This window comes from Parus major, chromosome 2 (genome assembly GCF_001522545.3).
Source record: "Parus major isolate Abel chromosome 2, Parus_major1.1, whole genome shotgun sequence".
NCBI lineage: Eukaryota > Metazoa > Chordata > Aves > Passeriformes > Paridae > Parus > Parus major.
The window spans coordinates 93,945,511-94,017,599 of NC_031769.1; the positions used below are offsets into that span (position 1 = coordinate 93,945,511).

The 72,089-nt window shown below is 36.8% G+C and overlaps 1 long non-coding RNA gene across 1 annotated transcript; it reads left to right on the forward strand.

Annotated features, from left to right (window-relative positions):
- Positions 1–12,963: 12,963 nt before the first annotated feature.
- LOC107198387 lies at positions 12,964–14,821 on the forward strand. The gene is made up of 3 exons (XR_001518935.2): positions 12,964–13,151; positions 13,740–13,856; positions 13,977–14,821. It is a non-coding gene; the product is annotated as an uncharacterized LOC107198387 (long non-coding RNA).
- Positions 14,822–72,089: the final 57,268 nt, after the last annotated feature.

The window sequence follows — 72,089 nt, forward strand, 5'->3', positions numbered from 1 at the left end:
GTCTATATTTATATAGATAGAGTGATCGACAGCTCCCTCATTGGGGATGCAGAGGTGCAGAGACTGATCTCTTCTCTGTGGTAACCAGAGATAGAACCAGAGGGAATGGTCTGATGTTGTGTCAGGGGAGGTTTAGGTTAGATATTAGGAAATTATTTTTTTTTTACCCAGAGGACACTGGAAAAGGATCCTTTGGTCACAGCACCAAACCTGACACAGTTCAAGGGTTTGGACAGTGCTCTCAAGCACATGGTGTGATTTTTGGGGCTGCCCTGTGCAGGGCCAGGAGCTGGACTTTGATGGTCCTTGTGGATCACCCTTCCAACACAGAATATTCAATTGAATAAATTGAATAAAATGAAAAAAACTCTATATTCAATTAAATGTGTTCCTTGTTCCAGATTATTTGCTTAGTTTTGCGATTTTGATGACTTTGCTTGATTACCAAGGTCAATTTGAAAGAAGAGATGGCTTATTTTCACTGAGGAAGGTATGCAGGGTATTGCTCTTGTTGGATCACTTAAGTGGTGATTTGAATGCAGTGAGTGAAATGCACAGGAGGCAAGATAGCTACAGAAGATATTCTGGAGGAGTGATGTGGTAAACTGACCCCAGCCCACAGCAAAACTCCTGCCCTAATCATCTCTCCCTCTCCTATCAAGTATGTGTAATGATTTCTTGGGAAGACAAATGTCGTAATGAGTGTCCCCACATCCTATCCATTTCCCTGAGATTTTATTGCTAAGCATGGCACTGTATGGAATGGAATGTCTCTTTAGTCAGTGGAGGCAGCTGTCCCTACTGTGTCCCCTTCTAGCCTTTTTTGCCACCCCAGCCTGCTGGCCTCTGAGCGTACATAAGGTTGGAGAGAAAACCTTGGTTCTTGCCTTGGCAAGAGCTGTTCAGCAATAGCCAAAATGTTGGTATAGTACAAACACTGTTTCACCTTCAAATGCAGAGGACAGATTACACAGGCTGCTATGAAGAAAGTTAACTTTGTCCCAAGAAAAGTCAGTGAAAATCTTTTGGAAACTTTAATTCCATGGATCTGTATTTGCATCTTAGCAGCATAAAAGATAACCAGAGATAAATGAAGAGGAAGCAAAATATCTACTGTGTGATCTCCAAATTCTGTAATTCCATGAATGAAATTATACACTAATGACTGAAATATATCTTAGAATGCATAGATTTTTACATGTGTAAAAGAAAGTGTTTGAACTTTAATTACAAGATTAAAAGATAGCTTGACAGGTTTCTCAGGACAATATGTCCCTTGAGTTATTAATTTCTAATTATTAATAACTGTAGTTCTGACAAAAATATTACCCAAATTACAGTAGGATGCCATCTGGGATCTCAGTTCTGTGTAAGGAGTGCTCAGTGAGGCTTCTCACAAAGTGGCAAAGTAGAAGAAAGGCTTGAAGTACAGGCAGAAAAAAATCCATTGCTGGCTCTGGGAAAGCTTTTCGTCTCTGTTCTGGGAGCACCTGGTTCTGTTTTGAGAGACAGTTGTAGAGTTAAAATTGGATGAAGAATACTGTACTGAGTTGTATATTTATTTATTTGGTTTATTGTGGCTGGTCACAGTTTTACATATTACAACTATATTGTAATAGTATGTGTTCTGCCAGTGCTCAAGTGCCCAAATTCTTAATCTCCAAGAGAAGTAGAGAAAGGTGGAATGAACAAAAGAGGTTCTGCATGTTCTCCTTGTATTTGTCCTGTTTGCAGTTATTTGTTGCTAAAAAACAAAGCTTTGCTTGAAGAAGAAAAGTGTTAATCAGTACATGGGTGAGGAACTTGCCATTCTTCACTTGCTGAAATGAGCGATCCTTTGCAGACTGCCGCACTCACAGTTGCTGCAATACCTCTTTATTTAATCCTGGTCTTGCCCTTGTGAAAACAGTCCACAAATGTTGTTTTTGTTTAAATCCACACTGATCGTGAGCACACACTACTGTCTCTCTGACTGAGGTTGGATATTTGTTTAGATATTTTTAAACAGTTAGAAGCAAACCAAGTATAAGGTGCAGTCTCACACTTGGGCAAAAAGATTGCTTTCTATTTATTTTGGTATTTACTGTCTAGAAATGTTCCTTCTAACTGGTCCTTGTGCTTTAGCAATATAGAAAATCCTTTAGTGATTTTCCTAAAGTTCTGTGTGACTCTGATAAAGACCTCTCCTTATCTGTCTTTTTGCTAAGACTTTTTTACAAATGGAAGCGCTCTGTTTACTGACAGATATCTCTGTAGCACAGTGAGGATTTCTTATTCTGCAGTGGTGCCTAATTATCCAAGGGGCACAGGAAAGATGCAAATAGCTCTGGGTGTTTGGGAAATTAAGGCTATTTGCCTTTTGTTCCCGGTTAAGAGCTGATAAACGACCCTTTCTCCAGTTTGGGCTGTTGAAGCAGAGACTGCTAGTGTGTTCATGTTAAAAATTGGACCAAATATTTATATGCACATTTTGATAAGCTCCTGACATCTTTTTGCATTGTCAATTCTCTACAGCACAGGGACACATAATGTAATATTAATGAAGATGGTACAACTGGATACGTGCTCCCTGTTTATGTATCAATCAATGTCAATGAAGAGAGAAGTGACAGAGGGGTGAAGTAGTTGAATGGATTTTGGCTCAGCCATCTCTGCAGGAGATCTAGGCTAGTTCTTTTTAGGCTCTGGAGTTTCATGGATATGCTTAATAAATGTAAAGGAGAGGTAAACTATATTTCTGTAATGTCTATATAAGTAGGTTGTGCACTGAGTTGACATTCACTACATACATATGTTCTGTGTGTATATGCACAAAACATGGATTGCATGTATGTGATTTCTAAATATGTACATTTAATGTATGTTAAATAGCAGCTCCTTCAGATTCAAGTAATAGGCTATTGGGTACTTAAAGTGTCCAAGCATTTCTGTCTAGTTTCCTAGGCAGGAAACTAAAACATGGACAGTGAGTTTAATTTTGAATGTGTAGAGTACAAACTACTAACTGGAGACTAGGAAGTCTAATTTAATGTAAGAGCCCCTATATTGATATTTTGTGTAGAAGTTCAGGATTTTGGAAAATAAGGTTTTGCAAAATGTATTCAAACATATGAGAAGCAGTCACCCAGAAGTTAGAAGGAGCTGAAATACAGTCATAGATTTGGAGAAGTTTTACGAGTTAGCAAAAGCAATATCCATTTGTGTTGCATCTCATGAATTAATTCAATGCTTTATTTCAGGCAGAAAATCTTTCTATGATGGAGACAGTGACAGTGCCTTCATCAAGAACCTCAGAGTTCCATAGGCATAATGTATCAGTAAGAGGATTTATCAGTGTTACTCTAACAGTTGTTTTGTTTCTTTATTTTTATAGAATTTGCTATGGTAATTCTCTTGCTTTCAGTAGACTGGTGGTCACTCTGTGATCAGCCCATGTCAAAGATGTGATCCAGCATAGTTCCTCTATAAGTTCTAATTGTGTTTTTTGTTTTACTTCCCCCAGTTTAAAAGGGTCTCTGTGGCTGCATAGGTATTTCATGCCTTTCATATGGGGAAATCTTATGCTTGACATGGAATAAACAACATGCTGTTCAGTGCTGAAAATGCAGATGGATGCAACAATGCCTCGCAGTCCTTCCCTCTGCCAGAAATAGCAGAAGGCATTTAAATTTCCCCAAAATGGCTTTTTCTTGGCAGAGAATTAGATAGCAGAAGCACAGAGCAATACAGCATGGGGTTCCCAGGGCCAGCTGTAGCTCAGCTCCGTGGCCCAGTTGTGGCAGGGAAGATCAGCAGAGCCACAACACCTTTCTCATGCAGACCTTGGTAAACATTAAGCTGACTTACAGAAAGCTGTGGATCAAAATGTTTTGGATCTTAAAAGGATTGGATGAAATGCTGTAAGAACACAGAATAAAATGTGATAATAGTCCACTGATTTTATTTCACAGCTCCTTATTTTCTGTAAAGTGTCATGCCTGAAATGAGATACCAGTGTCTGGTGCCTGTTGAAGAAATCAGATCCTCCAAGTGAGGCTCTTCAGTAAAATTAATCTGTGTGTGGATGGTTTGGGTAAGACTTAAGTTTTACAAGTACACTGTGTATATTGAACCTCAGAAAAGGGATGTATTATACATTTACAGATGCATTTAAATATAAATTTTTTATTGTGGAACAACTTTTTTTTTTTTCCCTGTGTAGAAAAAGTATTTCATCATTGTAGAAATTTTATGTTCTTTTTCACTCAAGCAGATGAAAACTTTCAGCGTAAATGATTTCAATAAAAGTGAATGTTTGTTTTAAATTCAATTCTGTAAAACATATCCTGGGGTAAACCCAAACCCTCTGCATGCTATATCTGAATTACAAAACAGCAGGACCTAAGTTGAACTATAAAACAGCAGGATCAAAGTCAGAACCTTTTAAAGAAAAGCTAGCATAGGTGATGTACAGTGGGGCAATCAACACTAATCCCACTGAGACTGCACTAGACCCTGGAGTGGTGCAATTGATAAGTGATTGTAAGGCTGCATGGAGAGAAAAAGAATATAAAAATGCTTGTAGTAGCAAATTAATAAAGTATGTCTACTCTTGGAATTGTCACCATAGGATTTTCAACCACTCAGAAGTAAGTATTCAAAAAATCAGTTGGTGAAATCATCTGCAGCCTGGGCTCCTTGTTGGTGCCCAGGTGAGGATGCTGATGCTGCATGCCCATTTTTTGTGCCCATCATCATTAAGCTGGGGTAGACTTTTATCTAAGTACTTTTTCTGAAATGCCTTAGAGCAAAGAAGCTCAAAGAATGAGATGGGTGATAGATCTACAAGATAAAATACTGGATTGCTTCCAGATAGAGTGTTTTTTTATTGTTTAAAAGGAGAGTGTTAATCAGTGTTTTGAATAGAAGTGCTTTGTTTGGAAAGGAAAAAAGAGGGATGTTGTGTGAAAATCTCAGCTTTACATGCCATGGTGGAAGAAAGTTGGGATGCATTTACCTTCCTAAAAGCTGGAACCCACTACATAAAGTGTCAGGCATATTGGCAATACTCCATGTCCTAAACTTTTTCATAGGTTTCAATTTTTTTTTTCCATAATGCAGTTAGAAAACTTTTCAGAAGTTCTCTGGGTTGTCAGAAAGTTAAGCTTTTAAGGTGGTTTTCTTTTACATTAGTACAGAGCCAGTGCACAGTAATTCTCTTCCCATAAACTGGAATCTGTGCACCCATGAATAAGTCCCAGCTCTGACAAGGATGCATCTCCTAGCATAAACGGTGGGCTTCATCAGGTCATTGGGACTTTTTTAGAATTCCTAACAAGCCAAATTGTATTAAATTACAGTGAAGATAAATCTCAATCCCTTTGCCTTGTTGAGAATGACATTGAATCCTACACAAATTGCTACCCTCTCAGTTCATAGGATTGCATCAGGAGTGAAAACAGATTGTCCTCTTTATCCTGGCAAAATATGAAAGGAAATATGACTTCACCAACTCAGGTCATCTCTCTTTTTTTCTTTCCAGACAGTGGGGGTTTTTTGCATCAAAAATCAGGCTGAGACTGTGCCACCAACTGTGCAGTTTCATTACAGCATCTGTATCATGGTCCTGCTTTGCACTGATGACATGCAGCTTCTGAGTCTCCCCATGAATGTTGAAGAGGTCAGGCTGGTTTTCATCCATCTTCCCTCTTTCATGTCTGACTAAAACATTTGAGTTCAATGATCACAGGAGAAGGCCGCCTGTGGCATGCTAGCCCTGATCTCCCCTCATGCTCAGAGCAGGGCAGTGGTTATATTGATGAACAGGTCCTTAGGGTGGTGCTCAAAGGTGGCAGGTTACAGTGCAAGTTCAGACACACCTTGTTTGTAATCCTTCCTGTATGAGAGAGATCAGAAGCTGTCTTATGCAATTAATTTCTTACATCTAATCAAAATATTTCTTTCACTTATGAAGCTGAATAGAGGGAAATGCATGAAGATTTATATAGAGACTTAATATTTTAATAGAACTCTGTCATGTTTAGTTGAATCAGTTCATGGAAGAATCACAAGGAAATGGCAGCCCAATTTGTTATGACCTGTATTTTCATCTGAGTTTCTTTAAAGAGTGTTGCTATATAATTCCGCCTTTACCTAGGTCTGTGCATCACCATGATGTTCCTGTAAACAGGATGTGAAAGTGGTTGTGCTTCATCAGATGAAGACACTAATTCACTGAACACTCAGAACTGCATTGAGCTCTCTTTTGGGATGCAGGCTGGGTGCTGCTGATGTTCCAGTCAGGGGAAGCAGAAGGCATTTGGTACCCAAACAAGTATATGCTGCTGTGTGCCACATGTGTGTAGTGTCCTGCCAAAAAAGGAAAATCTAGCAGTAATGCATACTAATGTGTTTAAATGGATGTGGCTTCTTTCCACATACTGCATTCTGGGGTATTTGTGTTTTCATCATGGTCTTTGTAAGATATTTGTGCTCAGCAGATGTTCTGTCCTCCTGAAAAGGATAAACTTCTGTGGTTAATTAGCTGTTAAAGGTTTATTTCTGAGAATTTCTGTAATATACTGGGGTCTTACAAAATATATATACACTTAAAAAAAAATCACTTCCCATTCAAAACTATTTTAACTTCTCAAACTTTGCATCTGAAGTTTTCTAAATTTGCTTCAGTCTGGACATAGCTAATAGGGGATACAACTTTGGCCAGCAGGCATCTGAACACTCAGTTTTTATTGGAGTAACCTTCCTAATCTTAGGCACCTTTAAAGAAAGATACTCTGATTATTTCATCCTGTTTCCAGAAATCTTATTTCAACCTGCAATCTCTGCCCTTTGTGTCTCTCAGGGGAGGGAGAGGGGAGTGGCTTGTAGTTTTCTTTTCAGTGGGAGTACAAAATTGAGAGATACCATTCCTAAACCATGGCAGGTGAGTGTAAAAAACACACACAGTGTTCCCTGTACTCTCATAAGTTTAAAATTGTGTTTAATGCACAGAAAAGCTATGAAGTAATATTTCATAAAGGTAGAATGGAGTCTTATGTTTTGACATAGGATTTATTTTCAAAATAAGTAGTAGTACTTAATTTTAAAACTCTCCATGCTAGTGAAAGAGTTATTTTTGGAAATCAAAGACTCTTGGTGTACTTAGCACACATTCTAATTAGCATATTTCTATGCTTAAAAGAGCTATGATGCTATTGTAACAGGGTTTTTTCCCCTGAATAAAAACCCACCATGTATTTCTTCTGGCAGGACTGATTCTCCTTTTAGGAAGAACCTGAAATAATGACATGATGAAAAACACTGAGTGTTTTTTTCTTTTGTTGTTGTTATGACAATTGTGTGCTCTGTCTGTTGTCTAATTTTTCTTACCCTTTCATAATCCAAAACTTAATCTCATTGTACATCCACATTTCTACTTTTGTTGCAAAATGTTTAACGTCTTTGTTGTTTGTTTTAGGGTGAATCACACCATGAGTTTTTAATGTTACTCCTATGCTGTGTTCCTCCCTTAACTGAGCTCCTAGGTTGAGTTTACATGCCTGGCAATGCCACATGATCTATTCTAAGTCAAGAAGAAAAAAATAGTGTTCATTTTCACTTTCTTTATTTAAGTTATAGGCATTCCTGATTTTGCATGAGAAAAAAAAAAAAGTCCACAGTTTATTAACTTTATGATTGCATCAGTGTGAAAAACTTGGAAAAAACTTCAAGTGGAGGGAGAGGTTACTATCTTGCCTAGAGTATGTCCTGCTATTATTCTGTCCTTTATGTAACATACATCAGCAGTGATTGTTTGGTGAGACTGCACGCAAAGGTCACTGTATGGGTCAGTAGCCATAATTTCATTGGGTCCTACTCCCTGCTGTTAAATTGCAGTTCACTGCATGACATCTTCTGTTTCATGTGAATTTATGGATTTTTCTAAAAGAGAATGTGTAAATTTGCACACAACTTGTATTAAGTTTTACCCTGTATAACTTATCAACCCTAGATTAAAGGTCTTATTTTTATTTCTGTGAGACCTAGAGGATTAATGACAGCCATTCAAGAAATGTTTTTGATCAGAAATCTGCTGTTTTGCACTGAACACTTGAATACCTTGCATCTTGAAATTTCAAGAATATTGCTAACTTTATTTAAATATACCATTCATTTATTTAAATATACCCTTCATCATTAGTGTCTACAAGTTTTTAACCTCTACCTGAAAAAAGGCCTTTCTCTTGAAAAGTCTCCAGAGCACGTTCTGGACAGTACACAAATGTGACTAGACTCCCTTGAAGTTAAAAGCAATACTTTTAATTGACATAAATGGGACCAGATTGACAAATGTATGTACAAGGTCTGTTTCTCCCACCAGTCAGCTGAAACCCCTTCAGGGGGTGAGAGCCAGTCTCTGTTTCACCAATTTTCTGGCTGTATAACTTCATTGATTTCCACTGCACAACCATGACAAGTGAAATGGAGTGGACAATCAGGCCCTAGGGATGGTGGTTGCTCAGTCAGCTCTGCCTCATGCTTTGGGGCGAGAAGCGTAAAAGGAACTGTGTGCTTTCCTCACAAACACCTCTGCAGGCTGGGCACCACGCCTGTGTCTCCTCTCCTCCTCTGTGCTACATGCAGACAGCTGCTCTTCACTTTTTATAGGGTACAACAGAGGTTTGGGCACCTGGTACAGAAATCCAACAGAAGTGTGTGTGTGTGTGGGGAGCGGATCTAGGCCGTAGTATATAACATTCCTGTGCTCAAGAAACCCAGCTTGCTTCTGTAGTTGGAAAAATATTGGACTTTTTAATTGGAGTTTTTAATAAAACATCACTCAGCTGGGAGTGTATCATCTCACAGAGAGTGTTTTGTGCATCCTACCTTATGTTCGTAGATGCATCCAATAAGTAATGATGAAAAAATGTCTTTATTAACATAGCTCAGGAGGTATCAATCAAGTAAATTTGGAAATTTTTGTCTTTGTAACTGAGTTAAATCAGCATAGAATAATGCTTTTTGAAAACATTTCATTCTAGAAAAGTGCCATCTATATTTTTCACTGCCCATTTAATTTTCTAATCATGTATTTAATCAATATGCTCTATAATATAGACAGAAATTTTTTCCAATAAAAATTTGGTTTTACTGATGGCAGCAACAAGGAATGATGGGAACATCTCAATACATCTTGAAATACGTGTTGGCATGTGGCAGGAAATCCTACTTGAAAAATTCAAATTCACTTGAATAGCACAGTAGCATCATGTGGGTTGCAGTCTATGTCATGTCTTCTATAAAAAGATACTGAAATGCAGGAAAGATTTCTAGGTTGAAAGAAGTCCCTTCTGCAGATGTGTGCCAGAATTAATGCTAACTGCAGTCCTCCTGGCTCTTCTCTTTGGCAAGGGGTGAAAGCAGGTTTATTATTTATGGAATTAGAATACCCTTGTAGATCTAATCCAGACATAGCCTGCCCGGGAATGACAAGCAAACAGCAGATCTGTGCCATGCCTGTCTGTGGCTGGCTGTAGCCATGGGAAGTCACCACTGTACATAACTGTGTCACAGGCTGGAGTGCCTTTCCCTCTGGTATTAAAAACCCCTTAGGTCTGGTGAAGCAAGTGGAGATCATCTGAGATCCAGAAGTGTGACAATGCTCTCTCCTCCCTCCTCCTCCAGGAAGGAGGGCTGCCCCTGCTCCCCTTGGGTTGTGCTGATCCCACGCAAGGCTTCCTTATGTGCTGCAAACCACCAGCCAGAGCAGCTGTCAGCCTGGTGGCAGTGCCAAAATGCCACTGAAGGAACTGGGCTGAGCATTTGTTGTGCAGCCTGTGCTGACAGATTTGAGTCACTGCTGTTCAGCTGCAACTGTTGTCGAACATTTTGTAATGGTGTGAATGACCTGTAATGTTTTGCAGATGTAGGATCCACTTACCAAAGTCTTGGAGCACCCTAAAAGTGAGTTGGATGTTGGAAGGTGCAGTGTTGGTCTCCAGCTGTAAATACTCTCAAAGTTTGGAGATAAGTGAATTTTCTATAGGTATTCATTTAGATCAAAATAAGACATTTCTTTGTCCCACCTATAAAATATAGCCTTCCTATAACATATTAGTCTTCTGTTCAGAGATGGTGCATTTTTTTTCCACAAATGGACTATTTATACCCATATGAAAAATGAAGAATTGAGCTCATCTGCTCTCCATGTGCTGCAGTGATAGCAGCAGGTGTGGCTAATACACCTTCAGCTTTTCCACATGGTATTGTTTCTCATCTCATGGCATCCCTGTGCTCCCATGGGTCCCGGCTGAATAACAGGGGAAATGACTAAAAGGAAATATTGATTTATAGCAGCTGGACTCAGTATCTCAAGCCAGCTCCTAAACATCCAAGTCTTTATGAGTGGGAGAGAAAACTCTGTTTCCTGAGCTGAGGATGCTAAGGTGTTTCTTTTGTTTGCACTTTTAGTTCAGTGAAAGAAGACAAATGTAGGGGCCTGGAAGTGACAAGGAGTGTGAAGGCAGTCTGAGCTGATTCAGCATGTACTGGATTCAGCTGAGGGTGGAAAATCTGGCTGATTTTCTTCATGGCAGTCCACGCAGTGCTGTATTTTAGGCTGGTGACCAAGCCAATGTTGGTAGCACACCAATGTTTTTGCTCTTAATGAACAGTCCTTGCACAGCATCAAGGCTTTCTCTCTCACTTCTCAGTGAGAGCTCTGGGGATGGGCAAGATTCTAGGAGGGGATGGAGCTGGGGCAGCTGACCCTAATTGACCAAAAGGATGTCTCAGCATATGATGCTATGCTTAGCAATAAAAGGCATGTTTTTGTGTGGGGGGTGTGGGAAGAGGGGGAGAGTTTTTTTTTCCAGGATAGCTGTTGCTGGGGCATCACCCTTTCTGGGCATAAGTCCATTGGTGGCGAGAGGTTTCCTTCCTTTCTTTTTCATCACTTATTGAACTGTCTGTGTCTTGATCCTTTATGTACTTTTTGCCCTTACAATTTTCTCCCCTGTTCTGCTTGGGGGCTAAGTGATTTACCCCCCATCTGTGGTCAATCTGCCACAAGCACTGTGATTTTAGAATGAGACTAGTGAGGACTCTTACATTTACTGCTCAGTGGTCAGTATCACCTTATGAATCCGTCATTTTTTTTCTTGTAAAAGTATTGTCAACTGTAGTATCACAGACTCAGCTTATATTTTTGACTGGCAAGCTTAGTTAGCTCTTGGCCTTATGCAGACCTCAGTAAGATCAAGTATATGTTGACAGCAGACTATCATGTGCTCGTTCAATTGAATGAGATTCTGCAGAAAGCCTGGGTGAAGGGGTAAAGGTATTCTCCCAAGAGAACAACTTTATTCCCAGGGGAGAGGGTCACAGCTATGCAATGAATCAGTCCTCTTTCTGGTCCAGTAAATCACAAATAATTTTTTTCCTCTATGGTGTGGCTTTAGCGGGAAGGTGAATTATGTCACACCAGGCACCCTGTGTATGCCAGGGATGTACTTTCTGCAGGGAAGTATGTATATTTCAGCCTCCTCAGGCTGAAGAGACAACCTTGCTCAGTGCTTTCCTGAAAAAGTGTTTTAGCCGCTGGGCTATAGGATAAATGAAGTACTCCACTGCGAAACAGAAGCATTTGTGTCTGTAATGTTTGAAAATGCTTAATTCTTGAAGTGTGCATGGAACACCCATTGGACATGCCTCTCAGATTAAATCCTTCTAGAGAGCTGTGAAGAGCATTTAGTCCTGAATGAAATCGTGTTTCAAGCTCTAGGGCCCATATTCCTGTTTCTCAGCTGACAAGGATTAAGCCCAGGATGATATGTATTAATTTACATAGCATCATAATTTATAGGGTTCTTCTAACAGATTTCTATAAGGTGTGGGATTAACTCAACTAATGAGTTACTATTACTTTATTTACTTATTTGTTAGAAAGTTTTTATAGATGTAAAGATCCAGCTCCCCAGTTCCAGGCCACTGGCTTAGGAAATCGGACAGGACCTAACTAAGGATGTTGGTTTATATGTGGGGGTGAAAAATGAAAGAATAAGGTGGTGGACAGAGCTTTGTGGAAAAAGTTTGTCTAAATTGAACTAGATGGGAAACGTGTCAACCTTTCACTGATATGTACTTGTATTTTGATTGTAGTTCTCCAGCTGAGGAAGTGTGAAACAGTCCTTATTTTGTCTTGCATTTTTGTAACAAAATGAATGTTTATGTCCATATGTTAAAAAAAAATAAATAAAAGCATTAACATGTACATATTATGTAAATATACATGTATATTGAAACATGTACATCTCAAATTTTTAAATTTACATTTTTATCAGGTTTGACTAGTGGAACGATTTTCTATTTGAAAGAAATAATTTTGGGAACAGGTTTGCTTTCCGGACTTTTTGCAATACTAGGAGTTTAAAATTCTGTCATTGTCTAAGAAAAAGGAATGACTGTTGTTAGTGATGTTGTTCTTTAAGTCAACACTCTTCTCCACCACCATCAGTAAATAATTTATTTATTAGGAAATCTGTTTGCTTTTTTTACATAGCTGTAAAAAAGGGACAATTTTTGCTATATCATATTCATCTTACCAAATAGCTATCTTGTGTTACTCTTAAGTTCAGTGTACAAGGTACAGTTCTACTGTAGTCCTTGTTACCAGTTATGTCATGGCTGAGTATTGTGTAACATGTTTAAATTTATTGCAGAAAAAGAAAACTCTCAACAAACTTCCACATGCAAAGATAAATGTGTATATGCACAATTAGCCAGTGCCCCTGTTTGTGCTTCAATGGGGAAACCTAGCCATATTTTGCATTGTTAGTTTTTAAATGACTTTTTTATGTGATTCAGATAGGCAATTTTGCATATTAGGTAACTTAAGTTTGCTTACTAAACAATTTGTTCTTGCTTACCTACGTATGCTCAAATGTTTGTTTTGTTTTTTTTTTCATTGCTGTCACCAGGGATAAATGTGCATTTATGGAAAAGGAACATTTGTTCTCAAGATTGCATTTGCTAGAAGCGAGTTGGATGTATTCAGTTTTATCTTTTTGTGTTGATGGTGGCTAAAAACGTGAGATCTTCCTTCACTGACAAGTTTAAGAGAAACAACAGGAGGTTCAAATATCCATGGAGATTTTTCCTCTGAGACTCTGATGGTAAATATCAACTAATGTTTACCAAACTGGCTATTCCATATCATTGCAGGATCAACAACTGCAAAAGTTGGCTTGTTTTTTTTGGCAGTTTAGGTAGCAATGATCTTACTCTTTTTCCCCCCTCTCAAACCCTTCTTTTTTGGCTTAAGTTTTTGGTTTTGTCTATTTTTTCTCCAGTGTTTACTCTATCCCATTGCCTTGCTTCAGGAACTTAAGCCAAAATATTTACTTTTGCCTTGGAAGTGTGTAATTAATGGTAATTAATACACAATTTTCTCAATTAGAAATCTTGTTAGCCTGTTTATGTGATAATTGGAAAATACTGATGAATGAAAAATTTAAAAGTTTACAGAAATAGTTCTTTTTTTCCTAATACTGAACAGGAATTCTATTATGCAAAAGAACACATTATACCACTTCTAAATGTTTTTATAGGCTGTACAGTGCTGCTTCTTTACCTTTCAAAACTTTGTTGCCTTTTGCAATAGGACTTTAAAGAATTATATTTGTTCCCTCAATAAAACAGGAATTGTCATACTAGTAATAGAAACAGATGTCAGTGTTTTAACGAGTTATCAAATCAAACAGGTTACCTGAATCCTTGAAGACACTTTCTTATAACTATTTTATTTTGACAAATGTGAAAATGGGTGAAAGAAGACTTAATGGATTAAGGAAGATAATTCCGAGTGTATCATGGGACAGGTAAGGACTACTCCATTCATACCTTGTAAAAATAGTCATCTTGTTTTTGAAAAAATATTTAGGAATCTGGGTGGGAGTGCAAATGTGTATGGATCATTGAACCAGATGCTTTCTGTGCAGCACATTGGTCAGCCCAGGGCAACAAAAGGAAGGATAAATGTTTTAAGAGCAGTGGCTGAAAGTCTTGGAATCAAGCTGATAACTCAAAAAGCAAAATCCATCTTCAGCCCTCCCAAGGAGACTGGAAGAGGAGTGGTGATGGAAAATACCGCTGATGTACGTGGGGGAGAGGAAGAGATGCAGTGAAAGGATTAACAAACAGATCTGCAACGTTATTGCATTGCTCAAGATGTGGTGACATATTTAAGATGCATTTCTAGCAAAAAATAAAAAAAAGAAAAATTGTAGGCCACTCATCTAAACATGGAAAGGAAACGCTCTAGAAAAGAGAGAAGAAATTCAAGTGGGACTGTGGGAGGTTTGGAGAAGCTTTGGATGCAGTGCGTAACTGGCAGAATGACAATGGTGGCATGAGGATGGCTTACAAACTGATGGGCAAGTGGCTGAGGTGAGTTACACCAACAAATCAGTGCCACTGAAATCAGGCCTTGCTATCTTTAGAACACTTTTGTGTCAAGCTGCGAATGGTGGTTACTGGAGTGAAGGGAAAGCCACCAGCTGGATGAACATTTGCTTCTCCAGAGGGAAAGACTCTGAGATATTATGGGTTTAGTTATGCTCTAGGAACTCTTATTATTCACTTGCCTTGTTTTCTCTTTTCTTCACTAAAATTTGGAATATTTGACTGTTTTGAGTAAAGTAAACTTTGAAGATGGGCAGAAGTGGTTGCTGTGAGTGCAATTAGTGTAATTTCCCCAGCTCTCTGCATAGGTCCTCAAGCAAGTGTTTATCTAAGAAGTCCCTTAAATTTAAATGCATCTGTGTTCTCAGCTGAATCACTACAGGAAGGTTACACTGAAAAGTGATTTGGATGTTTGTTTGGCTGAAGGAGTGATGTATTGATTCCCAGGAATAGCAAATATAAATAATGCATATTAATTTATCAAATCCAATGCTGAATTAAGGCTTGGTTTCTGTTTGTGAAGGAAGGAGAGGAAACCTGGAATTCACAGGCATGCATATTTCCACGCACATTTCTAAACACAAGATTAACTGGGACTCTTACGTGTTAATATTCTGTTTTAGGGAAAGGTAACAGTAGTTAAACATGGAATAAAAGACATTTTCCCTTTTTTTCTTTTATTAGTCTTGGCAAAATATATTCATGAGCCTTTCTGCCTTGAGACAACAACTGACTGAGACACTCTTTCAAAAGCAGGTATCTAAAGAACCACGTGCTTTCAGTATCTACTGCACTTACCCTCATATGCAAACAAATACTGCCTGTGGTAACAAAGCTGTCATGCTAGATCAGAATTTAGGAGATGTTTTATGCATTGCTGCACTCAGAGAAGCTCCTTCCAGTAGAGTGGATTATAAAACCAGTTGCTGAGGAACATTGTTTGTGACACGTTTTAGGTGATGGCATTTTGACTGTTGTTTTAACATGCATAACTTTGCCTTTAGCAACGAGTGACTATTCCAGTTCTGCTGTCATCTCAGTTTTATTAAGCCTAAACCCAAAGAGCCATAGGGATGGAACTTTTTTTATTTATGTTTTTCTGTTTATGTTTATTATTGCCCTCCGGTTATTGGCTAAGTGGACTTAAATCTGTCATGTTTAAGGTTTTACTTTTTTTTTTACCTCTTTATTCCTAAAGTGCTACTTGTGTTGCTCTTACTATTGCTTGGTCTCGAGGAACTCTACTCATTTTCTTTAGGAAGGCTTTAGAAATTCTTGAAATTTGGCTGACAAAAGTAGTATTTCTCAGGAAGATTGCTGAAGTTGTCAGTTTGGTTCTCTTAGGGTTGTGAATCATTTAGAAGCAGTGTCTACAGATCTGTCAAATCTCATGCCTTATACATAGCACTCATTCATTTGGTCCCTGTCTCTGGCTCATGTATTTTCAACAGTTCTACACCTTCTCTTCTACTCTTTGAGCACTGACGTTAAGGCAATTGCTGACCATACAAAGAGTCAGAGGAAAATTTGGATTCTGCAGAGGTAATGACAAAAATATTGCCTTCCTTCAAGCTGACGTGCCATCTATAGTGGGGAAAAGTGATTGTCTGCCCCTTACTGTTCGACCGATCTTCCCTAGGGCTGCTGGAGTTATTACTTTTTCCACCACAGAGAGGATCATACACAATGTATAGACAAACTCATACATATGGACACAGACTACTCTTGAACATTACTGAACTGACCTTGTTACGTGCTTGCTTTCCACCCTCTCTGTTTCACTCGCCTTGTTACGCCTTGCTACTTGGAGCCTTAGCAATCACTGCAACCCATGCCTGTGCTCCTCTCTGAAGGCTTTCTGGGTAGAGATTTGCATGGTTGTCTTCACTCTCTCCAACTCTGCTCAGCTGGAGAATTGCTTGGCACAAATTGTTCAGTTCTCTGCTGGTGTTATTTTGAGATAAAGTGTAATGTGTTGCTCTGTAAATATGGTGCTCTGTAGCAAGAAAAATATCAGCCCATTCCTAATTCCCCACCATGGCATCTTGTTCTTTGGGATTTCTTGGCTGGAAATTGGTACACATTTATATTTTCACAGTGAACAGTGATACCATCGTGTCTCAGATACATGAGATGTGTTGAACACATGTAATATATGGAGTAGAAATATCCAAGTGGGAAGACAAAATACACACAGGAAATTCCAAATATGTGTCAAACCCTTCTGAAGTGTGACAGAAAGAACAAATGTGACAGAATCTGAATAAACCAGTAAAAAATAGGGAACAAAGGCAGCTCGGTCCATAACTTGCAGTTTTTATTGGGTAGGTAGAGGAGGAAGGAATAATGATATCAGTTTCTGATGAACATAACATGAACTGTTCATCCTACAGGAAATTTAAGGTAGGTGTTGGAGTGTTATTTTGTGTTAGGGTTTGGGCTTGGTTGTTTGTTTTTTGGGGAAGAGAGGGTTTGTTTCTAGTGGTTTTAATTTTATTTTCCCAGATCAATAGCTGAGAAACTTGAGGACTTCAAGATCTGATGTAGTGAGTAAAGGCTAAAATATGTGTTATCCTGTGACATCTTAAGAGCACTAATGCAATTTCTGTTGCTTTTTCATTGCTACTGACATCTGTAGTCTTCCTGCAACACATCCCTTGAGCTACCTCCTTGCTGTTCTGAATAGCTCATTATTAGGTGGCACGCAAAAGTAAAAAGCTGTTTAAAAAGGAGTCAGAATGACATTTTGAGTAATTTGGGTCATTGCTGGATGCAAAGATAATCTGATGTATTATATCTGAGTCATGGTTATAGTAGAGTTTGTCAGGTGTTTCTTTTAATCTTACAGTAATGTTTTTTTAACTGTTATTTGGATTAATAATGCATGCAACAAAATTTGTCATGGTAGCAGAATTCCATTATCACATTAACAAATCAACATAATCAGATTTGTTTTTTTGTTCTTGAAACTTCTAATTTGGTCACAGTTGTGATACAACTTCCCCAAACATGGAAATAGGATTCAGCTGCACTGTTAGAGCAGAAGTTATAAATCCAGCTGATGGCCAAACTATGCAGTGATTAACTGGGTCCTGCAATTGCACAGATCTCTACAGATAGCTGTAGCCTGCAAGGTGAAGTGATTGCTCATAACTACTGAGCATATATCCCCATATATCACTGCATGAAGACATCAATCGCTTTCAAGGTTAAAAGGATATTTCTCAAAAGCAGCCATTGCTACAATTCACAAAGGCAGTAGTACAAGCTAGCTTTCATTCTTGAACACTTTTGTTGCTGTTAGAACTTCAGGATTATAGGCAGTTTAAGCATGCAAACCAGCACAAAAAATACGGGACACAGTTGCAGAGTACATCACCTTCAAGGCTCATCTTCTCTGTTTCCCTAGTTTTCAACAGCAGAAATACATCTGTGATAGAACATGTAAATGTGGCTGCTACTTCCATCTTCTTTCATTCTTTTGGGCTAAGCCTCTAATCCTCTATTTCAAACAGCAGTGAATTTTATTTTTTTTTCTGTATATAATTCCTTAGTTGTGAAGTTTTTTTCTGGTCAGATAATACTAAAAAATGCATAAATACAGTCATCTTGTAAATGCTTTTCCATGTCAGAGGTGCAAGTTCTCATGGAGTTTGCTTCCAGTTCTGGTGGTGATTTAAGTGCCTTGCTGAATATAGATTTCACTTTTTTTAAGGCCATTCCTTTCTTATTACTGAGACTTAATGCCTGTAAAGTGTTGATTATTACATCACTGCTGTCACATCCATCCTTACTATGAAGAAAAACTGACTTCATAAATGAGCTGTGTACATATGAATGCAGGTTTGGCTTATGGTGTTGTCCAAAGTATTTTTGAATGATTTTGGGTGAAGAAAGTATTATTTTTATCCTCTGGTAAAGTGGCACTTTCTATTTCTGTCTTGGACCAATTTGGGGAGAACAAATCTGTTATTATATGTAAGACATTCAGAAATGGCACTGAAAGAACCTCAAAAATCTAAACAGGTAGCACACATTTTTCTGAATGAAAAAAAGCTGAAAAGTTACACAATTTTATTCTTTTTATCCTATCTTGTTCTTTTGTTTTTGTGATTCTCTATTGTCTACATAAATTCTGTAATTTCAAAATGGAATATGTCATTACTATAATATTGAGGAGAAAAGAATGTAAAACCAAAATAAAGTAAAACCAAAATAAATAATTTTGTTTATCGGGTTGTAATAATGATCTCCAACTCCCTTTAAGCACAAATTAAATTCTTGCACTTTCCAAGAATGTTCAGTTTCCTATCAAGATCACGTAATGTGCTTAGATTCACTAGTTTTCCTAGAATGTACAAGAAAAGTAATTTATTATTTTGACTTAAAATCAATTTAAACACAATCCCTTTTGGAACATTAGTATTTGTCAGACCATTTTTATGTTCCTAATGGTCTTAATGGAGCATCAGAAACTCTTTCAACATGCTAGGTCTTTGTTCAGCTTCATTTGCAGATGATTATTCTTTATTTAGAAAAAATCCTATCTTTTTAAAATTATAACTTGCAAAGTAGCTTTGATAGAGGAAAAAATTTCTTTCATGGAAATTTTCAGTGGCAGGTAACACAACATTGCAGAGGCACAGTAACAACACATTTTCATGACTAACGTATTTAAATCCAAACAACTTTTATTTAGAGAGATGTAATTGATATACTAAAAGCTATTTTTTTTTATAAATTAATAATTTGATTATTTTCCTTTTAACGTGTCTAGTTGATATCAACTCTAATTTTGAATTGGAGATGTATTGTAGATGCATAGTTGTGATAGTGTGTGTGAGTTTGTTCTGTCAGTTTTTAGTAAATCTGTACCAGGTGTGTGAAAAATGGAATTTCCACCATGTGGTAGTTATGTAAGGGCTTAATGTGAAGCCTTGCAAGCTCAAAGGAAGCATTCTTCAGAGGGTTTTAGGTCAAGTGCTAAATGACCCAGTTCAGTCAGAGGTATCCAGCTCTGTGTCTGCGCGGTTGGGTGGACACCGTACGCCCTGAGGAACATTGGTGTCATTGTTTGCACTCTACCAGCGAATGCAAAGGGAGGATGGGATGTTCAGCACAATCAGGCATGGTATCAGTGTTTCCAGGCTCCCCTAGGCCCTGCAGTACAACAGTCTACAACATTTCATGTGATTCCCCCATTACCTGCTCTTTGATGTCGCCTTTAGGCATTTTGATACATTCTGCGATGAGGACACTTTCATCCTTTATGAGCATTGAGCATTAGGTGCAAATGTCATTCTGGCTCTGTGCACACAAAATATTTTGTGACGTTCTAATGTTGTAACTTTGTGGAAACAAAAATTCACTTGAGAATGCAATCACTGTTTTTGACACAACTGATTTATTTTTAGTATTTTGTTCGCAATATATCTTTCCTATTAATCTGTCACCACACTTGATGGGTAGAATAAGGCACCCTTCTTGCTGTTTGCAGGTGTTATGTGAATTTGAGACATAAATCTATAAATAAATTTTTTTTTTCTCTTGGACTTTGGGGTTAAAGGCCCAAGAACCAATAACTACAGCCTTTCTTGACTTGCAATAATTTATTATAGGTTTTTATAGTCGTAAATGAAAAAATTTGAGTGTTTGTGTAGCATGTTTCTGGAAGCCAAGATCAGATCATCTCTTTAAAAACCCTTTTTCCCTTAAGAACCAACTTAAAATATTAATGTAAATAACTTTAGTCTAACATAACCTGTCTACAACTGTTAATGGTAAGACTGAAGAAATTTGCATGAATTTATTTGTTTTCTTCTAGCAAGAATAAAGTGAGAACTGTATGAATATTACAAATGGAAGAGCTGGCTGCAGCATGAAAGGTAATTGATTTTAAGAGCAGGAAAATAGAATCTCTGTTTTTAATTTGGAGGCAAGAAGAGATGCTCAATGCAAAAATGCATTCTGTGTTAATTTTAAACTATCAACTTCTATGTCAGTGTAGGAATGCAGCAGAAGGGAAGAAATATCCTGTAATGAAAGTTTCTCTTCAGGATTAGGTCCGTGCTCTATGCTCCCCTGAGAATTATACCTTGTACCTTCTGAGGTGTGCAGTGGCTAACCCCTGGGTAAATGCTTTGAAATATCTTCAGGCATCTCTTAGCCATATCAAAACAGAGCTCTGTATGAGCAGACTGATTCTGGGAGAGAGATGAGTATTGCACAATGGATATGAAAAGAACAGGTGGCACTTGGCATGTCTTTCATCCCTTTGCTGGAATTAGTATTAGTAGAATAATAAAGTAGAGCTGGTAGAATAATAGATTAGGATAGCAATATCCATGAAGTCTTCTTTAGGTCACAGGTGTTTCTTCATGATCTTGTTATTTTACAAGTTATTAAAATATTAAACTGTTGCTTTGACTTAACAAAAACTATTTTTGTTCTCATTGGTTTAGATGTTTATGCTACGGTGGCTTACATAACTTAGTGCAAATGGAAATGTTTATTTGGATTAAATTAATGAAAATGTTTGGAATGAAAAGCTCCTGGTCATTTAGATTATCATTGGATAAATAATTTGCTTTCATTTAAAGCAAGTCAGTGCATCTCTGATCTAGAATTTTTCCTAGCTTTCAGTAATGCAGTAGCATATCAGAGAGCCCGTGTAGTCACTGCTGTCACTCAATAAGCTGATTTAGAACTGCCTGGAGAGACACCACTTTGCTTGTGCTTTCACTGACTCTTGGGACACAAACTCTACAGCTCTGTTCCCAGTGCTAACTGTTGAGCAACTGTTCAGTAACATCTAAAAATATTAGACCTGAGGATGTTCTTACTGCTCTCCTTTGTCTTTTCAACTTAATAGTCTCATTTTCTCCTCTTTGCTTTCCTGCATTTTTCAAATTGTGTTAAAAATAGCCTTGAATTACCATCAACACAAAAAATACTTTGCTGAGTAATTTGTTGCACCTTCAGCTGACCTTTTCACACTTCTGTTCATATTCCTTTTGTCCTGCAGAGTCACTGTACAGCTCTGCTTTGGCCGTTTTAGGAAATGTAAGATTCTGACTGCTTTAGGCAGAAACATTGAGAATCTCATGTGGGATAGTAGATTAAGTAACACCCAGTGCATTATAAAGGTAGTTTATAATTTACATCACTAAGTGAACATAGCTGGTAGGTAAACTTTGCCATTCATACTGTACTAATTAGTTTTAGGACTAAATCAGTGAACAGGAGGTGATGGACTAATACAGTACATATTTGTAAATGCCAAATTTTACTTAAGAAATATTTGGCACAATCTTAAAATCTTTTCTTTGTAAGCAAAGTAATATGTATTTTTATGAAAATTTACGTTAGAAAAATTAATACTACTATATTGATGGAAACAAAATACAAAAATTACAAACAGTAAAATTATAATATGACGCTGGGTGTTCAGGAAATATTTTTCTTCTCTATGCAGAGTCCCTAATTTGAATACTACTGCAGAGACTAAATCAAGTTTACCCAAATGTCCTTGGCACATGGTCACAATGTGACTTAAGGAGAAACTGAGAATTCTGACCAAAGTAAAAATTTTCAATCACACTTTTTGTTATGCCATGGGAAGCCTGCTTTGAAGAGAGGGAGATGGATGGAAAATTAGGAGTGAAAAATTCCTGTGCAGTATTCTGTGCCAACTTCTACCTAATAAGATATGCAGGAACATCTATAGCCTTAATTTTGCTTTTCTTCTACTGATTATAGGCTGGCATGGGTTTTTATGCTGCAGACATATGGCAGAATGGCTAAGATGAAGACACCTTTCAATATTTTGACAGGAGAAATTATTTTGGGGCTTTATGATTATGTTAAGGAAATCAACTAAAAATGTAGAAAACGTAGCATTAACTTCAAAAAGGGCAAAAGTTTGTGTTAAAGTTCTGAATTTTGGATGAATGAAACATTCACATATGCTTAATTTTGCTATATAAATGACAATATGGTTTCAATTAAGGCACTTTGATAAAAAGCAATCTGAGATAAGGTTAAGATGGATCTGAAAATGAATTGCCTTTCTCTTTTAATGAAGTGATTTGAGGTGGATGGAGAAGTGTTTTTTTCTTGCTTGCTAGCTCTACTTGGCACATACTCTGGTGAGGAAGTGACCGAGATTGAGAATGTCTTCTGAGAAAAAACAGAAAACAATCAAACCTGGCCCATATCTGTCTTTCACACTTTGATTTTCTAAAAGATGTCATGTTATATTGTTGCCAATTGCTGGATGTGGAATCTGGGTTGGCCCTCTGATTCATCCTAATCCTCCAGAGCATCTTTTCATTTGGTGGTTTAGGCTGCTGTTTGGAATTTTGGAGGCTCCAGCTCTATACTCTCAGTGCTCATCACTATTATTTTCACCAAGATGATTAAGCAGTTTTTCCCAAGAAAATCACCAAGATGCAAATTTTGCTTATTTGTTTTATTAATTTACCTGGATAATAGCCTGTATAACTAACCATATGCAAAATTTTTCATCACTAATATAATAATTGTATCATTTATCATTACTATAATAGCTGAAGCACCTTACATCAGGGGACTAATCTACTGTAGGTGGGAAGCAAGCCAAATTAACTGCACATCACTTGAATAATTTCCACAATAATTACTGTTATTGTTGAGTCAACCAAATAACTCATCCAATGCTGCAGTGGTTTCTCTTCTAACACTTTGAATTTTGGAGGTTTCAAGCTTATAATTTGGCATTTTCCCCTTCAGTTGCCTTTGCCTCACCTTTGTTCCTATTGCTGGGCATTCTTGTTACAATACACTGTGAAAAACTGTTTTAACTTCTGATCTATACATGCACTTGTAGGCTCATTGGGTACTCTGTTGGCTGTTAGGTGTGTTGGGATGCTAATAGGTTAAACCATAATTCACTATTGACCTGATTTTGCATTCTGAGGCTAAGGCATGTTTGTGCATCAGGTGGCCTGCATAGAGATTATTTTAGAGATTGGGGCTTGCTTATTTTTTAATCTGTTCTGTGCATTGGTAGCTAAAATCCAAAAGGTTGAACCAGGTTATGAAGAGATGTACCAAAATATATAATTTATTTTCAGTGAAACTTACAACAGAGTGTTGATTAAAAAACCCCGAAACCTCATAGCATAGAAAGTTCATTATGAGGATTTTGTGGGAGGGGTATGGCAGGAGGCTTAAAACACTGGATTTTTGTCATTATCTCTGTCTCCTTGTAAGCTCTCTAATACTTCCCAATCCCTGCCACTGATGACCTTTGCTTAGAGAGTTGGATAGCAGCCTCTGACAGATCCTTACAGCCAGAACACAGTAATGACAGCTGAAAAATCACCCATATATCAGAAAAAATAAAAAGGGAAAGGGTGAAGGGGAAGAAACCTGATATTTCCTTATGTCTTTTTCCTCTTGTCTGCTTTCAGGTGTCAACTTGAAATACAGTTTTTAGCTCTGTTGAAATATAGAGGTAGAGAATCTGTATCTAGTTTTTAAAATCTAAATTTGATCTTCACATGATTTCAAATAGACTTTTCCCACTATTCTGTAAATCTATTCCAAGTACATATGGGCAGCACAGAGGTGGTGACATTTGGGTTCCTCATGAAGTTAGAAAGAATCCTCATTTAGAACTTCACTTAGTCAATTTTTTTAACTTCAGAAAGTAGTTCAAAAGTAGACAACAATTGTTTTCATTTCAGAAGGCTGTTCATTCTTCCTGAAAGCTGAGAGCCCGTGTAGAGGACCACGCGTTTGCCTTCTTTGAAGGAAACCGAAGAGGTTCCCCAGTTCAGTGAACTTCAGTGACAAGTTGACATGCCATTTACTTTAGCATTTTTAAAGATTATTCTTTAGGACTTCAAGCATTTTAACTCTTCATCTTAACTTTTTGAAGGCCTTAGAGATAAATTTTCATACAATTTTTGTGCTTATTCCAGTAAAATTATTCCCAACCAATTCAATAGTCCCATAGTAGTTATCTAATAAAGATTAGATTTTGCTGTATAGAACTAGAAAGATATGAGCAATAGCAAGTGCTTGCTGGATGTTGTTGATGGTATATCATATCTTGTGATAGCTATAAATTCTAGTTTTCACAGCTGCAAAACTGAAAAGCAAAGGAAAATAAATTTTGACACTGCTCTTACTTATCAGTGTCAGTTGTGACTACTCAGCCCAGTATCTCATGCATGTAAAATTCACAAAGCCTTAGATAAACTTTTAGGAGAATTGGATTAAAGAACACATGCAAAAATTATCTGTTGTATAGACAGATGTATTCATCTGAATACTAAGAAGCTAGATATATTTGTTAAATTAATATACAGCTCCTGGATTTACACCTCTATGTTATTAAGTCTGGTGGATATAGGCAGATGTTGAATTATGCTGTAGTTAAGGCTTTGATTTATAATATATATAATATTGTAATTTTTTCTAAAGAAAAAAGGACTATTTAGTGATTTTTAAACTCTTTCTTCTACTTAATAACAGTAACTTGAAGAGTTGTATGAGGCTATCATGACATTGAAAAATAGTATGAAATGATTTAGATGAAAATCAGATATCTGTAGTAAGATTTAACTCCTTCAGACATAGGGAAAAACTAATCTACATTAAAACCCTCATGGAACATTCTCAATAATGGGTTCCACTGAGATTGTGTTATGGTATAAGAGTGCTTGCTGTTGGTGATGGAGATGGTAACCAATTTCTGCCCCAGCAACTAATTCTAGCAAGGATTACCTTGCATGTTCTCCCTCCATGGAGGCCCAGAGAATGTGTGATCATTTAATGTTATCTATCTGAGATATTATCTAGTCATCTAGGTTTCCTCTTCAGCAGCTTCTGGCAGCTCTTGAATAAGTAGCTCTTTATTAAGAGGTGGAATCATGTCTGGGATGAAAATCTTCCACCCTTGACTAGGAAAAGAGACTAAGTGTCTGACTGATTTACACCCTTGATTCAGTTGTTTAAAAACAAGGGAAAAGTATTTACCATTAAAACTGGTTGTGTAAATTAAAAGAGCCCCTGAAGGTACTCTATCTTAAATTAGAGTTCAGGGTATTAAAAATTCAAAACACAACAGAGAAGTCAGGGTTGGTTTTTTCCTGATGCTGTCTGATAAAACCAAGGTTATTAGAGTTAGAAATCTATTGTCTTTGAGTAACTGTTGCCCTGCTGGGAAAATTTACAATTCTAGATTCTTGTAATGAGTACTTTTGCCATTTTATCCAGATAGACAACTAGTCAGCATTCACAGAGAATTTCAATATGACAATGTTTAGAAGCCAGATTTGAGACTATATCAGTAGGATAAAAATTCTGTCCCCCTCCTGGAACCTGTCACAGATGCACAGGGGCACTCGTATATATCTCCAGAATTAAAAATGGATGAAGTTGGAAAATGATGAAGCTTGGTTTTTCCCCTCTGGAACTCGAATGTAATTTTTAAGTTTTCAGTAAATGAGACTTTTTTCCCCTCTGTTTCATTAAAAGGAAAACACCTTGTAGGTGTGTGGAAAAAGGTAATAGAAACTAAAATGCAGATTTTGGAAAATATCTGGAAAATTGTGAAATGACATCAAAAGTAGGATGGTCGTGAGTCCAAATGTGTTTGACACAAATTAGGTAACTTGATTTTTTTTTTCCCCCCTCCTCTACAATATATTTATTGTTTTTACCCAAAGCTTTCTACCTGTATTCTTATGTCAGACTTTAGTCATATGAATAAGACTACAGGGAGCAATTTGATTTTAAAGACTTCCTTAGTATTCATAGGGTAATTTAAGTTGGAAAGCACAAAACAGGGTCAAATTTTATTAGGTCATTTGATGCTCTGTCCAGTTGAATGCTAAACATCTCCAAGGATAGAAATAATGCTGCTGCTATGGACTCTTGTTCGATTTTTGAGGAGTCTTATGGTTAAAAAGTTTTTACCTGAATCCAGATTGGAATTTTCCTTGTCACAATTTGTGTTTTGCCTCTCATTCTGTCTCTGTGCACCTCTGAGAAGAGGCTGACTCCATGCATCTTCAGAGATGCTTTCTACTAGGGTGTGCCCTGGGCCTGCTACAGAATGCCACTGATTTCCTTGACTGAAACTCCATGTGTGGGCACAGTGCTCCAAATGCAGTCTGAATGGGGAGGAATTCCATTGACTGGATGTGTTCTTCCTAAGGCAGTTGAGTGTGACTTTGCTGCAAAGCCATGTATAGACACATGTTCAACATCTTGTCCACCAAGTCTCCAAGGCCCTTTTCTGCAATGCTGCTCCTCAGCCTGTTCTGTTGCCTCTAGATGTAGGATTCTGCTTTTGTCAAACTTCATGTTGTTTCTGTAGGGTCATTTTTTATCATCTAGGTGTTTTGAGGGTCTCCAAAAAAATCTCTGCCTTCCTGTATACCAACTACTGCCCTTCATTTATTATAGTTTACAAAGTTGATCTTGAATGAGGTTATTTTATTAAGAACAGCAGATATATTTAGTACCACTCTGAGGAAGTGGAAGTCTCTAGATAGCTCGTGATGTACTTTATTTTTTCCTTCAAGGCTTTAGTCTGGAAAGAATGACATTGGTTCTCAGTAGACTTACATGATTGAAGCAGAAATTATGTTAGACTACATTTCAGGTGAAAGGACGATACAAATATGCAATATAAATTTTAGTGGTGGTATAAAGAAAGAACAAATGGAAATGCTTCAGCAGGAAGGCATCAGTGAAAATGGTGAAAGAAGAAATATGAGATATGTTGGTGGCATTTAGATCTAGAGATCTACATGCATAATGATGTATAAAAAAATTACAGTAACAACTGTATGTAGAAAGTTAAAAGTTGTAGTTGTAAGCCTTTTGTTTATTTTTGTTTATTTTATTATTAAAATAATAAAATAACTTTGACGTAAAGTCCAAAGAGAATTATAAAAGTATACCACACTGACCTACTGGTTTTGAAAATTTTCTGAAAATATCAAAAAGTCAGAATCTATTGTTACAGCTAAATGAGGGAGAACCCATCTACAACTGCTTATTTTGATGCTGTTGTCATTGCTGTTAAAATGACTTTATATATATATATATATATATATATATAAAAACAAAGTCTTCATTGCAAGTGAATTGGCTGCATGATTCGTTGCAAGTTATTTATTTGGCTTTGTTGTTTTGTCACGTTTTGTACCTTGAAACAGTCATTAATTCCCATCTTGGGAAAAGAGAAACAGGAGAGATTTTACATATTTGGATAGAGGCTCTGTGAAATAAGTGTGGATGATGATTTTTCTTCCTGGTTCCAGATCATCCTAAGCACATTTTAAAGTTTAGTTAGAATTTATTGATGCCCTTGGTCTAGACCATCTTTACCAAATCTAAAGAGATTGCTCTCCAGCAGCACCTACATCCAGTTTGCCATGTGGGTTGTAATAAATGAGTACTTTTGTGGTTACCTTCATGTGGCTCAGTGCTAGGAACAAGAAGAAGTGGTTCACCAGGTTTTTTCTTCTCATCTTTTTATTCTTTGTTGACTGTGGCTCCATTTACCTTCCTGCTGTTCTATTTAGCTCTCCATTAATGTCCCAGCTGCTCTGCTTCTGCTGTCCTTAAGATATGAGACAGGGAAAAAAGGAAAGAATGAAATCCACAGAATAAGGCTCTATCAATGGAAAGGGGCAGAAGGCTGTGGCAACCAGAAGTGAAGGCCTGGTGGAAACAATTAGCAGATCTGTAAAACCTATCTGATCTCTACAGAAACATGCATGATGCTTCTGCACTTTGGAGGGTATTTGTTTATTTTAATCACCAACAAACATGTTTTGCCACTCTTGCCATGTATTTTGTCTTATTCCATAAATACCCTGAGAAAGAAGCACTCTGAAGTACTAAACAAGTACTTCAGATAAGAAAATAGGACAGCAAAATTAGTATTGATGTCGTTTGGAGTACTCCTGGTAGCTCCCAAGCTAAGAAAAATCAATTGTTGAATAGTTCACAAGTGGGCTGTTTTAATTTTTTCTGTTGTTGTTTTTGTTGTTGGTTGCAATAACCTTATTAGAAGCTAGCAAAACCCAAAGTTTGCACTTGTTCATTCAAGGGATGCATATTTGAACTTGTTTGGCAGCTCTGTTAATTGCTGTCTAAAATAAGCAATATGACAGAAAAATATTCTGAAATCTGTGTCTTGGACAGTTATCACCCTAACAGAAACTCCTGCTGTGATTCCAAGACATGCAGATGTAACAATTTGCAATGAGGTTTTTGCACCTGGTTAGCTGTCACTGTGTTGACAAAAGAATGGGAGTGAAGGTTGCTCCTGTGCATTTCTGTAGCTGCTTATTTTTTCTGTTTTTATCACATAAGGGCTAACAGGAAGCAAGCCATGGTAAATATTAGTTTTGAGTAGTGTAGAATAACATTGACGATGGTGATTGTGGCAGAAAGCATATCTGTGGAAAATTTGGCCCATAATTTAATTAGGAAGATTCCTCTCTTTTTCTGAGTGCTGAATTCTGCTATGTTACAAGGAGCAATGTCTTTGTATTGAATTGTCCCTGCACCCCTTGTTTTCTGCTTTGAAGCTCCATTCAAAAATTTATGCATGTTTTGATAATACTTGATTTTTATTTATGTGTAAAAAGTTTGAGCTTGCAAAGCATTGTAATTCTATGCTTTTAATTCAAAAACCCCTTAAACAGTTTTCTTTCCTTTCAAACCTTTCCGAAAGCATGCTTTGATTGTTGAAAGAATAAATCTGACAGCTTGAGCCAAAGCTGTAAATGTGTTCCAGCAAAAGATTCTGTAAAAGAAAGCTTTTGCATAGTACAGCCATGCATCTGCTTCTACACTGTAAAGTTATACTGAAACAACAGTGGATCCTTGCCCACTCTTCTGCTCGGTTTGGTCAGAGTCACAGCCAAACAGAGAGCTCCCAGACAGAAACAGGAAGGCTTGCATTGAATTATGTATGACTGACACAATAGGTAATAGGTGATAAAAATTTCTGGTATGATGCTATTAGAGGGGGAAAACAAGCTTATCCCAAGAATAAGGAAACCTTGCCTAATAACTCTGTTTATTGCTTTTACAAGAAAAATGACTTTAAGCATCAAGTTCAGGACCTAATGATTCTGATATTTCTTTAATATGAGTTTTCCTCCAAGCTATCTGGTAAGTCAAGTTAGTGAGTTTGAGTTTAGCTCATCTGAATCAAGCATCAAGTTAAAGCATCTGACTCTTATGGTTATGTTGTTTAATTTTTATTCTGACTGAGAATTCACATTTATGCTTTGAAGTGAGCTAGGTTTATTTTTCCTTACAGTGAGGATTCCCTAGACCTACCTGTGGCTCTTCCAACCTGGATTGCATGACTCTATATATAAATTTTAGGAATGGTTTTACTGTGAGGAAAAATTTGGTAGTTAACTTTAAAATAAAAGGTTAGGAAAAAACAAAAAAAAAGTTTTATATATAATTTTCTGTCTGTCCTGTCTCCTGTGTCTGGACTTGCCTGCAAGGTTTAATGCCTTCTGTATTCCAGCAAAGCCTGTATGTTCCTCTGGCCTGTAGTCCACCAGGAAGGATTGGGTTGTGTTTCTTTACTGTTCCACTCAGAAATGCCTTCGTTTCTTTACAGTTCTGGAGACTTTTTCCATCCTTAGTCTCATACTCTGCCTTTTCCCATCTCAAACTCAATGTGTTTCATCCTGATCTAAAGCTTTTATCTCTTAACATCTTCAATAGGGCAGCTGTAATTTATTACTCCATCATGAGGGCTTTCTGTGATTCTGTCTGTCCCATTTTCAGCGGATAATTGTTTCAAGCTAAGAAACAAAACAGATGATGTCCATTGAATTGACTCCTCATTGCTATTTCTTTACTCTAAAGACAGAAGTCTTAATTAAATTTTACATTTTTTCCATATGTAGGAAGCCTTAATTGGCCTTTGTAACATATTTTAGAATGCATGAGATGTGGCTCATTATATATCATAAATATATTAAAATATCTTCAAATGTCACAAGAAATGCAGAGGAAAGTCTTGATATTAAGGGAAGTATTGCAACACAGATGGTCTCACTCCTAAAAGTATATCACATGTATTAGGCTGTTTCATTCCGTCTCTTTTCTTTTGCCTTATGTACATTAGGGTTTCTTTTTCAAGTCACTTCAGAATATTTTGTCTATTTCAGCTGGTGAGTGAACATGGTCTTCATTGCAAGGGGTAGCACATATTTGCAAAACATCCTTTCCTTTTAATCAATTGTGGTGTCTGCTCCTGACTGGAAAAAGGGATTCAGATGATCCCAGCAGACATTTTTGGACTCAAATCACATTTCTGCACCTGATATTTGCTGTGAAGCCAAAACTTAATTTCAACCATAGATGCACAGTTGAGTGTCTGTAATAGTGATGCATGTGTAATAATGATGAGGTTGTTTGAAATTACATTTAATGCAGTTGAGATATTTAACCTTGCATCACAGGCAAATTTTAAAGGATCTGGGGTAATGGTGCTTGCAAAATCTTCTGGACAATAATGGACACACTGGGCAAGAACATAACTAACTATAGGAAAGTAATGTAATTGCATCTCCTGCCTTGATCTTGTATTTGCCTAAATGGGTAATTTTAGCCATAGGCTTTAGCTGTTGGCAGCTGAAATCAAGTAGATTGTGGGGAATCCTGCACCACCTCATAAATGAATATTTTAAGTCAGTGACAAGTAAGCCTGAAAGGTTAAAAGAAGCAGAGATTGCCACAGAGCCAGCCTCAGATTAAATATTCTCTAGGTTTAATATTTTGATTGCTGCTGAATAATCAGCTCATGAGTAACCACATCATGGTGCTCTGTTAGGAGTCCTTTTAGTTGGCACTGGTTTTCATAGCACAATATAATTGATAGCTTCTTGTGTCAGAAATCACTAGGCAGCCAAATAAACAATATGTCCTTCTGTCTGTTCAGGAGTAGTGTAATGCTCAGAAATATTGATCCCTCATGCCAGATAAAGCCATAATGAGGATAATAGCAAATGAACCAAAAGCTGCTTCAACATGTCTCATCTATTACCCAAAGAATTATAAAGTAAGTACCATATTGACCTTCTTGTGACATGCTAAAAGTTACTGCTGCCAGTGATGTTTAGTATTTTCAAATGGCTGCTCTTCATGGGAGAAAAAAAACAAAAAGGAAAATATTCAGCTTTTCTGTGAGTGGTTTGCTTTTTATTGATCTTCTTCCCACTGCTGCTTTAAATGTGAATACTCAGCTATAAGATATCAAAGTCATCTTAGCAGAGGATGGCAAGAGAATCTTGTTGACCAAAATTTTCTGATTATGGAGATTTTGCCAGCTTTCAGTTTGTCACCTGCCCTCTTGTCCCCTTTCCCTCCTTTGTTTAATTCCTAATTAAGTGGATGCTTGACCTATAGCAGTGTTCCAGACTTAGTTTGGGAGACTGTCAGAAATAATGCAATGCCAGTCCTCTGAGTTCACTGCTCATTCTTAAAATCTCTCCCACTGAACTTCAATTTTCAGTGATATTCTATTCAGTTATGGAGAGCTTATTTCATGCTAATTATGAATTTTAAAAAATCCATCTGGAGCGAATAATATAGAATGACTGATTAAAAGTGAAGAGATTAAAAGACTCTCCATGAAATAAGTGCATTTAAAATTAAAAATACATCATCATCTGGGTTTTGACTGCACCAAAAGAACATCTAATAAAACTAGTAAAATGTAATTTGGTACATTTTTTTAAACATCAAGTAGCTTTGAGACAGTAAGTAGATGAATAAGCTGCTAATGGACATTATTCTCAACTCATTGCATGCATTGTATTAGTGTTATCTAGAGTCTTGCACTAATACTGAATGCTGCAAAGAATCTTCAATTCTGCCTTTGCTGCTAAAGAAAGGAATGGCCTTGGAGGATCAGTGCTTACACTGCTTGTCAGCATGTTTGGCTCCTGCCAACTAGCACTCTTCCAGCTGGGCACAGTTCTTGTGAGCTGTTTCCAGCATGGAGCTGGGCTGGGGCTATTCTGGGATATTTTGAGCAGAGGACAGTGAGCCATGTAGGTATGTTGTACTAAGCTGTGCTCTGCTGCTTGGTCCTTAAGGCGAGTCCCATGTCTTTTATATTTCGTAGTGTAGCAGTAACCTTTGTGTTACGAGGTTTTCTTCACAGGACTTTAAAAAAATTATTGCAATTAATTGGTAAAAATATTTGTGCGCGTCTCTATTTGTTTTTTTCTTTTGAACACTTAAGTCACATGAGGGAAGCTCATGTAACACCACTAAGTATTCAGAATTTAAAAAGTACTTTGAACAATATATCTTTATGTTTTTAGATTTGCTTAAACATCCCAGCTAAAATTCTGATGTCAATAATGGCCATATCCATGCTATTGTTTCAGATATACTTGAAACTAGATTCCAGCTGGTTTTATCAAAAATTCCAAATTAGATTCAATAAGACATGATTCTCTGCTGTCATTAATCTTTTTCTCCTCACATATCCTCATCTCTATCAAAATCTGCCTTCACTGCCAATATACCTTAGATTATGTGTGCAGGGCCCTCCAAACTGCATTCTGAGAAGACCGAAACAGGTGAGACGGACAACATAAATCAAAGTCTGCGCTCAGATTACAAAGCTGTTTATGAAATATGTTTTCCTTTTTAATTTCGTTGTTACTACTTTTAGAAGTGTCTGATTTTTTCCTGTAAACTGAGTCTTTTGTGCTGGCCATGGCCATGGGCTGTTAGTAAAAGTTAGTACCTAAAGTTAGAAAACGAAAACTTTTCTGAGAGTTCAGAAAACTGTTTCTGAAGTTTTGCAGCTAAGGACAGTTTTTCTTGTCAATACTATTAATAGAAGCCCATGGAGCCAAGCTTGCACAAAACATTACCTTCAAACTTGAAATAGCTAATTGGTAAAGTCTGAAAATAAACCTTGTCTTTTCTGCAGTTTACTTGACTTGCAAGTAAAGATGGTTTTGCTGCAAATACTGAACTAGTGTCTAGGAAATGGAATGTGTTGAAATATTTCTACCTCCTTGGGTCTGTGTTCAAGTTTTTTAAGTTTTTTTTTTTTTCTTAAATTCTGCTTATCACCTTACTTCTTGCAATTTCTGGCATATTTTCAATGGTAGCTTTTCAGCTGAATGTGTTTGCATGGGAATTTTAGTGAAACTAGTTCTGAAAGATAAATATTACTGTCTGCAATCTAGCTTCAAGCAGATCTGAAACAATAACATGGATAATAGCGATTATTGATGTCAGAATTTTAGTTAGGATGTTTAATCATACATACAAGTGAATAGGTACCTCTGAGATTTAGATTTTTTTTTCTTTTTTAAACAACAGTGAAACTCTTTGTGTTTAAGTTGCACATGTGATTTTGTTCTTGTAGTGATATCTCCAAAAATCCAGCTGTATGATACCAAAAGTAGTAATGATTTTGTGATTGTAGCCAATTTTGACCTCCAGTTTGAGAAAAGCCACTCTATAATGTGCTTTGTAGATAAATCTTGGAATAAAAGTTCTTACAATACATTTTTGATAAAATTCTCATTGGCATATGTGTTATTTGTTGTTTGGTTTTTTTTTTCCAGGAGGAGCAAATGCATCAAACTGAGCTTTGCATGTTAAGCTTTTGAACAGTCTCTTGTACAGTTTGTAGCTTAATGTAAAAATCTGAGTTAAATAGCATACTTGTGTAGACTGAAGAGGTGCCAAAACACCACTGTTACATTATTGCTTGAAATGAAACATAAACTTCTCAACTGCAGTGATGTAGGCTTTAATCCTGCACATAGATATTACATGCATGCTTTTTTTTATTAAGATCTACCAATAAGACTTTCTGTTGAACTTTTTTTTTTTTTTTGTGAATATCCTTTTGAGTAAAATGTTATCCAAAAATAAAGTAAATTTCTTTCAAACAGGAGTTTAATTTGTGGCTTTGGGTTGGAATTAATGGGTTGTTCTAATTAGAGACTTTTCTGAAGTAATGCCCCTCTAAAAATCAGTAATATTTACTTCAGTTGAACCAACAAGACACTTCTAGACAACTTTCTACTAAGTTGAGCTTCTTTATAATAACTTTCTTATGTTAATCTAAGCAATTCCATGTTGATCTGCAAGTTATAACTTAGCAAAGAAACATGTAATACCAGTACCAAGTGACAGTCCTCTGCAGCACTGATGGAGAAATATGTCTTGATGTACCCAAGGCAATCCCCATGGAAGTTTGAGATTGTAATAGAACAGAAGAGAACAAAAAATGGATTACTTTAAATGAAATTATTTAGAATACCCTTAAGGCCATTAACGGTGGCCTTAAAAAGCATTTGTGAGAGAGAAATCTCAAAGGTAACAGTCTCTGAAGGGTAACAGAATAATTTTTTCTATATTGAAATTTCATATGAATATCACATAATTCACATGTAATGCAAGTTTATAGAGAAAATGATATACTGAGAAATCTTCAGGAATGTAGAAAATGTTAAACGAAACTGGGTTTTTTTCTTGTGTTCATATTACCCAATGGGAGCTGCCTATTTATGGTAGTGTAGGAGTTGAAGTCATATTTTTAGGGAATAATGTCATCTCTTCTGAAACCAAAACACTCTTTCAAGTGATGCCATGAGAAAAGAACTGTGAAACTTTTGAAGGATGCTTTTTTCTTCCCTCTGATTTTATGAACTTTATTTTAAAGATGAAGGATGTGTTTGGTACACTCTGAAGTGAGAGGAAGGCAAGTTTGATAACATATTATAAAGGGACACCACCCCTCCTGCTCAGTAACCTTTTAAACTATTTTTTTTTAGTGACAGTTGTATACTTCTAATAATTCTGAGAACCAGATCGTAACATTTTGAGTTCTAAATTGGAAGATGATTTTGTCCCATTTGCCAGATTACTAGATAAAAACCCAAGCAAGACACTTTTCAGAGCATTTAGACCATTTGATCTTCACAGCTATCTAAATATAGGCACAAGCAATCTTTCAGCAATCACATCTGAGACATACAGAAGTGATGAGAGGGCAAGGGATGAGACAGTAAGAAGTTCAGGCTTCCTTTTCAGTTGAGAAAATCATATGTGTAATACTTCAAAACATTTCGGAGTCTGTTGAAATCTGGTGAAAATTAGGTGCCAGTCCTTGCATCCTACTCAATTTCCTCTGTGAGGACTTACATTGCTGTTTTGCAAGGTTATTCTTCACTGGATTGTACTTTGTGTAAAGCACAGAAATAAGGTTTACATGTATTGGTAAATACTTGATCATCTTTCTTTTCACAGAGCATCATCCATGGTATTATAGCCTTGGAATTATATTTCAATTTCTGTTGATGGTACTAAAGAGATGACATTTTTCAGAATGAAAAATCCCAAGTAGATGGTATTTATTTAACCACTGTCCCAGCAGGGTGTTTTCAGTTTATCTTAATTCTAATGATATTCAAATAGCTAAATTTAATTTCTATTTTATTCTCTATTGACATAAGGTGTGTCTACATTTCTTTTGTTAATTGTAGAGGTGTTCATTTTTATTGGTCTAGGTATATATCAATCTTTTTTTGTAGTTGGCGTCATTAGGTACGTTCTCCCATCACCACAAAAGCCTATTTCAAAAACTCTTATTTCAGTCTGTGAAAGAAGGCTGTGTGTGTATGAAGGGAAAGAATCTTGCTTCAAAACCAGGAGGCATTTGTCAGTCCTTGAATTTTGGGCTTTAACATTGTCAGTGTCACTAAAACTAGGAGAAATGTTATTAGATACTGACCTCACAGTGAAGCCTATACTCAAACTCATTTTTTGCTATCAGCATTTGAGGTACTAGTGCAAGAGAACCTGCTGCGAAACTTTCCCATCAGTCAGGCACAAGATAAAGGAGGAAGTGCCATAGAGGGAATGCAGATAAGAATATTCCATTGATGTCCCCTCACATCCTTAGAAGTCACCTGTGAAGCTGGGGTCTCAGAGCTTTGGAGCTGCAATGATAAAGAAGGGAAAAAGGCAGTGACACCTGAGAAGCAGTGGAAACAAGTAAGAACAGGGACAACACGTGAAGACCTGAGCAGCATGGGGACTCTAGGAGAGCAGATGTTGTTGAGAGCAGAAGAGCATCAGAAGTTGGCTGGGATCCCTGAAGTACAAACCCAACCTCACTGGTCAGCTGCTGGGGCAGTCATTGGCCATAGACACCACTTCAGGCATAGGAAAGAGTAGGGGAGAAATCGGCTACCTGGGAAAAGTAGTAAACATCTCCCTAGCTCTGAGATCAAAGGATTTTAAACCTCTGGAAGAGAGGAGGAAGGGAAAACTTGGTTTTACTGCTAGGAGGTTTGATAGATCAGGCTACTTCTTATCAGCAATCGCAGCTTTGTGACTTGTTTACTGAGAAAAGATATTTCCAAAGAAATTGGCTGCCACTTGAGCATTTCTCTGTGGGTCCCTAGCAGTTCTGAAAATTCATGGATTATGAAAACTGGTGAGGTCTCAACACACAATACAAAACATAAATATATTTTAAAAAGCGGTCATGTTTTGTTTTCTTCTGTGTTTTCTCACAGTAGAGTGACATCGCTTTAAATCTTATTTTAATGTTTGGAAATGCAAAAAAGTACTTGTCAGTGTTATTTGTTTCTTTTTACTGTGTGCACCATATGTTTTAGAAACACATTGTTTGGAAATGTGGGGGATTTGCAAATATTAAAAACTTCAGCTTTTATTTATTTATTTTATTTTAAGTAAAGGGTACCTGGTAGCAACCTGATGGCACCTGATAGCAACGTCTGAGCATAAGTGTAGCAGGGCAGGAAAGGGAAAGTACCTGCTGCAGTAAATTAGCAGAAGAGGAAAGTCTTTGCTTATCCATTTGCCAGTTCAAAGGTTGTAAATGAGGGACTAGAGCAACACTGTGGCTTGGCCAAGTTCATGTGGGTGTGACCTCTAATTGTGCAAATGTGTCTGAATATAAAATTCAGAGGTTTTAATAAACAGTGACATTACCATATACTTATTGATCTGTGTGCAAAGACACACAAAATTTATATAAAGTTGTGTGTGCAGTTGGCAAAAACCAGATGAATAAATATCTGTATTTTCATGTGCTATGACCACTGAATAGAATATTTCTATTCTACCTAGTGCTTTTCTTCTACTGTTTTTATACAGTTTTGTTCAACCATTTGTATATAAATGTATTTTTGTAGGATTCCTGCTCTTACGAAACTAATATCTACAACTTTAGAAATTTTTGTTCCACTTATATGGAAAAGTAAAAAAATAAAAAAGGTATTAATTATGTGGATGAAATTGTGTGTAAGAGTTAACCCTGACTGTGCAATGTATTCAGTCAGTCCCTTTTCTAATCACCAAAAGGCAGTTTCTTGCAATTTTTGTGGCAGGAGCAATTTTAAAACTGGCTGTGCTTTCTCAGCATGGAGTGGTGGTACCTGTTAAGGGGAAAGGGGTCTAACAAACAGGATTTTTTCCTGTGAAACTAAAAACAGAAACAAAATGCTTCTCTTTGTCTTTAGAGGAGATTAAGTATCAGAGTAATCAACAGGTAACATAGTAAAAACATTTAAGATGGCATGCAAGGATTCAGTTCTTAATATTGACAAAAGTATGAAGCATTTGGTACAAATATTAACTTATGTATACTTGCTCCCTTACAGGTGTTTCTTATGTAAATATGGGGTTACATTTGGTTTGTTTTTTTTTTAATTGGGATACTAAGGAACAGCAGGAGTGAGCAATAATTGGGACAATATATGGGACCATGAGCAGTACAGGATATCTAATAGAGCAGATGCAGTTAGAAGCAGGAGGGATTCAATTTCTATCATGGAATTATTTAAGGAAGTCTAAAAGCAAATAAGAATTGCAAGATGGGGTCTGTACCTTAGTTCTGTTTGTACAGTGTAATGTGGTAGAGCTGCTTGAAAGATGGACAAACAGATTTACAAGAAAGCATTAAGCCAAAAATATTTTGACATGTTTTTGAAAAATTTCTATCACTCTAATTTGGGAGCTGTGGAAATATGGCCATCATATTGCAGAATCTAATGATTTACAACTGTAAGAATCCAAGAGCAGACTTTTCATCTTTGGAACTGTTCTGAAAAAATATCATCTTATTCTGTTGTGTGCTTGGTAATGACAAGAACAGCCCCCCATTACTAAGTCAGCCTTTTGTCAGAACAACTTTTTACAGAAGTGAAATAAAAGGCCTAAAGTAGAAATTCAAGCTTTATGTATATAATCAAGGATTTGCTGATGATTCCAGTGAATTGTGCTTTATTGCTGCCTGCATGTCCTTTTCTGTTTTCAGAAGTGGGGAACCTGGTGTGCCACTAGTTCCTGTGGATACATTCAAAAGGTCTTACTTCTATACCTTGAAACTTGGCCAAATGCTCTGTGCTGCTTTGCTCAATAAGAGGAGAGAAACAGATTTGCAAAAGGCACTGTGCTTGGTTACAGAGTAAGCGTAAAGCGTAAATGAAAGTAGTTTTTTTCTAATGTCTTGGTTTGAAAAGACAAGTGTCCACTAAGGAAGGCAGAAACCTCCCTTGAAATGGAAAAATGTAAACCACCCCACCTTGGAACTATTATAATCTTGAAATCAAGGGGCTCTCAGGCAAAGATATGGGAATAGGAATAACAGTTTTTTACTAGGAAAATTAAAATAAAAAAATTATTGCGTTTTTCCAAAACCCCCCAATTCCCTTGCCGGGTTAGGATTTCACCGTGTGGCCTTTTTGTTCGGGTTTTTGTTGGCATTCGCTTTAATTGTTGGTTGCGTTCTTGCGTTGCTTGTTTTGTTTTTTTTGAGGCGTTGTTCTTTGGGAGGGTTTTATTTTTCTCTTGAGGTTCCGTTGTTGTTTTGGTTGGTTCTTTTTTTGTTTTGGGATTCCGTTGGGGGAGGGTTGCTGTGGTGTTCCAAGTCTCAGATTATATCCAGGTAGGAATGGTTGGCTGCTTCCTCTGGGTGGAGCATCTGGCAATGGGATGATGTAATTTTATCAGTCATGTAGTGAGACTTAGTGGTCCATTAACAGAAAATATGCCCTGGAGGGAGGATGGGTTGTGGAAGAGATAAAGAACACTGCCACACCTGGTTTTAACAGCTGGCCCATTAACAGAAGATATTCCTCTGAAGTTATGAGGGATGGGTCATGGAAGAGGTTAAGAACTTTGCCCCAGCTGGTTTTTACAGATGGTGATAGAATACATACTTTTGGTTACATTTTGCTTTGCAACCCAAGACACCTAAATTCAGACTATTTTAGGTATCCAGTTATAGATAACAGTGTGCATTTTCCGGAGGAAGAGGTTAGAGATAAAGATATGACTTGCATGCCTGATTTTGAAGGAGTGCTTCGTATCAAAGGAACAATTTGTTACCATGTAAAATTTGCTACCTTTCTGCTGCTGAGGCAGACATTAGCACACAGAAAATCTGTACAGATTTGCAAAGTTTCAAAGTTTTCATTGTCTGTTTTTATCTGTATTATACAGTTGAATTCTGACATGCAGGCATGGTGCATTTTTTCTGTGGAAAGCTTGCATAATACCTAGTAGGGAGAGAACAAGGTCTCTTTGTATGTATTTGTTCCAAGTGACCACGATAAGAACATCCTCTGAAGATTTGTGTAATTGTGCTCCTGCTCCTTCTTGGCAGAAGAAATGCAGAAAAGTGAGTGTAACAAATCCTTGAATGATTGCTGTTGTGCTGCGCTCTTGGAGCCCTTCAGCTTCTCACAGACATTCTCTTGCACTTGCTGCACCTAGGCTGTTTCTTCAGCTGTCATACTTGCCAGTAATAACATAGAGCAAAGATATATGTGAGGGAAAACATGGGCAAATGACACTGCTGTAGAGCTGCTGAACAAATTGTCTTGTCATTCACTTGGATGTGTATGAACATACACATGCACTGCCTTCCCATTTACTTTAAGATATGATGCCCTTATTGCAGAGCTTAGGTCGTTCTGCATACATCAGACCATTATGCTTGTAGTTCCCCTGCACACTGTTATCATTCTGACTTTGCTGATGGATGTAATCTGAATTTCTAGAATGTGTGTAGTCCTAGGGTATGTATGAAGTCTGTAGCTGAAAGGAGAGATTAAAAAAAGTAGCTGCATGCATTCTGCTTTTGTACTTTGGCCATTTATCATGAATAGCTGGATTTTCCCCAATAATTATAGTGTATGCATGATGCTACTGTCTGTCATCTAAGAATTTTTGTGATAGGAAAGAATCAGTCAATGAAAAAAATCAGTAACAAAAAATAATAGTGTACAGAAAACTTGCTCTGCCAGCTGCCTTACATGTAGTCAGACCCAACACCCATGCTGGAGCAGGGAATGGAATCCTCCCTCTGAGGAGGAAGCAGTGGCAGAAATAAAAGGCAATGAACTGACTGTAACCCCCATTCCCTATCTCCCTGAGCTGCTGAGGGGGAGGAGAGGTAGAGAATCAGGAATAAAGGTAAGCCTGGGAAGGGGGAAGGTGTTTTTTAAAGGTTTGTTTTACTTCTCATTATCCTACTCTGAGCTTGGTTGGTAATAAATTCAGTTAATTTCCCCAGGTTGAGTCTGTTTTACCTGTGGTGGTTCCTGGGGAGTGATCTCTCCCTGCCCTTTTCTCAACACTTGAGGTTCCATTATAATCTCTCTCTCCTGTCCAGTAATAGGGAAGGGAGTGATAGAGTGACTTTAGAGGACACCTCACAACCAGACAGTCTCAAAGCACCATGCAGGTTCTTTCAACACTTGTCCTACTTCTGAGTTTTGTGCCATGGGTATGCTGTGACCTGTCTACCTACCACTGCTTATTTTGTTACAGGGTTTCTGTTATTTTATGCCAGGACAACCTTAGCAGAAAATTGTCCCTGAAACAGACCAAAGATATCATCTGGCAAACTTCTTCATGCTTGCCTAGAGCATATATTTGCTGTCAAACATAACAGCTCAAATAGACTGCACTGGTCAGCCTTTTTTCCTCACTCCCTGGTTCAGCTGAAAGCTTTCACAGAGCAGGATGCCCTGTTCCCAACACTTAGGGATAAGGCATAATGTTATCTCTGCCTGTTTGTCCCCATCACATATCTTCTTTATACTGACAGTCTGCATTTCTGCTTTATGAAGAGAGCTTCAAGACTTCCTGGCAAAGATCACTAGCTCCTATTGCATGACATGATAGAAGAAAGTATGGACCCATTCTGAAGGTGGTGGATATATCTGAAAGTATGTGGGGCTAGGCTTCTTCTCAGGGCACAGCGTGGCACACGGGTCAGAGAGTACAGGTCAGTCAGCAGTGCTTACTTGTCTCTTCAACAGGTTGCCTCTGCCTGAACTGAGACATTTAGGCAGAAGGATGAGGTCAGCTTGGTTCAGAGCCTAGAGAAAGAAAACAGGAAGATCTTTCAGTCTAGAGGGGCTGTTAGATAAGGAGAGAGATGAAACAGCTGTCGTGGAGGAAAAAGACCATTGGGGCATAGAAGAAAAGACAGTGGGACATCAAAAGGGAAGCCTCAAAGAAACAGAACTGTATCCAGACTCTCCTTGTGGATTCATAATCCTGGTAATTGTTTTCATGTCTGGAGCTCTTAGATCTTCTCTGTGGATGAAGTTTTCTTGGAAAAACTTTCTTTCTTGGTGGTCCCAGGCAGGTGTGTCCATGCATTGGCTCTGATGTATGTCTGTGTTTGGTACAACAGTCAATTTGGTCATGTCCAAACCTGCCAGACTTCACTGCCTTCCAGCAAACTTTGTCCAGTATCAAATTCAGTGACTGCTGAGTGACAAGCAGGTGAGGTGCTGGTGAAATAGCAGCTGTTTATATGCAGGGTGGCAGCTGATGCTATTTTTGGGTGGGAGTCATATATAAAACAGATTTGGATCCACTGTTGATATTATTCTCTGTCACTTACAATGTCAGGTGAGAGCTGAAAAGAAGTATGTTTATATGAAAACCAGAGGACACATTTGTGTAGGAACAGACTGCATCAGTACTTTCCAAATTCTGTTTTCTTTGTTTAGTGTGGGGTGATATTTTTTTCAAGTATTCCAGGCAGGACTCAGTGAGGGTAATTCAGAGAGCTCCTAAAGATTAGACACTGGATGGAGAGATCGAGAATTTAGCTTGAAAAAAGCTGTTGGGAACACTGTATCAAGGTGTGATAGTTACAGGTCAGAAGGGTCTTGATCTGCTTCCAAGGTGGATTTTTAGAAATCTTCTTGCTTCTGCTATAGTGGTATACACCCATCCATCCGTGTGTTGTCTCTATTTTCTTTCCTCATGTCCTGCAAATCTGGTCACTTTCTTTGTGCCTTGAAGCTGTTTTGAATCTTTCCACCAAAACTTCTCCATTGTAAGGATGCTAAATTGAAGTGTCTGAAGAAAAGCTTGATTGTAAGACCCATTTGTTACTATTTTCATTCTGACTATTGTTATTATAACCTTGTAGTAAATTCTTCCCCTCCCATGTTAAGAATATGCAACATTAAATGGAAACAAAGTTAAATTAATTCCCTTAGTGGTTTGAGACTATATGTTTGTGGTTTTTTAAGTGCTGATATTCTCCACTGGTATTTTTTTTCAGAAGCTGGAATATCATGAAAAGTATACTGCAAATAAAATGTGCTTGGGGAGGTATGCCTTTTTGGGAAAAAATGAGAGAAAATTCCATCGGTGAATGCAACTCCTGACTGTCCTCTGACAGTGGAATTTGTTAATTTGGCTGGTTGAACACCCCTTGGACTCAGTTCTGCCTTTAAGCAGTGTGTCATTTGTCCCAATACCAATAGCTGTATTTTGGGAACTGTAGCCTCAATAAATATAAGTAATAATTTTGTGCATACATTTCATAGGAAGAATAGAAACAATGTCATGTTAATGCAACAAGCACTTGGGTGGGTTCATCAGGTTTTTGAAAACAAGTAGAAGATATAAAAATTTGATTATAAATTGAAAATCAAGAGCTATAATAACATTCATCTGTGAACAAGAGTTTGGTCAGAGATACAAGTAACGGTGTATTAGAATAATTCAGATAGCTTAGTGCCATATGATTTTGAAAGAGGAGGAGAAGACAAGCTCATGTCTTGAAACTATATATAAGGGGCTTTTGGAAAAATCAGTCGTGGCACAGCTGTGGAAAGGAGAAAGTGAGATCTCTAGTAGAAGGAGATAGATGTACAAAAATGCATTGAAGGCTAAGATAGGTGATCCTTTGTAATTAAATTTGAGAGAAGTATAAAGTATCACCTCCCAAATATTATATGACAAATGTTTTTTCTAACTAGGGCAATCACCTGTTAATCTTAACCTGACACAGCTGAGCCCAAAGTTGAGCATTCCTTCTTTTGTTGCCATACAGAAGTTTATGTGACTTATTCTGACTATTTTCTGTCATTACTTTTCCTACCTGGATTCCTGCTAAGCTCTAAATGATGCAAAATAAGAACTGAGCAATTGCTTCAGATTTTCCCACTGACTCTGGGTTTATAAAACTCTGTTCCTGAGTGACCAAGAAGTGACTGCCTTAAAAAAGTCTACCTGTGTCATTCCTAAATTTCCTCAGAAACAAAAGGATGGGCTCCAATATCTATCTGTCTAATCTAATAAAAATTTACAGATATGTCTGAACTCCAAGCTGCCTTTGATTTTAATGTGACTATGAGAATAAAACAGTTGGAGTTTGGCCTTGTATTAATTTTGAGGTAATGAAAACTAGGAGCAGTATGAAGGTGGCAGATGCAGGTAGTAACACTGGCAGTCTCTCAAACCCCACAGTTTGCATCTGCATTTGCACTCGTGATTGGCGTACCTGTGGTCCTCCCTTTTGAGCACTCTGAAAATGACAACATACTTATGGAGCATTCCTTGATCTGTTTGCTATCTTAGATTCCATATAACTGTGGAATGTAAGATGAAAAACATACTCAAAACGTGGAGTTTAAAATTGAGAAATGGTTGCATGCACTTACATTAATTACCCATGGCTTTGGCAGAAAGTCACACAGCATAGATACTGAGGAACCATACTGATAGATTGTGATGGTAGGCACCAGCATAATGTTTAATATTTCAGCACAGAGTATTTTGATTGTTAGCTTCTTGGGAGATTGGTTAATTGCATGTTTATCTTCTGTGTAATTTGTTACTAAATAAGCTTTTAAAAACATAATTCTGGGAAGGAGCCAGTCTGAATCCAATCCATGTTGACAGCATAAAGCCTACTGCAGTTACACATTAATGCCTAGCCTTGTTTGCTGTGCTTTAATGGAATTGTGTAAAATGGCTTGGATGGAATCCAGAGAGGAACAAATTTTAGCAAGAACTGTTAAGTCTTTTTCTTATTTCAAACAGCTTTTAATGGAAAAAGGAATGTGAAGCAGTTTTACCCATACTGACTAAGTAGTAAAATTAATATAATTACTCTGCATGCATGTAATGATACTAAAAAGAGCTTTGTGCAGGTTTTTGAAGTTAGACATAGTAAAGCCTTATACTCCTTCCAGTTTCAAGACTATTGATTAATACATCTTCCAGTCAAGCGGCCTGGCCTAGATTGAAAGAGTTAAATGGTGATGGTGAGACTGTGGCTTGACCATAAAGTGACTTAGTTGGGCTTTAAGGCTCCTCTGGTCCTGTCAAAACCCCCATGACTGTGTGATATCAAGGGTTGAAAAACTGTTAAGCTTACTGTGATAGCTCACACTTGTTGCAAACACTTAGATAACCTAATTATGCATTGAAGGCATTACAATGGATCTGCTATCATTTTTCAATGTGTCTTTGCCTTTATGAAGCATCAAATATCATAATATTTTCTGTAGATGACACAAGAAAGCATGAAAATTCCATGGACTATATAACATAGCCTAATCAGATAAGATGCAGGAATGCTGTATTTAATATTTTAGTATGCTGTCTGAAGTCTTGTCTTATGGTATATTCCTACTTAAGTACATGGAATATAGGCTGCTATGTAATCAAAGTAGTGTACATGTTTCCTTAACTAGATCTCAGTCATTCCAAACTCCAAAAGCTCAATAATTCTTGAAATTTGTTTTTCTATTTTGTTGCTGATAGCCCAATAAGAGTGGGGTTTTTTTTTCAGCTAGGACTTGTACAATTCCAAAACAACAGATAATTAGAATGATGCTTTAAAGTACAATGTGTAAAAGTATACAGCTGAGTGTTTCCCATTTTTACTTCAAAGTATATGATTTTCTGCATTTTGTTACACAGATTTTTCTCTGTCTCTGGAATTACTTTTAAAACTGTGTCTTAGAGACAAAGTGAAAATATTTCTTTTATGGGGGATTTATATACTTTAGATGGAAAAACAAAGAGCAAATATAATAGATTTCTTGCATTGTCTCTGAGAGCATACAATCTCTCAAGTGGTAAAGTTTGGCAGGAATGGGAATGGAGAAAACAGCAATAATAATCTTGAAACATTCTGAGCAACTTTTTAAATATATTGTTTTAAAAAAAAGATGTCCTAGCCAGCTGACAACGTTTACAGTTTGGTGAATTTTCTGGAATGTGTGTCTTGGTATAAAATGTTAAATTGCATATATTTTATTTCCATGAAATTTTGTCTACTGCACTTGGTCTCATTCCTCCTCCCTCTGCCCTCATATTGTGGGTGGTGTGAGGGAAAGGGACACTTGCTGAGGCAGAGGATGGTGTTGGCATGCTCTTCCCTGAGCCAGTACTGGCTGGATGAAACCCTTGGAGCTCTGTAGCTAAGTGCTGTTTTCTGCCTTCTCATGTTTTCTCTGAAGCTGGTGAGCATGAAGACATGTGCAAAAGCATATAAACATCTTTACTTTTCAAATTATATTAGTTTCAGCTTTATCTGGTTTCTCTCGATTTGAATCTATTTGTACAGGCTGAAAATGGAGACTTTCCAAATACCTTCTATGAAAGTATGCTATTAGGGGGGTAAGGAAGGAAATGTGATGAACAGAACATTCTTCAGTCAAAGTTTGTGTTGGCCTGTGTGAAATCACACATTGGTCTCATTTGGGCTCTTTCTGGTTTTGTTACTCTAGTCAGTAGAGTGGCTACAGAAGGAGCTGTGCAGAGAGAGAATTGAGGGATCTGTGCATTGCAGGAAGTGGATATTTACAGGACAGAGTTGTGGGCTGTGACACTCTGGTGCAGTCATCAGAATGCAGCTCACATGGCCAGTTATTAGTGCTATTTATTACTGTGTGGGGCTACTGGCTTGGGATCTTAGTTGGCTATTTCTAGAAAGGATGGACACAAATAGTACAGACAGTTTTTGGCTTGTTGACACTGCCCAATTTAGAGCTACAATTTTTTCACTGTAATAATGAAATAATGAAATAAAGAAAATAATATTTCAATATTTTTTTTTAAGCCAGGATCTATAATGCATGGCTGAGATGAAGAAACTGGGAGATGGGCAAAAAAATTCCCAGATGTTTCAGGTTTGTAGATATTTCAAAATTATCTGTGGATAAAATATTCAGTGGAGATTCAAGTTACTAGTCTGGTTACTAGTGATCTGTGAAATTGAGTGGCATTTAGTACTTGTCATTTGGACAGGCTGTCAAGCACCTCATCCCAAAGTCACTACCATGTTTTTGTTACTTTATGGAATTTTCCAGTGTTCAGTTTTAGTCTCTAATATCAGTTCTGGTTGGTTGTTTGGTTTTTTGAGAGTTTTTTTGAATTGCAGGTATAGAGTACCTGTATAATCTCTAGAATTTCATAAATAGGCCTTACAAGTCAATGCTGATCTTTGTTGAAAATAATTGGTTGAGTATTTCAAGAGTATTCCTTACACAGCACCCTTCTAAGTAGTTTTCTCACAAGAACAATTTAGGTTTAGTAGTAGAACAAGTGGAAAAATAGAGTTTAAGGGGTAGATGATTTTTAAAATACCTGTATTTTACTTCTGTTACCAAAATCTAGTTTTCTGTCTGTGTTTCTTTTGGTAAGCCTCTGGTGTGGTAGAGAATTTTGATTGCAATGTCAATTTACTTGGGGCTGATGTGATTGATTTTTTGAGTTTAAATTTTTCTATATTAAACAAGTTTCCCTTTTATTAGCATAATGAGATATGGAATAAAATTGCTCCTGAAATTGAGAGCAGAAGAATGAGATTAGTGGATTTTAGGATAATAGAGAGGACATTTGAGTTAAATGAATCTGCCGTCTTCTATATACTTAAAGAAATTACTATGAATAGCTGCCTGAAGAAAGCTTTGACTTGATTCTCCCCAGTGCAGTTGAGAATAAGACCTATTCTCAAGAACATCTTCAGGGAAAATGTGAAAATTGGAAGTAAGTTCAAGCATACTCCAAGGATTAAATCTGAGAACATCATTTTTCTACACAAAGCAGGGATATGTTTTACTGGGTTGTGCTTCTCCTTGTGTGGTGGTAAACAATCTCACTCATAAATAGCAAAGTAGTGGAATGGGCTTTTAATTCCAAGCCACTACCTGCTTTTTTAGATTAAATGGTCAGCTCAAGTGCTTTTCTGAATCAAGACTGCTATGATGTCTTGTTCATCACTGACAGTGTACAGAAAAAATATTAAAGGCACTGCAAAATCCACTATATGGCTCATCTGTCACCTTGAAAAGATCACTCACTTTAAATTGCAGCTCACTCAGTTGCAGTTGAGACAGAAGCAGAGTCTGTGTGGTGTCCTGAAAAGCTCAGGAAAGGAAATACCTATTGTCATTATTTAAAATGGATGCTAATAGTTCTAATGCAGTTGAAGTGAGTTGAACAGTTTGAGTGATGTCCAGGGCAGAGTCCTGGGCATGCTACACTCTGTGCATTCCTCAGCTGCTTAACTCCTGCAGCAGCTACAGCAGAGTTAAGGTGGTGAGCAGCTCCAGCCTGGGTTAGTTCCGAGGAGATGTGCTTCAGACTGCGTGCCAGGGGCTGGTGCATCTCAATAAGGAACACTGGAGCCAGGAGCAGGTACCTGCAGCTGTGGGCAATTTATACTGAGAAACTTCCCAAAGTTCTCCATGGTTTTTCCTTCTACTGAGATCAGAAGAATCATTGCTCCCATTCCTAAAATGGGTGCAAATGTAGTTTACAACTTTTGAGTAACTCTGAACCTGAATTTGAGCTCTGTTCTTCTTAGGACTTTAAATTAGATGTAACCCCCCACCAATTTTCCTGCCTCAGGCTCGCTTAACATTATTTAGGTTTCCCATTAAAAAGGCAGCACAGCACAGAGTGGAAGAGCTACTTGGGGAAAGAAGCTCAAGTGCACAAATGGACTTAATGCAAATTGTGGTTTTCAGGAGAAATAAATTTGTTTGACATTGCTTGATAGGAGATCTACGTTACTTGGCTTGCTCAAAAGTGAAGGGGAAAAAAGTGGGATGTGAGAAAAATCTACCCCCCTAAACATCTCTGTTTTGGTAATCTTTACTAGATTATTTTGATATAAGGCCTCCTGACATGCAGACTTCATTATCTGCATTACAGGAAATGCTGCAATCACAAATTCTTTATGGAATTATTTTTATTCTAAACTAAATAGGTACATTCTGATCCACCTATTTTTCTAATTTCTAAATCTGAATAAAATAAAGCTAATTAAAGCTGCTTTATTTTAGTGTTTTCTGCTTAGTCCATGAAAGAGAAAATACTGAAACAAGTGTTTGGATCACAAATCTTTACCTTTATTTGCCAAATCCTTAATAATTGTATTTAAATTTCATTAAATTATGTAAAGCAGTTTGAAAACCTGACAATGAATGTGCCAAATCATTTTTCTGCAGACTCTTAGGAGTGTGAGGACTGTTTATCTATAATCATTTGTTTTGTTGTCTTTATGACCAGGATTTATCAATATAACCTGGTATCAGCTACAAGGATGCAGCCTTCATTTTCCTACAAATGTATTTTCATCTCTGGACAACAAGCCCTTATGTTTCAGATGCTGACCAATGGTATTTTCCTTTAGAATTATGATTTCCTTTCTGCCCATTTTCTTTGACTTCTTTAAGCCTAAAACTCCCCCCAGTGTGTTAGAGGACTATAATGTTGTACTTCCAATCTATATTGCAAATATATTTTTCCTTGCTGTAAAATTTACTGGTCAGTGCAAGAAGGGATACAGCAAAGAGACTGTTGTTGGATGGAAAATAAAATTATGCTGTATATGAGCCCAACACACATCTTGGGAAAGATATGTATGGTTTAGAAAAGGATCTGACCCCTTGAATTCTTACCAAGTTAAACTTCTGGGATGTTTGATGTGAGGCTAACTACTAAGGTTTTAATCTCCCTTTAGGAGGAAGGTGGAAGGAGCACTGTCTGGAAAGCTTTGTCTCTTTCTCTTTCTTTTCTGTTTATTTAATTATTTCACTTTTCCCTTTCCTTTCTATAATCAAGAACAGTCTACAATAATTCCCCTCTGCTCTTTTCTTTTGTGAAGCTGTCTATGAAGTCCAGATTTTCCTTTCCTCTTATTTGTCTCTGGGAGAGGGGAAAGAAAGTCAGTTTGTCCTATTGCAAGGCATGGTGTCATTTCCTTCAGATTTGCAAATTGTTCTGGTTATTTTAGTGTTAATAGGAAGCAAAGAAAATACTCCATATACATATACAAAATTGTCTAGCTGTGGATCTAAAATTTAGTGATAAAATTTAGCTCTCATCTCTTCAGTAGCAGATGTTTTACTGGTTTTGGTTATCTGGTCAAGATCTTTGTTCTTGAAAGGATATTTAGAAATGCTCCATAATTATTATATTTGTTTAATAGGTATTGCTCCCCCCCTAAAAAATGCTAAAGTTATTTTCATATGAATAAATCAGAAAAAATAGTATTTTTAAAAGTGTATTTTTTACCTTATAGGGAAACAATGAACAATACAGCTATTAGAACAACACTGGAAAATGTCTTCTTGAAAATACTCTGAGTCAGTCACTGAATCTAGCATTTTCTGGTTTTAGAATTAGGGTGGCTTTCATAATTTAAAAAAATTTTTTCTTCAAAGTAGGGCCATCACACACAGTCTAAAAAGAAGTTACCAATGGGAGACTGTTTCATAGAACAGATGTGGTCACTTGCTCTTGATCCTCAAAGGAAGAACAATATCCAAAACCAAGTATGGAACATCAAATTAATGATTCTGGTGGACCCTAAATTTTGTATCACAGTATATTCTTCTCTGCCTGCTGCCTTTTGTGTGTTCCACGGATTTCAAGAGTTAACTGACCATGGCATGGCCTCTCTATATCCACTGTGTCCAACTTGCTTTTCTTTAAAGAGGTTTGACTGTGACTCCAGAGAATTGATGGAATTATACTTAAAATGTATTTCATTTTGAACTTTGCTGATTCTCTTTCAGACATAGAGAGTTCATGGGTACAAAAGCTTGTCTCCCCCTTCCCAATGTGCTACCTAAACAAACAAACAAATATGAACCAAATGAAAACCAACCACACATACAATACTGCTTCTACATGGAAATCTAATCTTTCAGAAAAAAACAAACAGTGGATTAATTTGTAATACCTTTTTTTTTTTCTTTGTGTCTTTATAAGTTTGGAAGAAAAGGAGTGAAAATTTTTGTTGTGTTTGTTGAAACAAGTATGCTCTGACACTGGACCACTAGCAGACTTATATGTTAAATTTAGAAACTGCTCCTTCATTCTATGTGCTCTCAGTGATGAGTATACTTAAGAAGAAAAACATGTCTGGTATTTAATAGTGTTTGGAAGAAATATACCTGTCAAAAATGCCAAATTTCAAAAAGTTTTCCCCTGTTATCAGGGATATTTTAAACAGCAGCTACTCAAAATTAACTGGCATTTAAGTGATGAAATACTTTGTCAAAACTAGGAGTAAGATATATTAAAATCATACAGGTTATGAAGGGAACTGAAAGCTTTGTTACTGAAGGTTTTAGGAAATTTTAGCTAAATCAGGAGTTGAAGTGCAAAACCTGAGGAAAGCCTGTGGTTCACCACACACTTGTCATAGGCAGAAGGAATTTCAAGCCTGTGGAAAAAAATTAATGAATTGCACTGCTTTAAAAGAATTAATCTGCAAATACTTAACCTTTGCACATAATTTTGTGCAAATGGCTACTTTGCATGTATGATCTGAAATTAGTTTGAAGATGTTATTATGACAATAAATGAAAATAAATTAACAGGACAATTTAGTGGAAGTAATTTTTGTTCTGTATCACCAAAGAATAAGAGAAGTGGTAGATGATGTACCTTTTGGGTCTGGTCCTTGGATGAGCATTTTCCTGCAATGCTTGAATTTGATAATCTAAGAAGTCTTTTCAAACATTTAAGGATTCTATTATTTTGTCTTCCTTTTGAAAAGAAAATCTTACAAAATCAAAATCCATGCAACTATCATTTGTTTTTATGAAATTTTTAGAAAACAACCTGCACAGTATGTTCTAATAAGGAGAGAGGGGTTTTTTTTTATTATTTTTTTTATTTTTTATTTTAATGCTGATTTGGTTTTTTTTGTTTTTTTTTTTTTTAAGACAGCTGTAGGACTTTATATCTCCCTGATATATGGAAGGAAAAAGCCCCAGTAGTCTCCCTCCTGTGTAGTATATCTGATATTTGTTTCTTACTAACAAACATGGATGTTATGTCACTTTGAGTAAGCTGCTCTGTTGTTTGAGCGTATAATATCCTGATGCCAGCTCAGTTTTCACCAAACTGAGCCAACAGTTAGCAGAGTGTATATTGTCATGACTTGTTGTGTGCAGCTAAAAATGAATATTGTGATGTGTATGGGACAGATTTTTAAATGTCTGTATGCACCATTATGTGAATTTGTGACAGTGGAGAAATCTTAGCGTACAACTCCATTTTAAAGATTAGATATTAAAACCTAATTTTATTGTAATTTTAAATTAATATCTTATCAAAAATATTAAGTGATAGTTGATAGTTGGGCTGTTTTATTTGTGTTTATGCTGGTTTTTACCTCTCATTTTAGAAACATTATTTTCTAGTGGCATTCATGAGAGGCTAATAAATTTAGAGTCTATGTATTATAAAACTGTCATTTTCATAGGGGAGTTACTTGAAATTTCTGATGATAATAGTTGATGGCACTTATCGTGGAAGAGAATGCACAGGTACAATGGGAGTGCAGGAGCTGAATATGCAATCCCTGTGTGGAAGAAAGTGGTTCCTTTGGAGACCATCTCACAAAACAGAATGACTTAAGTGATAGTACTAAAAGCAAGACAAATGGGATAAACATTTTTCCCTAAAAGCACTGCTTTGTGATCAGATCTTTTGTTGCTGACCTTGGATTAGGTCTGTAAGCTGTTCTCCTGAGTATTCCTGTGCCTTGCTTGGAGGTGAATTGCTGTGAACACAAGAAACCTGTGGAATTTAAGTAGTTCCCTGACAGAAAAAGAAAGAAAAACACACGGAAAGCAAGTAGTCTGCTTTCTTCACTGATAGGTGTGGAAAAAAAAAATCCCAGTGAACTTGGCTGCATTTTCTTCAGAGACTTACAATGTTATTGATACTTTAAAGATCATTACTTTTCATGCGCTGCTTTGGACCAAAACCTTGTGTGAGCCTGTCCTTAGATGTCCAAAGTTGGTGTCTAGAACCCATAGCAAAGATATTCTTGAGATCTCTTCTCTTGAAAGGTCTAAACGAATCAAAAAGTATAAAACAAAGGATAGTTGCTTGACTAGCAGGAAAGACTGGTTAAAAATACTGGAACCATAACAGAATTGAAAGAAAGAAATCAAACCTTCATGACCTTATTGCTCTGCCATTACAGGAGGATGTGTTGACGCTTCTTCTTGACAATTACCCCTGGCTAGATCTGCCTGCATATAGGTGTGCATCCTGGCATCTGCACTGCAGGATTTGCAGGAAAAACAGTATGGCTTCATGCCTGCTTGATTTTCTGCTGGAGAAACACCCAAGTCAAATGACATTGTTGTCTTTATGCTGGTTGAAGTATCTAGCCAGAGATAAGGCCTGCTTGGAAGGTGTGCTACATCATTCTGTAATGAATATCCCATATTATGCCTCTATGCAATCAAGTCATGGATGTGGGGGTTGGGGGTGAATTCCAATTTTGGGATCTGCATCTAGAAAGCTTTCTTCCTTTCTTCCCCTCTTTCCTCTCTTCCCCAACACTAGAAGGTACAGTGTACTGATATTTATTACCTGGGATATTGGAAGAGGTAATACAAGGATGAATTCACAAATGCTTTCCACAAGGAAATTGGTATTCTTTACTATATTTTTTTTTCACTGAAAAATCTTGAGCTGCTTTCTTTGCTTTGTTACCATGTTACACATGGTACTTTACAGTGGTGCCTATGGTCTTAGTAAGATTTATTTCAACACTGTGAAGAATGGTTTATCAGTTGTATGTGCTTGTCAAGATTGATTCTGACTAAAAGGGGGTCTGTGTGTCATGGGGTGGTTAATGCTTGAGGATAGAAGGAGATTCAAATGTCCAGAAAGGCAATGACAAACAGTTTACAACTATAATAGAAATAAGAAACAGACTATTTGTGTTCATTGTGTTAATTCTATTTACTTAGTCCCAGCATTTGGATAAAGATGTTATCCAGTGGTTTTGATTTCAGGAAAACAAAACCCTTCATCTCTGAAATTCTCTGAGTTGTTAAATGACACCAGAATGACTCTAGCTCCTTCTCTAGGATAAAGGCCATGATTGAGGGGCTTGTATTTTTACCACACCTACTTAATTTTAAATACTTGCTGCCTGACTTCTTAACTTGGTCCTGTGAACTTTGATTTGGCTTCTTGATTAGAAGGCATCATTAGAATCTAAGTAAATGTAGGCCTGACAGCTACTGGTCTGTAAGAAATTAACCTTGACATTGTAACACCATCAACAATTATAATGATGTACACTATACATCATTGCATTACCATGCAATGATGTATAGTGTTATAACGCTCTTTAAAAATGTTTGCTTTACATTTTTACAGAGTAAAAGCAGGATTTTATCATCATCATGAACAAATTTATTGTTTGTGGTGACAGCAAGATACTACTGTTTTTTAATGCAAAGGTGTCTGCATCACCTTTTGTAAGTCAAATATTTGTTGTAAACCAGAAAATAATCATGTAGATAAACTAGAAATTTGCCTAAATGATCTCAGATTTCACTTGATATATTCTGCATGTCTATTGGTGAAAACATCTGCGTAATATTTGCTCAAAGTGTGTGTTGAGTGGATAAGTCATTTAAATATTATCTACCAGTCAGTAGTCCTAAGTCTTTCTCAAAAATTTGAACATAAGCAAAACTTCTTTTAAATGAAAAATAAAAATGAAACATTTTTGCCAGTCAAGGAATGGAGACTCAAATTGAGGAAGAGACTGTGCTTGGAATATTTATGATCCAAACAAAGTGGAAAATATGGAATAAATTTCAGATGATATCACATTTTTCTTAGATATCCAGTTGTGTCTACTCAGGAGGAGGTTTTGTAGGTTACAGGTCTTTTTACATTTAAGTTGTTTTTGCCATGACATCTCACTATGAGCAATCACAACTTTTAATATTACTATTTTCTGTATTACTTCTGTATGGGAAATGAGTTTAACAAACTTGAATGGATGAAAGAGCTCAGCATCCAGGTATCTTTGTATTTGATGTAGGTTAATGCACAGAGACTGAGGCACAGGTGGTTTGGCTGTCTCAAACAAGATTAACAGCCAATGTGTTACACAGAAAGAACTCAAGATTTCCATTTTCAGCGATGTATTGTTTAAATTGGTCATGAGATTACTAAAAAATTCATGTGTTCATGATAGATGGTTTTGTTTTTTTACTATGCAGTTATTCACTGAAAAGGACAGTTTTCTACACAGAACTATCTGCTTGAAATACAGATTTATTATTTTCAACAGCTGACCTTTACTGTGTTTTTCAAGCAGGAAAACCACTAATCTGTAAAAACCTTTATGTTAATAGACCTGGATCCTTAAAATAAAGCATCACTGTGAGTTAAAAACATTGGTCAAGCCTTTGCATCCCAAAACATGCTCTGGGTGGTTCCCATGGTTACGGAAGAAAGTGCTTGTGTAGCATCCAGCAGAGAACCCCAGGAAGAGGCAGCAAGGGAATCATGGTTTTGGAAAGACGAGGCTGTAACAAGCGTGACTGCTGTTAGGAAGATCCCTTTCAATCTGTCTTCCAATAGTGCTGCTTCCTACTGGTACTGAACCAATTGATAGGTAGTGTCACAAGGATACAGGCTGAAATGCCTCTCAGGACAGAGGAGAGTTGATTTAAGAACTGTTTGAAACACCTTACCTTGTCATTTGCTATGATTCAGGCAATGTGAATTAGTTTTCAGCATTACTCACTATAATAACTATAACTCACTATAATAACTTCACCATTTTACTTAACGTACCAGATTGATGCCACTAACTAAAATGAGAATTTAACTGCAAAGAACAAATAGAGCTTCCTAACTCCCTATCTGCTTCTGTCCTAGGACAAAATTTATAGAATAAAATGATGAAAGACAGTGAGTTTAACTGCTGAAAATGCAAAACAGATGGATGAATATTAAGTCAAATGGCCAGTGGCTTTCTATTTTTTTTTTTTTTTTTGACAGCTGAATATTGGTATTAGAGGACAGTAGAGGAAAGGTCAAGTCCACCAAGATCATGATGACTGGGCTGTTCTGAGAATACAGCTGATACAGCTGAGCTTGACCTGATGAAACATGAGAACAACCTTACCTTAAACAAACTCAGACCTCCCCCTCTTAATCCAATAAGTGAAGGAAAGCTTCCTTCAGCTCAGAAGCTTTTGAAGTACACACCTAAGAGTACAAATGCTTGATATCTTCACTCACAGGAGAATGAAGGCTTTCATTTTGCCTCAACTCACATTTTAAAAGTAGTCCCCAAAAATATACAGAGCCCAGGATGCATGGCCCTGGTGCAAACTTTCTCCTGGAGCAGGTCCCTTTGCAGCCAGCTCTTTTCCTTGGCTGCTGCTTCCCAGGCCCAATGCACTTGCAGATCTATCCTTTCTTCTCTACCTTAATAGCATCCACAAATTTTCTGCTTGAAAAAAATGCTTTTGAAGCTCCCACTAAGATTTTTCAGGTCTTTTTTGAAGCATTCTCTTGCTATCTATATTGACCCTGTTCTTAATATTTCTAATAAATCCTTCAAAGGCACCAAAACATTTGCCTGATGCAAAATTTATCTCAGGCCATGTTTACCAATGGTAATTTAACCAAAGTTAGCCAATGATTACTTAAAAATTTAAATGTCTTCCATTTTTTAAAAAGTTTCATTTCTTTAAGATTGGATCTTCTGAATAGTAAGCCTTACATAAAATGACATGGGCAGAGTTACTTTTATAGTTGAAGTCACCAGGGTAATCCTTTAGAACACTCAGCTAAATGTTATCATATTAATTCAATTTTTAAATCTTGTTTTTTTAACCACTGTTATTTTTTTTGACAAGCCATAGTGAACACCTTTTTTTTTATTAATTATAAGTGAGCATCTCTGGGAAAAAAAAAAAGTGTTATGATGTGGATAAAGAGGTATTTAAAGCTATGCTGGCTGTAACATTGAACATCAGTACTGAGTATAAAACTGATTTTTTTTTTTTTCTCAAGAGCAGAAGTATTATCTTCATGACATTTGAATCTAGCACTAAATTTACCTACTAACAAAGTACTTTATCCCCCTGTCCCCTCCTGCCTATGACAAATAAAATATGATCTTCATTTCTATATCCAAGATGAAAACATTCCCATTTTTACAGCTGCAATTTCTGGCATGTTATTCTAACTTTAATTCTGGATTTGAGTTAGTATATGATTTGAGCTCTTAATATAATGAAGATTTCTTAGACTATGCTCCTATCTTAATTGCTTTCTTAGAGAAGGGGAAAGGGAATGGACTAAATTTGTTTTTTTTTAAAGTAGACAAAATCTTGCTTGTATGGTACTGATTTTAAATTTCTCTTAGTAAATATTTTATGTAGAATTAAATCACTATCAAGATTCTCATGTGTATGAGAGTTTTAATTATCCCTATGTGGTGTGTCTAACTATCTCTTTTATGAATACATCTTGAGTACCACTATGGGAGGGAAAGAAGCTGGTTCCAAAATGAAATTAAAATTAGTAATGAACCTCTTGGAATGATACAGACTTAATCCAAATGAGCTCTAATAGATAATAACTGCAAACTTTTATGCTGAATTTGATCATGTTCCCAGTAGCTCAGGGTAAGGGATGGTTTCCAAGTACTCACCAATGACTGAACTTCTGGGAAGCAGAAAAAGATGAATCCCACCCTAGATGGAGGTTTCCAGTGAATGTACTCATGAGGTGAGTATGGAATACCAGACTTCCCAAGGGGTATATGGTTAGGGTATGTTAAGTATGAAAAGTGGAAGAAACTTCTCTACAGTTGTGGCTTTTCTTCATGTCCACGCTTACCAGCTCCCAGGAGTCTATGCTTGTGTCCACAAAGGTGTTTGCTGAGTATGTACCCTTTTAGTTGAAGGTCTTTGTAGGCTGACAGCAAAATGTACTCAACAAATGGGCAACTGCATTACAGAGTCCCTCTAAATCCCTAATGATGTCTGTGCCAGTAAATTACACCAATTGATTTCTGAACCCAAATGTATATATGAAAGAAAAATAAACCACTCAGGTTTTTCATTCTTGTTTACATCTTACTGATTCTAATTCTTATAGTTCTGTGGTGCTTTCAAGTTTCAGCTATTTTCATTGTTTATGTATTATGGTTACAGTCTGTCACTTCTAGATCCAAATACATGACAAAAATCTAAGCCCAGAAATGCAAGTGAAAATGCAGTTTCTGAGAGGTGCAATGCTGTATTTTGTCTTACCTACTTCTCTGAGTGCTGACTTCTGTAAATATCCTTGGATGTTGGCATTATAATAAATTTCAGACAAATGAGCATTCACACTCATGTTTATAGGATTTAAAAAAATTATATGAGGACTTGGGGCCTTACTGACTTGAGGCTTGTAAAACTGATCCTATCCCAAAACACTGGTGAAGTAGGATTGACAGTTTCTTTCCAACTTAGAATTTATATATCCTGCTTTAGTTCTGAGTTTATCAGCAAAATAGCATGTTTAAAATGTCTATTTATCATTTGTCAATTTTCAGGTTTTTGAGCTTTATTTCCTATCAACCAGTCAGGTGATATAAACCATAGTTTAAGAGATCTCTAATAGCAAGGAGAATGATATAGCAGAGGATTGGCTGAAGCTTTTTTGGGCAGCCTGACTATACCAGGACAGGAAAATCCCCGTTCCTTACAGCCAGCTATTTATATCTAGCTTGGACTTGGCACTTTGGATTCTTTTTCATTTGAGTGGACTGAACAGAAGTTGTGTTCCTCTCTGTTGATAATGATAGTAATGAGAAATGGGCATGAAATGGAATAAAAAGTTGACTCAAGCTCTAAAAGTCATACAGCATTGGCCTCTAGATGACAGGTAGATATGGGCATAATATCTGTATTACACACTGTTGCAGGCAAAAATAGCTCAGTGAGGAATTTTACTTAATTTTCCCAATTATTTCTAGTTAACACAAACTTCTCATTACTGATTCAGTTTATAAGGGACAGAAAAGAAACAATCAAGCACCTTGGGAATTAGCTCCTCCTCTTCTGAACTCGATATCAGTGCAACACCTCTCCTCCCCCATCATGGTCTCTCCTCCCCTTTTGTCGGGTGTTGCACTTGGTGCCTCACAAACCCTTGGTGCAGGAGGCTGGGGATCTGGTGTTTCACCTTATCTCTGTTGCTCCTCTGTGCTTTTCCCCTGCCCTACCTGTGCATCACCCATGGCTGCAGTCCCCTAGTCCCTGTGTCCCTGCCCCAGTGAGAGCTGCTCAAGGCCATGGTCCCTTAGAAGTGGAAAAAATTTCTTACTTGATATCTAATATCTGACATCATGCTGAAGATTTTTGTTCTCCATTAATAAATTTTTATATTCATAAAATAATAAAACCCTCAAAACCCTGCCGAGATGATGATTGAAGCTGAGTTTGCTGCAGCATCTGGTCAGATTTTGGTAGCCAGTATTTCTGTAAACATTTCCTTCGCTGGATGCATTCTTTTACCTACACTTGGGAAACAGATCTAATATTCCCCTGAGAGGTAACATTTGCACTGAAGGTGTGCAGGCAAATTGCTAATTCTTCTATTCTGTCTCCACCAGAAGCTCAGTTATTGAAAAGCTAATTATTCAGCTACAGGCAGCAATGGATGAAATTGCTACCTGGAGCTGGGAGACTGGAAAGAAACAAAAAATGTTGCAATCAACACCCTTTTCCATCAGTGCCAAATCTTGTCTTTTTTTTTAAATAGAAAAAGGAATAAAAAGGGGTGAGAACTGAAAAAACCCATGCCAGTCAAATATTTTGCATGATTGACTTAAGAACAAAAGTGATGGTGATCATAAGCAAGGAACTAATTATACTCCATTTTGAATGTCTGAATGTAACTCTGTAAATAGAAGGTGATAACGGGTGATAATGGCAGGAACCTTTATTTGGTTTGATGCAAATCCTCATTAGCATTACTAAAGGACTTTTCACTGACTAGTGTAAACTTATTTAATGTTTAGTGAGTGCTAAAGTATTTTGAAATCTAGGGAAGAAGCAGCATTCTTTTTTTTAATTACAAAAAGATATTTTTTAAAAAGTTCTCTCTAAGACAAACGGAAGGGTGTTATAGAAAACCCTGAGCAGAGTGTCATTGCATAAGCTTGTGGTGAGCTGGTTTTCACCTGCAAAATCTTCCTCTTTTCCCAGATACTTGTTTCCTTGCTGTGGGTCAGTCTGTTTTCTGCTGTGCCGATGCAGCTATGTGTGGATTCCATTGGAAATCAGGATTGCTGATAGGAACCTGGGTTAAAGAAAACCCCAAACCTCTCCCTAGAAGAAACCCGTGTACTAGTTGTTTTCTACCAGTGTTCTAAATAGCTGTATTATTGTTTTCAGTTTCTAGAAATTGCATTGGAACATCTGATTCAGCTGCCTGATTGCCAAAGCTGTCTGTCATTAAAAAATCTGGCATAAATACAGGTGTTTTTCAGTAAGCTGTTCACAAGCTGAGGAGAGGAAAATGTACAGGTGGTGCTGCTCCAGCTTCAGAGTTTCATTGTAGCTGGGGATCAATATGTTATTTGGAAAAATAAAATAAGGTAACTGTAGTCAAGTCAGAAAACTCATGAACGTGTCCCTCTGGAATTTTCCAGCATCTCTTGTTTATGTTTGTGGCATTTTCAGCCCTTCTTTGATTAAATCCCAGGAAGAATTCTGTGACACTGGCTGGCTATATTTTGCTGAAGCTCCACTGAGGGGAAAATAGTATTAGTCCTTTGACCTGGTTTTGGATTACCTGACTTGTTTCATACAAGATGCCACTCAATCCAAGTATTCCAAAAAGTATAAAAAAGCCTTGAGCTATAGGGGGACAAAAGGGTGTATGTAAGAAAAAAATCGACATTTTGAAGTGTTAATCTTCAGAGCAATCAAATTAAGATTGATCACTTTAGGATTCTGAATGAAAATTTGACATGATTTTAGGGCTCTAATGTTTGATCTTACAGTTTTAAGACTCAAAAAGACCAAATAATTATTACTTATGATACATTCAAATATCTTAGCCAAATAGACAGGATAGATTATTACCTAAGGAACTGTGAGAAATCTCTTGTAACTTGACACTTAAATGGTGGGAGCAAAAGAAAATAGCACAGTCTGAATACCAACCCTTGCATCCATAAACTAGCCTTTGAGAATAACTGAAAGGATATTACATCCTGTAAATATTACTCCTGTGTTTTGGACATAACTGGACTGGATCACTTGGAAACAGTACCTTGCACAAGCAGAATAAAGAAATGAATCAGGGCCGGACTAGCAACAGCTTTACTATGTAGCCAGTTCCAGTCAGAGCACAAAAGATTTAACCAGCATAAGGGCAGCCTGGTCCTTATTCAGCTGGCTTCAAGAATTGGCATAGTATTGACATGTTACAAGCACTCTGTAAAGGAGATAGAACCAAATCAATTTGAATTAAAAAGAAAAAAATAAAAGAAAATTTGGAAATGGACTGACTACAACCAAATGTATTCAGAAAAAATAAGGCACAGTGAAAAGCACTGAAACTTGCAAAAATATTTGCAATTAAAATCCCAAAATAAGGAAAGAAAGGTAAAGAATGAGGCTGGAGAAGAAATTGAAGGGATAAAATACTAAAAATAAAGAGAAAAAATTCTCAAAAACAAAGCCAAAACAATAAAAGTGAGTGGGATGATATGAAGGGCAGAGAAGTGGACCAAAGCTTGCCTAATTAGTCCTCATTGAAATCTTGGAATCGGGTAAAAAAGTGTAACTAACACTCTGGAAAGGAGAAATTATCATATTAGATACAATTTTGAAAAAGAAAGGAAATTTATAAATGGAGTAACTACAAAAAAAATACTAAAATGAAATGTGGCTCAGTGAAAAAGGAACAAACCTTGCCAATTTTCTGTTTTTTATCAATTGCATTTCATTTGCTCTTATCTCCTTGCCAGTGTTGTTTCACTTTCTTCTCTAATTTCAAGATTTGTTTCCCTTTCCTGAAAGGAAGAATTTCTTCCAAGAGAGGGAATGAAGTCTTGTGATTTCAATGAGGATCAAGTGGGCAAGCTTTGGTTCATTTCCCTGCACTTCAAGTCATCCCAGTCGCTTTTATTGTTTTCACTTTGTTATAGAACTTTCTCTTTTTCTTTAGCATTTCATTTCTTCATTATCTTCCCCTGTCCCCTTGTTTAATTTTCTTCCCTGATCTTGGGTGTTTGATGGGAATAATTTTTGGCAAGTTTTGGTGCTTTTCACTGCACCTCATTTCATCTCAAGTACACTTGGTTGTAGTCAGTCCACTTGGAAATTTTTTTTCAATTACATTTCAGTCGCTCATATCTCCTTGCCAGAGTGTTTGTTTCACTTTCTTCTCTGATTTCAAGATTTCTTTCTTTCAAGAAATGGTATGAAATAATAAAAAGAGAAAAAAATTTAATCAAATGCTCTGGAGATATGATTAAGTGGAATCCAGTTTTTAAAAATATAAAGGAAATTTGGCATTGGACTGACTTAAACGTACTGAGTTGAAATATGATGCAGCAGAAGGGACTGAAACTTGGAAACTTTTTTGCCATTGAAATCTTGAAATACAGGAAGATATTTAAACATACAAGAGAAAGAATTGAAGAACAGAAATTCTAAAAAAAAAAAAAAGAGTAAGTTCTGAAACAAAGTGAAAGCAAGAAAAGTGAATGGGATGACATGAAGTGCAGGGAAATGGACCGAAGCTTGCCCACTTGATCCTCATTGAAATTGCAAGATATCATTCCCTTTCCTAATAGGAAATTTTTCCTTTCAAGGAAGGGAATGAAATCTTGAAATCAGAGAAGAGTGTGGAACAAACGCTCCAGCTAAGATTTATAATCAAATGAAATACAATTTGAAAAAAGAGTACATTTGGCAGTGCTTTGATCAGAAGAATATTGACTCAGATGGATAGAGGACTGAAATTTCTTAAAATTATTGGCATTGACATCCCAAAATCAACACAGAGAGGTAAACAAAGTGGAGAAGAAATCAAAGAAATTAAATACCAAAAAATAAGAGAAAATTTCAAAATAAAGTGAAAACAATGAAAGAGACTGGGATGACATGAAGGGCAGGGCAATGGACCATAGCTTTCCCACTTGATCTTCACTGAAATTCTTCCTTTCAGGAAAAGGAATGAATTATTGAAATCGGAGAAGAAAGTGAAACAAACTACCTGTGCTGGGCCTTAAAGGAATTTAAATTCAACGGAATGAAATAAAAAATATTCCGAGAATAAGTTGTCGTAATCAAGTGTATCAAGGTGACCTGAAGTACTTCACTTTTGTGTGGCTTTTGTAGTTTCAATATCTCTGGTGGTCTAGTGTTTTTGCTTCCTAAAATCTTAACCTTAGGCTTGTGCATGCCTGATCGTGGCCCTAAAACCCACCTTTTGTGGAGGTGCAAATCGCAAGGGTGTTTCCTGGGAGAAATGTATGGAGGGAGCAATTTTGGGCTGGTGCCATGCTCCCCTTAGCATGCATCTTATAGGATCAGTGTGCCTGGAGCTGTGGGCTTTGTGGTTTTCTCAACCCTTACCCTAAGTGTAACCCTAACACTACGCAGAGCGCTAAGAGCTGCCTCTTGCTGAGGCTGGTGCCAAGCAGAAATGTGTGGAGGGAGCAATGTTGGGGCAGTGCCATGCTTCTCCTGCCATGCCTTTTGGAGTGTCAGTATCTGTGAAACTCTAGGCTTTGTGGTTTTTTTCAAGCCTAACCCTAAGCATATCAGTAAAACTGGACTTTTGCTGATGGGCCCAGCACATGCATGGTGGTAAGAAAGGTGTGCAGGGAACACTCTTTGGGCAGTGGGGTCTCCTTTTTTAATGTGAAATGGACTGAATCTTTCCAAAACGATACTCATTGAAATCCTGAAATCAGATAAGAAATTGAAAGCAAGGGACAGGAGAAGAAATTGATGTAATGAAGTGCTAAAATAGAAAGGGAATATTCTGAAGTGAAAACAATAAAATTGCATGGGATTACATGAAGTGCAGGGAAATAGACCAAACCTTGTCAAATTGATCCTCATTTCAGTTCCAAGGTTTCATTTCCTTTCATGAAATGAAATTGCTTATTTTACAGGTTCATCTCAATTTCCTGCAGCCAGTCTTCATACCTGTGAATGATTGCACCTTCTCTGATTATATCCATTCTGGAGTTCACATTTCCAACTTGCTCACATCTAGTGCTCTTTATTGTTTAATTCACAGATTATCTTGGAAAACACATGTTGTGCTAAGTCAAAGCAATTTCAGTGATTGTGAAGATTATTGAGTTTTTGATTAAATTACTAGTAAACACTCCTAGCTTTAATTAGTTCAGAGGATGTGAAAGACAGGGAGGAGGAAGACAGAGGTAGTTGCTATGAACTGTTTAGACTTTCAATTGCTTTTAAAAGAATGCACCTTGCAAAACATCTGTGCTCACTGAGGTCAGTGCAAAATCATTAATTAACATGAGGTGATGACAAAAGCTTTAATTGGTTTTGACTCTAAAGAAAAACCCTCCAGATTTTGAAAGCAAACTAGAATCTTTGGCTGTATTTTAAATGTAGTTATCAGAGTTTCAGGTGTTTTTTTATGTATGTTTTGTTCTCACTATTGAATAGAAGTATGATTAAACTATATTTTTTTAACATTTAGTTAATCTTTTCTGTTGTGGTTTGTGGATAGATACTTTAAAGCAACCATTACCATTGGATTTTTTTCTCCTTCTTTTTCATGAATTGTGTTTTCAGTCTGTTTTGCATTTAGCAAGAGTTGGATTTTTCTAATGCATTTAATCAAAACTGTTTTCCTTACAAAAATATGACCTTAGTATAACTGAAGAATAGATAATGGCAAAGTAGGGTGGGAAGAATCTCAATGTATAAGTTTTCAGGAGATGTTTTGATCAAAGGTATGAAAGAAGCAAGATCTTTATATATATATATTTTCTTCAGCCTTCTTATTTAGCCTTTTCTCAGAGAATGGGCTTGAGATATTGGATCATTCTCTGGACTCGGCCATCAACTGTGCCCTTCCTGAGCTGTGGATCCCAACTGGGTAAGATCTTATTATTAAAGACTTAATAGTGTGGACTGGAGAATATGCATTACTTGTCTGTTAGACTCCTTTTTATGCATACTGCATTGTGTTTTGCAGTTTTTTTTACACCACCCCATTGACTGTTTTCAGGTTAGAATTCACTAGGGACTAAATTTCCACGTGAATTTTGCCATTCTCCATTTGTGCAAGTTGTTTTATTCCCATCAGCATGTATCTTTAATGATTTTTGTACTCCTCTTTTCCAGGTCATTGTTCTAATTACTCTGGAGTTAATTTTTTTTTTTTTCCTGGATGTATTTGCAGTCTGTTCCAGCTTCACTTTCACTCTCACGAGCCTGTTATCTTCACTGTAGTCTGTGGTGAACAGTACCAGAAACCACTATAAGTTAATACACAGTTCATCACGGCTTTGCTGTGAACCACTGATCTTCTGAAAGTGATTATTTTTCTTTATTTTGCACCCAACATCAGTTTCAGCTTGAATGATTTTCTGTAGCTTGCTTTGAAGGTGCCAAATGAAACAGTGCCAGAGGCTGAGCTGTGCAGCACCTACAGCATCTCCTCTGTTTGTAAGGCCTGTTACCCTGCCCTAAAGGCGTTTAGATGTGTTTAACAAGCTTTGTCCTTGACAAAGACATGCTAGTTGCTGCTCCAGCCTTTTTTAGATTTCAGAAATTGGTTTTTTGTTTGCTTTTGTGTGCTCTTATCAAATCCAGGCTTGGATTTTACTAAGTAAAACAGTAGTACCCTCTTCCCCTAAAAGAATAAAGAATTTAAAAAGCGAAAACCCCTCCAAAATAAACCCTCCCCCCACTAATATATTCTAATGAAGGTTAAAAAAGAGAGAATCAACATTTAAAAAGTATCAAGCAGAGCTTCAATTCAATCCCATGCATTGGAACTTGAACTATGTTCAAATATTTTTCTAGATGTTTTTGAAGTTTATGATTAGAAGATGTGAATCTGTATTAATAAAAAAAATAAATATTTTGATTGGTAACCTAATAACTTGGAGGTGGATTAACAGTTATTATGGTAATCAGAAGCTGTTTGAGAAAAAAATGTTTACTTCCCAGAAAAATTCTTATGAAGTATTTGGCTAAATATCTTTCTGTATAAACATGCCTTCATAAATCATGATGGAGGTGTAACCACAATTAGGCCACAGATAGTTCACTGATCAATGGTTGATTGATGGTTCACTGATCAATTTCTAAAATTTAGTATTTTGTAACATTTCTTTCAAAAAATTAAAACCAAAGGAAAGCAAGGCTGGTGTTATCCACTGGATCCTACTGTACAGAACTCAAGGGCAGTCTCATGTACTTCTCTTAATAGCTTTACAAATGTTTCATGTCCTTCCAGCATTCTTGTTTCCACAAGTTGAAGTGTTGTCAGAAGATATAAGATAGCTTCATTTTACCATGACACTACATATGTATAAGAAAAAAATTTAGTGTCTCTCAGTCACAGAGATTTGAAACAAGTGTCCTTCAGGGTCTGCAAGGGTAATCTGCCCAGTGTAAATTTCAATGAACTCTGGCAGAAAACACTGGGGCTTTCAATTTTCTTCATATGTATAGGCTGTTTGGAAATGAGTGTCTGTAAGTACGTTAGAAAACTGGAGGAGAAGAATCACAATTGTGTTTCCTACCTTTTTAGTATTATATTATGTAACGTTTTTTCTGTCTTACCACTTTTAAATCCTTCCTACAGAGGCTTTTGAAAAATTCAGCTTATTTTTCTTTGTCTTCCAGCTTTTACATGAGATTATGGTGACTTTTTTAAAGTCTCTCCTCTTTTGTTATTTGCCTTCACTGTGTTTTTCTGACTTTTGTTTTCTCCCTATCTGCCAAACGGAGTGGCTCATTTAGAGCTATATTTAACAACACTTTTTACCAGCTCTGTCGTCATTCCTGGAAATAAGGTAGCATTTATATAATCAAGTCATGCTGTAGTCACTGCTTTCCGGTACTGGCAAGGTAAAATGTACATTCTATTTGTGATTCATCAAGATAATTAGAGCATTTGCCAGAGTACATGTGGGCAGGTAAGTACACACACAAGTTAGATAATTGGGTCAATAGTGAATAATTTGTCCTTAGAAGAACTTAATTTAATAAATATAGGTTTAATCTAAAATGAGATGCCCTTTGAGGGAGAAGTTTTCACAGAACTTAGTGTTTCAAAAATATCTTGCCTATATTAGAGAAAAAAGGAGATATGTATGCCCCGTGTCTTGGACACAGACATTTAAATTACATTTTTTATGATCAAGTCAGATATTTTAACATATTTCTAACTGAACATTGCTAATTGTAGCTTGAGACCCTAATCTGGAGATCAAAAATTTGGTCTCGTAATCTGAGGGCTTTTTGTTTGGTTGGTTTTTCTTCCTTTATCTATCTACATCTATATCATCTATATCTATATCATCTATATCTATATCATCTGTATCTATATAATCTATATCTACATCTATGTTTAACTGTCTTTGAACTTTTTCCTTTGATGTAAATATACTGTCAAGGTGAAGAATGAGGAAGAAGTGGAATTATGTATGTGTTTATATTATTTTTTTTTTGCCCCCCCCAAAAGAAAGACCTTCTGCCTCTTTGTTAGGTAAGTGTAATGCAAGTCTGGCACACTGGGGAGGTGTCACAGACTGACAAGACAGAGTACCCCTGGTACTTTGCTGCCTTCTGCAGGGCCCTGCCTCGGGCAGCTTGTGACTTCATCTGTGTCCAGAGCTGTCCTTGAGAGCAGTCAAATACACAGAGCAAGGCTCCAACAAACACAGCTGTGCATTTCCAGAGCAGCTTGCAGGGTTCCTTCCAGCGTTTCTCAGCAGTGCTTGCTCTAACCCAAAACTGAACCTCTAACATCACAAGAGGGTTTTCTGGACTATCACAATAAAAAAAACCTCCACTACCTTCACTCCATTTCCAACCTTTCAAGTGGAAACTATACTGACAGAACGTATATCACCAAACACCCATACTCCAAATTTGAATGTGATTATTTTCAGATCTGCTGCACTTTCTGTAAATGTTGTAAGGAGAGTAAAATTTTCTGAACAGAACCCTTAATTTGTGGGCTATTGTGCTACTTATAGAACTCCATCTCACTCTGTTGTTTACAAATTTTCTTGTTTTATATGTCATTAAGTGGATGTAAGAGAGAATGTGAAATTACAGAAAATAATTGGAACTTCACATCAATTCAATAACTATTCTCTAACTTCTTGCATAGACCAAGCATGTTCCTAAAACTACTCTGATCAGCAAGATCTCAGGAAAAGCTAGACTGGCTTTCAAGGTGTTACAATTTTCTTCTTTCCTTCATAGACTTTTACGGATGTTTGGGCCACTTAATTGAATATATGTAACATTCCACAAATGAAAATAAAATAAATTTATTAATATCTAAGTTAATCCTTTAACAAAATAATTTAACAGTAAATTTTAACAGTAATTTCTACTTCCCATAATCATAAGTTTAGATGGCTGCATCACTTAGTCAGTAAGAAGATATAAATATTTTCATGAAAACGATTCATTATATATGGTAATGATTCAAAATGGGGAAATGAGCTTCCTTCAAAAAATTAATCCATTTCCTTCCAGTCCTTGTTCATAAATTTGTTTTTGTCCAAATTAGCTTTTTCTCATTTCTAGATGTGCTCATTTTCTTCCACTATGCTTTTGTACTAATTTTAACATTGCCAGCTACATTAAACAGCACTAAAACAATTTTTATTTAGAAAGAAATATAAAATTTAAAAAACTCTGTAATTATTTTGATTTCAATTTCCTCTCTCCTGCCATACCCGAAAATGAGTTGAGATAGCTGTACTTTAAGTTCCAATGAGACCTCAATAGAAGTAGAGACTGCATATCAAGAAAAATTCAAACAAATAATACTGTAAAATAATTTGCAGCCAAATGCTTCCAGATTCAGTGCTTATTATTACCAATTTCATATAGAATGTAAAATTATTTTAATGTAAATTACTGTAAAGCTAGGAGGCTTAAACAGGATTCCATTGTACTGCTGTTTTTCAAATGAGTGAAAATCATAGAATCACAGAATTGTTTGGATTTGAAGGGATTTTAAAGATCATCTAGTTCCAACCCCCTGACCATGGGCACCTTCCACAAACCAGACTGTCCAGAGCTCCATCCAGCTTGGCCTTGAATACTTCCAGCAATGGGGCATCCACAACTCCTCTGAGCAATGTGATGTACCAAATTCACAGCCAGGTGCTGCATAATTTGGGGGCTCTATAGGGGTGGGCAGGGGGAGGGACCCCCCAGGAACCCGCAGGGCAGGGTGTTGGAACTGAGATTTTGTGGTAACACAGGATAAGTGACATAAGGATTCCATTTGGTGTTGACCTTGTTAAAACACAGTACAAATACACAATATTTGCTTTTAAAAACAAAGGGAAAATGGGAAAGTGAAAAAAACCATGAGATGGTACTGGTTGGTGTAACACTGGCTTCTGAGCACACCACCTCTGGATGCTATTGTGTTTATTTGTAAGCATCTGGAGGGACAATAATTTGGGGAGAAGAATAATCAATTTGCCTTGCAGATGTTCACCGGGGGCTTCTCTCAGGCATGAGAAATGGGGAAAGCTGAAAGGTCATGCAACCTCATTGTTCATTTTCCAGCTGTAAGTGGCCATTGCAAGGCCCTGTGAGCTATGTGCAGAATTCATACACGTAAACCCCTGCTTCTTTCCACAAAGAGATTGAATAAGCTTTATCTAGCCTGAATAAGCTATAGACAAAAGATATTTATAGAGAGATTTGATCAGATAGTTTTAAAAATGCACAAAAAAGTCTGCAATGAACATGGTTGAACTGTGTGTCCTGATTTCCAGATTGGTGACTTTAAATAATCTTTTTTGACTCCTACTCTGACTCCTAGAAGTTATTTCCCCCCCAGTGTTCCCCTTAAATTAAACTTTTAAAATTAAACAATTGGAAACAGAGAGGATATTCATAATTTAACTGTTAAATTTAACTGCTAAATGGTAGTCCTATTGTGAGTTTTTAATGGTGTCAATGTGATTTTTCAAAACCTATCTTACTTTATGTACCTATTAATACCCAGGCAAACAGCCTGACAGAATTGTTTCCAGCTTGGGTTTGTAAGCATATCTTTCCTCTTCACCACTCTCTATTTTTTGATGGCACATGCGGGAAAAGGATGGAGGAAGGAAAGATGACTGTACAGCCAATATACAGTAATTAAAAGTGTGTGTGAGTATGTGAGAGAGATTACACTATATGCATTCGAGGACATCCTCTCAACCTGTAAAAACTTCATTACCTGCCTGATTTGGGGCACAGAACTAGCAAAGCAATAGAGTTACAAGGTCATTTGTTTATATGCTTTGTGAGTCGCATGTATGATAAAGTAATTTGCAGTTGCAGTTTTGATTGGCACATCCATTTGTAAATGTAGGGAAGGGGCATAAAATTCAAGAAAGGTTCTCCTTTTTAGTACATTCCCTTTTTCTTTAATTCCTGTGTGTAATAGTTTTTATATTCTACAGGCTTTCACCTATCTCTTAATACTATATTTAACCATTTCGTGATGAACTAATTTCATTTTCAAAATATGAAAATTATAGGAGAAAGCTTTTTTAAATGGTCTTTATCTAATAAAATGAATCATTTTTCACTTATCAAGTTCAGAAATAAAATTGCATACAGCTATTCTTGCTCTACTAAATGAGAAGAGGAACAATATTTCTTTTATTGCCTGTCAGCTCTGAATCACTTTAAGTGCACTGTGGGTGGACTGTGCTCCAATACTTTCTTTTCAGCGCAGCACCCAGAAATCAATTGGGGTGTAAAACTCACCCTTTTTATTAGGGTCTTACTGGTGACTCAAAACAGTAATGCAGCTATAACCTATGATTTTTCTTCCAGCAAAGTAATATTTTGTTCTGATTTGTACCTCAGTTCTGCTTAAAGTGGGGCATGTCTCTTTGTTCCTCAGCTGATGCTTGCGAATTTGCTGCTAACTAAGAATAGTTCACTGTATTGACTGTGCTCACTGTTAATGCACCAGAATGTGAGGTCACCCAAGAGGATTTTCTTTCTCCTCTGTAATGTGTTTTTAAAAAATTGTTAACTGTAGAAATGAATTTTTGCCTTCTGAAATACAGTGTGTTTCTTAAGTGAAAAGAAATAAAACCCAATTTGTAACATCCTTTATACGCTCAGTATTCAGAGCACAATTTCACTGGAGGGGAATTTGGCTCCAAATTATTTATTGTAGAGCTTCTTAAAAGCCACAGTCTAGAAAAAAAAAAAAAAAAGTATTTCATATGACTCTGAAAAACATACACCCATCTTGTCTACTACAATTGACATTGGAAGGTGAATAGCTTCATGAACTATTCATGAACTAAAAATCTGGTTCATAAACTGTGGTGAGATATCTATTTTCTTGCTTCTTCACTTGTAGACCTGTAATATGTGGACTTTTTATTTTAAAACATACCATCTGAGTGAAAAGAATGGTAATAGAACCCGTGTAGTATGTGCTGAGTGGTTTGATACTAGAAATTTCTATATGTATTAGTCTAACAAAATTAAAATGATAATGCTTTGCATTATAAGAGCTGCACTGTCTTTGTCTTGCTAGGTCTTTCTTATACCTATTTTAGAAGAAAGACCTTTGTAGAAGATATGAAAGATCTTTGTAAAAATATCTCTCATAAAATAAAACAAATATAGGAGAAATAACCCATCACTGCTCAGGCTGCAAGGTGTGGCTGGAGGTCATATAGGTATATCTTGGTTGATTTTGCATGGGATATTTTGGTACTGTAGGCA